Below are 61,258 nucleotides of genomic sequence, written 5' to 3'. Positions count from 1 at the left end.
TCTTTAGCTACGTGATCTAAATCCCTCTTCTCCGTTTCCTTAACCACCCACTAAATCCTCTCACCTAAAACGTACCCTCTTAATTCCCATGTCCTCCTTTTTAAAACACACAAACGATTTAAGAAGAGCAGACGCATTTTCATTAAATAAAATTCTTCACTTGATTACTGAGAGGCCTACTGGCAGAGAGACGTTCAAAAGTTATGTTGAATTCTTGTGCGGACGTGAATTTGTCTGAACATTCAAGGATAATCCTGGTCAGATCCGCAGTCCTCCCTTTGAGCTGGACTGTGGCTCAATCACCGCATCAAACTGAAATCACATTATTGTTAATTTGATTACCTTGCTAGGATATTAAAAAAATACAATGAAATAGCACATTATTTGAGAAATGTATCAAATAGTCCTGTTTAAGGTTGACTGGATGACTATAAAACCCATGACACTGCAATCTTTAGAAAAACTGTCCCGTGAGCTGGATTTCCTATGACCGTCTGAGTGATCCAAGTCGCTTCCGCCTTTTTATTATCCGGCTGTAATCCTCAGCAGCCAGTGAGCTGCCAAACGGGATCTTAGGAGCAGAGTAAACCTCAAGCTGAAGTCTTCACCTTCCCATCACATCCCACTGCAGGAAGAGGAGATGAGAGGAGCTCTCTGACAGGACAGAGATCATTCTGCTTGTGCTGATTGATTTAAAAAGAAGAAGCAGCAAACAGGGATAAAAATATTTATGTTTTTGGATCTAAAATCCAAAATTTTAATCAGTTTTTCCAGAAGCGGAAATAAAAACAACACGGTAAGTACTACTCACGTTATCTCAGGAATGTTACAATTAAGAGAAGGATCTTTGCAAAATCAAAAATCACAACATTTCTTGGTTTTGCTGATGATTTTATTCATTGTGATAAATATGCTGAAATAAAATTGAGGCAAAGCGATTGAACATCAATCAAAACAGATTACTTTCTGTTTATCTTTTACATACAACTGAAACACAACACAGTCAGGCTTGGTCTCAGAGAACCACGTAATTTGGGCTAAATTACAGTCATCGGTTCATGAAGGGTAATTAAAGTGAAGATCAGTCATTCATACGGAAAGCCGTGGTGTTAACGGTCAGGATTAAATGGATTAAAAGCACCTGCAGAGGCCAGCGTGTTACTATCTGCTCCAACAGCACTGGGTCAGGAATGAAAGAAGCAACCTGGGTGACCTGCTGATCCACAACACATCTTATGCTCAGCTGTCTCAAAGAAATGTTTTTTTAATTATAATAAAATGGTTTTTTTTATATATATAAACCATAAAAAGAAATAGTTTGATTTAAAAAAAGATATTTGATCAACTGCTCCTTGTTTTAGTCTTGCAAGATTAAAAAAATAGTTGAAGTCTTAAACTATTTGACATTTATGAACTGATTAATTAATTTATGAAGTTAATTAAACCCAATTAAACAAATGTTTGCAAAATTACACAATAACAAACAAAAAGCTGTGAGGCATTAAGGAAACCAATTTAGATAAAGAAATAATACTTACATTTATGTAGAGACGTTATTAGAGAGAGCATAAGAAAATTTTAAAAAATCAACTGAGAATGAAATGCTTGCTTACATTGACTTGTAATTAACCAAATTCCTAGTTTCTTATATATTCAGACATATGGATATTTCATACAAATTTTTAGAAAACTAAAAGAACCAAGTAATATAAAAATGGTAAAAAGACCTTTTGAAAATTTCAGTTTAAAAAAAGAGTATTTGAGATGCAGGTTATGAGTCTGGTGATAAAGGAATCTAAAACTGAACAGAGACATGCTGGGTGTAAACCAAATAACTACTCCAAATAGAAAAAGTACATGTACAACTGGGAAGCATGGAGGGGGATGTGTCATGGTTTGTGGCTGTTTTCCAGCAGTAGGGTTGGGTCAGGTCATTACTGTTTCCTCCGTAATAAATTTTTTGCTATGTATCGTAAGTTGCATGCAGAAAATGTAAGGGCAACGATCCAAAACATGCAAGTAAATCCACCAAGGACTGGCTGAGAATTAAAAAATAGAAAGTCCTGAACAGAGTAAAAGATCAGCTCTTTGATATTCTGAGATGCAGAGGAGCGACTTGAGCAAACAAGAATCCCAAACAAACATCGTAGAGCTGAATGTGAACACAATTGATGTGAGAGACTGGAGTGTTGTTACAGGACGAGTCTCACAAAAGATAGTTTGACCAACGGGAGCAATACCAGCAATAAGGCGATACCATGTCCTAACTTTTCCACAGCTAAAATACAATTTTTTCTTCTTTAAGTTATTGGCTAAAACTATGTTCTTTTTCTCTCTTTTTCTCTCTCTCTCCCTCTTTTTATCCTGTAATAAACAACTTTGTGTTCTTTTGAAAGCACTGATTGTTTACAGGGTGTCTTAATTTTTCCACATGACTCTATATAAAAAAGGATGTTTCTGCTTTGACAGAAGCGATCGTTCATATTTGACTTGTGAACAGCAGAGTGCAGCAGATCCCAACATGATTTAACACCAGTTCCAATACCTTAATCTGTAGTTTAAAGCAGGTGTCCAGGAGTAGATTAAGCAGCCAACCTTTGGATTAATATATTAGAGATAAGTATTTAAATACTTTTTAAATACTTAAAGAAAGAGTATTTAAGGAATCATAAATGAATATTGGAAGCACAGTTAAAATAAGCATCTTAAATTATGTTTCCCATTTGTGTGTTCAGATTGCATTGGACCCGCCTGAACAAGAAGCAGAAACATTTATAACCTCAGCAGAATTACCTGGTTTTCTAAATGTTGTCACAATATGAAATCTGGTCTTTAATGGAAACAGTGCTACCCCAAAATGTCAACCATTCGTCGTTTATATCCGCCTGTTGCCTAACTCCAGCAGTGATTAAAAAGACTGGCAAATAATTTGTATTAATACATTAATAAATGGTGCCAGAGGACTTACTTCTCACTCAAATCATTTTGATTTATGAATCTAAAGTTACCTATGCTCTGCTTCCAATATTTGAATCATATGACATGTTGAAATACTGTGACTGTTCATAACTGCAACATTAATATCTAAGGAGGAATACAATGAAATGAGGTCAGTCACCATGATCTGACAAAAAGCTGCTGCAGAAGGGAAAGATAACGGCAGAGGAATCTGAGAAAAACCTCGCGAAAATGAAGGTGGGAATGTTAGAAAAAACACATCCCTCACACAGAGAAATGCAGCAGGTGTGAAAATTGTATCTCTCAAATAAAATTGCATCTCCCTTCTTATGTCATCTTTGCTTTCAACTAAATATAATAATTGTTTGTGGCTGAATTAATCACAAATGTGGTCCTAATCACCAGCATAGTTTGAAATGTCATCGATGGCGCTCTTCCACAAGATGCCGCCCTGGGCGGTTGCCCATATCACCCATATCAGAAACTGCCACTGATTGGATGTCAGGGACTGGAGGAAACATCGGCTTAACTCTTTACACCGTTAAGCCGTGGGTGGGGAAATCCAGTCCTGAAGGACAAATTTCCTGGAATCTTTGAGACGTGTCCTGGATTCGTTTAACATACAGTATGTGTTCAAACAGGAAGTCATTTTAAATATGCAGGACAATGACCCTCCATGACTGGAAAAGCAAAATCTTAGCTTTATAAGAACAACGGCAAAGTATAATTTCCTTTAAAGGGAGAGAGAGAAAAAAACCCTTTGTAAAGATATTTTAATCTTTAATGTATAATTTTCTTTCAGGATTTATGTTCTGAGAAACAGATTAAAGCAGCCACAGGTGCCCAGGATTACCAATCATCCATTGGCTTTTAGTTTGAACGGAGCTGATAGGCGCTCAATACAATCCGCAAATCCAGGATTGATCATTTATCAATACATCCTTAAAATATAGAAAAACAGTGATTACTATTTAAGCAATCAGCAAAGAGTGCCCATGTAACAACTGATGGCAGTTATTTAAGCTCAAAGCACTTTAAAGGCACTACTTCTGCTTTTCTTGATATGCTTATCCTCCTTCTCTTGACAAAGGTAAAGCGATGGACATCGGTGGTTTGGAAACTGTCGTAGCAAACTCAGCTTACGTGTCAGCCCGAGGCGGCGCGGATGGATGTGCAGCAGCCGCCATGCGCGACAAAAAAATGCGTGCCAGGCTGAAACTTCCTCACATCAGAGACTGCCAACACATGAAGACCACTGTAGACACAACCTTTGAAAGCATGTGTACCAAACAGCCCATCGGCAAGCGCTTGTTTCAGCAGTTCCTCCAGAGTAGTGCCGCCTACAAAGATGCTGGAGAGCTATGGAAAGACATAGAAGACTACGATATAAGTCAGGAGACCGACAGGTTGCAGAAGGCCCGGAGAATGGTCAACACGTATTATGAGACGGCTTCAAAGCATTTCTGCAGTTTCCTCGAGGAGAAAGCCATCATTCGCGTTAAAGAAGACCTGAAGAACGCCCGTGCTGACCTGTTCAAGGAAAGTCAGCAGCAGCTGCTCCAACACCTGGAGAAGAAGGCCTTAGATGAGTTCAAGAACAGCATGTTCTTCCTACGTTTCGTTCAGTTCAAATGGCTGGAGAGCCAGCCCTTTGATGAAGAGTGGTTCATGGACTTCAGGGTTCTAGGTAAAGGAGGGTTTGGGGAAGTGTTTGCCTGTCAGGCGAAAGCAACGGGTAAAATGTACGCCAACAAGAAGTTGGAGAAGAAGAGACTTAAAAAACGCAAAGGCTACGAGGTAAAGCAGTCATTTTTTGTGAATAAAATGTTAAAAATCCTTTGATAAAAATTTTTTCTCTTGGAAACTTCAAGAGAAATTGAGGCGCTTTCCTTATATCCCTTTATATTTGTCACATTTTGTCATTTAAACACACAAAACTCATATGTGTTTTATAGGGGATTTTAGAGACAGACCAGTACAAAGTAATGTATATTTATGGAATGAAAGAAATATTACTTTTTCTATACACACAACTTTGAAAATAGTGGTATGGCTTTGTTTTCAGACTCTTAAACTCTTAAATACAATCCCCTCCAATTAAAGGCCTTTTGAAATCTGTAAAATAGTAAATAAAATACACTGGAATGAATAAATCCAACTATTTTGTCAAACAACTATTAGTTTTGGACTGCATAAATCTGGGAGAAGGTTGTTGAACTTATTCAAAAAACAGAAGTTGTTGGGGACACATAAAACCTGAGAGAAGGTGGACAGATAAGACAATATGCATTATTTGTATCCAGAATACTCCATCAATATGTTGAGGGGAAATGATCCTAAAGATTCAGTCAAGGTTACAAAAAATGGTTTAGATCAAGTATATTTATGTGTTGGAACGGTCCAGTTAAAGTTCAGATCCAAACCTAACTCATGTAGAACTTTTTAGTTGGTACGTGACCAGGTTCAAAGGTTCTGGTCTCTTAGCATGGAGTCTATACTGCAACAGCTGAATGATAAGACTGTTGAACCCCAGCACAAAGCAACTCAAACACAGAGACACATTTCACTTTACCATCGTCAGGAATCGCTTGACCTGTTTTGGGAACAGAAATCAAACTTTACATTTGACAAATTTACCTAAAAATAAGTCAAACTTTATTTTGAAAAATATGAAATGGTGGTAGTCATTGTGCCAAGTTTAATCCATCTAATCCTAAAAGTGTAGATTTTCCTCTGCTAAAAAGCTCTTTCTTCATATTTGCTTAACTTTAGGTTGCACTGAAATAACTTGTGAATATTTTCCCCACTTATCAAATAGTGATGTTTTGTTTGCAAGTATATAGATAACTCTATTTTCAACCCAAATTCTTTTCATTTCTTTCCAAACCACAACAGTGATTTCTGTGATCAAATTTACTTACTGGACTTGACAAAAACAACTGAACTCGGCACAAACACCCCTTCAGCACAAGGATCTTATGACTTGAATACCATTTGTTTGACTATATAATGCGGTTTTGTGAGGAGAAATATCTTAATATGAATCATATCTCAAAAGCAAAAAGATATGTTGTGCATTTATCACAGACAAGCTGACAATAAAAAGCATTTGTTCTGTTAAAATTGTAGCTTCTTCTTTAAGTAATTCCATTGCAAAGTATCTAAAAGAAGAGGGGTTAATAAATCTCACTGACCTGTAAATCACATGCCTCAAGGAGAAATCTTCAAAGGCGGCTCAACGAGGGGGGAAAAGGTCTGATATGCTGAACAGTAGATTGTGTAGTTCTGTAAAAAGGACAACACTGACTATTCCTGGAAGTGCTGATTGATGACGTTTTTTTTTTTTTTTTTTTGTTTAGGGAGCGATTGTGGAGAAGCGTATCCTTGCAAAAGTTCACAGCCGTTTTATAGTGACACTGGCTTATGCATTCCAGACCAAGACTGACCTTTGTCTGGTCATGACCATTATGAATGGGGGAGATCTCAGGTACTCTTTCTAAACACTCAGCAGAACTAGAAAGAAACATGTCATGGAATAATTCCTGCAGGCAAAAAGTTTCTTTGAGATCAGAGTAAAATCCTTTCATTAAGCCTAAGGTAATATGCTAACTAAACAGATGTTATTGGCTGTGCTTTTAAAGATGCTAAATTACCTAAAAATGATTTCCTGTATTTTTTACTATAATCAATATTACATCCGCTCTTCATTCCTCAGATTTCACATGTATAACGTAGACGAGAAGAATCCAGGTTTTGATGAGAAGAGAGCACAGTTTTACTCAGCTCAGATTATCTGTGGGTTGGAGCATCTTCATCAGCACAGGATCATCTACCGGGACCTGAAGCCAGAGAACGTTCTGCTGGACGACGCAGGTTGGCCAGTTAATCCATTTTACCAAGTGATTCATGTCTTTTCAATATTAAATTATGCTGTTTGGCTCTCATCTCAAACATCAAAACCATAACCTTTTTGCTCAGGTCATGTCCGGCTGTCAGATTTGGGTCTTGCTGTCGAGCTTCCACCTGGAAAGGATAAAACTACAGGCTATGCTGGGACTCCAGGTAAATGCGAAGTACTAAAAGTGCCATCAAAATTTGTCCAGACAAAACAAATATTGCGCTGTAAATTCAGGATCACCTTGTTTTTATTCCTAAAGGTTTCATGGCTCCAGAGTTGCTACAGAAGATAGAATATGACTACACGGTGGACTACTTTACTTTGGGTGTCACCCTGTATGAGATGATTGCTGCTAAAGGTCCATTTAGAGTACGAGGAGAACAGGTACTTTGTTAATTTGATAAGTTTAGCTATAAAGCTTGCCACAGCATATTTCAGCAGTTTTAGAAAGGCAGTTCAAAGTGCTTTACATCATAAAAGCACAACATTACAAAATTATAAATCCTTGAACTTTCAGACCTTAATTAGCTAAAAAGGTGTGATTGCTTCTATTTGTCATGTTAAGTTAGTGGTCTGTGAAGGACTCATGCCGGTATGATGACAGAGGGACGTGTACCGCTGAGATTTAATGGAAAAACACACAAGAACCGGGGGGAATAATGAGAGATAATAATGATTACTAGAGCCAACAGAAATGATAGTTCACTATTAGCAAAGTGAATGTCAGCCATGAAGGGAACTGAGGTTAAACGGAAATACAAGAAACGACTGACCCAAAGCTAACAACGAAATTCAGAAACAGGAAACATGAACTTAGTTTAAGACAGATCTCAAGAAAAGAGGTTACAATAAAACAGGACAAATGTCAAAAGAAAATAATGATTTAAACTTTAAAGGGGCAGAATTATGTGAAATTGACTTTTTTGAGCTTTACATCATGTTTTCATGTTATTCCCTCATCAAAAACATACCTGGAGTGTTTGAGAAATCCTTTGATCTCTTGGGGAAACCATTGAGACATAATGCAAAATGCCATGATGGATGTAGCGCCGCCTTAGACACGCTGCTTCTGCCTCACAGAGCACTTTACCTCCACGACTCTCCCACCCAGCTCCTTCAAACTAGCCAGCTGCAATTAGCAAACACCTGGTAGAACTGTGCATAGTAATATAGGAGCTACTTCTCAGTGAAATGCTGTTGTGATGACTTCCTGAAGGCAGAGTTTTAGAAAGAGCAGGAGTTTTTAGAGTGACATCCAAGGCATTAAATTACAAAGTAAAACTTATTTTTTTAGTCATATTCAAGATCTAGAGCGTTCTTTATCTTTTTTTTTTTTTTACAATTGCAGTTAACATAGTTACTTGATTGCTCTACAAAATGGCACTATGTGCCTGAAAAACACACAATACAACTTTAAAATTGACAGAATAAGAAAAGCACAGATTGACAAAAACCCACAAAGCCAAAGATGATAAAATCATATTTGCCTGTCACATAAAATCCCAAAAATACATTTATAGTTGTAATGTGACAAGGCAGCATATAAAAAGCGTTTTCTCTTTGTTCAGGTGGAAAACGACGAGGTTGCTAGAAGAACCTTGAATGATCCTGTTTTCTACCCGCCGAGCTTCAGCAAGGAGTGCAAAGACCTTTGTGAAGGTCTGATGGAAAAGGACCCGCAAAAACGACTGGGCTTCAAATACAATGAATGCACAGAACTCAAAAATCAGCCATTCTTCAAAGAAATTAACTGGGGACGCCTGGAAGCAGGTCAAATCAACTGCACTCAACTAAAATAACGCAAATGAAAGTAGATTTAAAAAAAATATAGATATGCTAAAGTAAAACTGATTAACCTCCCTTGTTTTTCATTTAAAGGCGTGCTACCTCCACCATTTGTCCCCGATCCCAAAATGGTCTACGCCAAAGATATCGATGAAGTGGGTGTGTTCAGCACAATCAAAGGAGTGGTCCTGGACGACAAAGACGCAGAGTTTTACAATGACTTTGCTTCTGGAAACATCCCAATTCCCTGGCAGGAAGAGATGATAGAGACGGGCGTGTTTGGAGAAATGAACGTCTGGGACGAGGGCGGCAAGCTGCCCAATGATCTCGACCCAAACTACATAGAGGCCAAAGGTGGAGCCTGTGTGCTGCTGTGAGCGAGAGACGGCTCACATGGAACTGATAACAGAGTTTTCAGTGAAGATGTTTTGTCTTCTCTTACCAACCGAAACTCCTTTGAACCAGGTTTGATTTAGGGTCAGAGGGTCAATTAAGAGAGAAACGTAGAGAAACTCCCTGCAGGAGAGAGGTGGGTGGAAGGCACCGTGTACGTGACTGATAAGATATAAAAGGAGAATTTTATGTGTTAAGCTTCACTTCCTTCCTTCTTCCTTCTTCTCTCTTACTTTTCTTTTCTCAGGCGCTGATATTTACTCTGATTTTCAAAATAAAATATCTAAAGATAAATGCGCATTTCTCTGATTGATTCAGTGTTTCGCTCTCTCTCAAAACGATAAAGATTTTTCCTAAACACCTTTCAGTAAATCTTAAGCACAAATACACAACTGCATTTATTTTTTAGTCTATAAAATATCACAGTGTTAAAGTATTACATAACAAACATGGCTAATGTCAAATGAATATAATGTAAACTTATAAGATTATCTGCCACTGTTGTATGAATGAAAATGTGTCTATGTACAGATGTTGTAGAAAATAATAGTTAAAAGCATTTAATAAAAATGTGACAAGCAAAAATATATTCTGTCTTCCTCCTCTTAAAGGGTTTGAAATTAAAATGTATTTTTCCTTTCACAAAATGGGTTTGAATTTAATAAGGCCAAACACTGTTTGTGTTTTTAGGACACACTGTTGTTTTTTTAATAATTATTATATTTATTTTTTCTGGTTGTTTTTCATTGGAAATGCACACTGAACATAGATGTATTTCTTTTCAATCTTAGGTAAAACATTTATAGTCTATGTCTTAACTTGAACGAACTGACTTATATATATTTTTTCCAGTAGGGTTTATATTTATGGCCCCGTTCCTGACCTGACGCTTCACTTTTGATGCTCCCACCAACATTGATTCCTTATGGGACTGATTTGTTGAATTTTGAACCAGTGAACCGAAATGCAGCACTTGAGTCTGATGATGATCTCTTGATCAAATTCTTTTTATTATGTTGCATTTATTTTAGCTATATTGTATTAATCATTTTTATTCCTTTTGCATTTTTATTTTTTATTTATTCTGTTTCAAGTTTTTGCGTACATTATAAGATTTTCGTTTCCAGTCCTCAGATGTGTCCTGAGGACTGGAGTTTGACGCCCTGCTTTAAGCAGTCACTTTGTTACTTTTCAATTTTATGTAGCAAGTATTTCTTACTTATGTTCACAGTGAAGTATTTGTTTTTTCTAGGACAAAGATTTTTAAGGTGATTTTCAATTAATCAAAAGGGAGGAGTTGTCTTGGAAAATAAAACTGTCGCTTATTTACTGGGAAGAATGAACTGGTAATGAAGGTTTCTGAGCAAGTGTTATACTTATGGAACTGATAACAGAGTTTTCAGTGAAGATGTTTTGTCTTCTCTTACCAACCGAAACTCCTGTGAACCAGGTTTGATTTAGGGTCACAGGGTCAATTAACCAGAGACGGGAGAAACGTAGAGAAACTCCCTACAGGAGAGAGGTGGGTGGAAGGCACCGTGTACGTGACTGATAAGATATAAAAGGAGAATTTTATGTGTTAAGCTTCACTTCTTCTTCCTTCTTCTATCTCACTTTTCTTTTCTCAGGTGCTGATATTTACTCTGATTTTCTAAATAAAATATCTAAAGACAAATGCGCGTTTCTCTGATTGATTCAGTGTATCGCTCTCTCCCAAAACGAAAAAGATTTTTCCTAAACACCTTTCAGTAAATCTTAAGCACAAATACACAACTGCATTTATTTTTTAGTCTATAAAATATCACAGTGTTAAAGTATTACATAACAAACATAAATGTGGCTACAGTCAAATGAATATAATGTAAACTTATAAGATTATCTGCCACTTTTTTATGAATAAAAATGTGTCTAATTACAGATGTTGTAGAAAATAATAGTTAAAAGCATTTAATGAAAATGTGACAAGCAAAAATATATTCTGTCTTAAAGACGCTTTGTGCTGCTGAAATCGTCACAGAATCATCATCAGAGAAAAATCTAAGAAATACCACGAGCGATGGGAGACTGCAGACTTGGTTAAAATATTTGACTGAAGGACACTAAATACATAACAATCACATGAACAATGAAAAAAATAGAGAAAAAAAATGGACATCATGCCAATCAGGACCCAGAAAAAAAATCTGAAGACAAGCCAAAGGCTACCTGCAGACAGTTTAGCACATACCAGCTGAGAGTCAGATACTGGCAGGCAGGGCATATGCTGAATGCTACAACCAACTGGATGGAATAATGTGCAATATATGTGCAAAAGCGGTGAAGACTGACAGACAGACATCTAAACAACCAGACATCTCGGTTGTTGCAAAAGTAGACAAGAAAGCATTGGCTGTTATAGTGAGGTGAAAAATCACATAAAAAGTTAGCTGCATAAAGTCTAAAAAACAGAAAAGTTTTTCACAGTCACCTGAAAACTCATTATGATTTTCACGACTGTGTTTCCAGGAACAACCTGTGACATTCCTATCCAGATCAGCGCTTTTCTTCTAACTCCACAAAGCCTTGAAGTAACCTTCAGTCTTTAATGCCTTGCACTCATTCAAACGCAGACAAGCAAACACTGTATTACAACATGAACGTGTCGTTCACAAGCTATTAGCCAGACACGTGCAAGACGTGGACTGGCATCATTAAGCGAGTAAAATGCAGAATCAGCATATAAGGGTAAGTAGCAACGATAACAGTCGTTTTAAATCACATTAGATAAGTAGTAATAAGTAAAGCAAATATATAAAAGTAATATTACTCTCACTGATTTACAGTTTCTGAGTCGTTTCGATGTGCAAAATAGATGTTACTCAGAAGTATCTTTATTATTCCCTTTTATTTAAGGAGAAACTTAAAAATACAGTTTTAGCAACACCAGAACAAGATCCAACTCAGAAAACACAGAAAACTTGATCCACCGGCATTTTTTTTTTTCAGGGATATTTGGCGGGGGGCTAATATTTCCTAACTATTTAGAAAATAGTTAGAGACTAAAGTACCACAGTAAAAATCATTATACTTCCATTCATAATTTATTACATTATTCCAAACAGTAATTCAAGCTAAATGCTAAACCTGGACAGCTGAAAAGGTTTAACGCTCTTTAAATTAATCTCAGTCTTAAATTTTACACAAGATGTTAAAAGGCTGAATATGTAAACTATTTAATCCAGACCCGTACTGAATAACTGACCTCAAAATAACTATATATAAATAACTATCTATTAGTTTTACACAAAAGTGACAGTGATCGATCAGCTTTAGCTGAGCACACTGTACTGAGCACATAAATGACTCATAAATCTAAGTATAGCTGGGAGGAAATTTAACAAACGTTTTCCTTCTTCAAAACGCAAACTTCTAAAACTCTGAAAAGTCCCAAAATCCTGCATCGCAAAACACAAGGAAAGCAAAACCTTTTCATTGAGACTATTAATGAAGACGTTGTTGATAAGGAAATGCAGCAATGAAGAAGTCAGCACTGCTCACTTCAGGTGATAATACATCTAATTCAGATGTGCAGTAAATGGTTCCTGTAGATGGAGAACATTTAAAGTCATAATAGACCCAATAATAAATGGATCTTCAGCATCTTTGTGTTATTCATGTCTTGTGTTTCCTTAAGGTGGATGAAATCATGATATAAATAGTTCCAGTGATTTTCAGCCCCAAACATTCAGGTGTGTGGTGGAAAAAGACCAGGAGGGAATTTATTTTTCACCCTCCTACTGAGTCCAAGCAGAAAAATAAGAAATCTTTGGTTTTGTAAGATCCATACTTGAGTCCACAGCTAAATCTGTCAAATATTACCAAGTCAACATGTGGGCTGTGATAATAAACTACTGCCAAAGAAAAGAAGGTGAATCTGAATCTAAATGTGTTTCAACAGAGTAATAGCAGTTTAAGAGTTTTCACACACATTCAACTACATTCTTTTTATGCGTTACATTTTTCCACCACATTTGCTTGCTTGACATTTTACACGCTGAAAGGATTTATTGTTTGTTGTCAGTTTATCTTACCCTTTAATTTCACAACATGAATAAGTAATGCAAAATCTTTAATTACCATAATAAAAAAAATTATCTGCTTCAGTGTAAAGAACACTGCTGGTTTCAGTGGGAGAATTGTTTCAGTCCATCTTTTGTTTAGTTAGGTAATATTTCCTGTCAAAGGCAGGTGGCTGGTTGAAAGGGAGACTCTTTTAAACTTCTCACTATGACATTTCATACTAGTCAATAAATAATAAAAGAAATCTATGAATCAGCCGATCGCCTTTATCAGCTTAGATTGTTAGAGACTGAGTCATCACATAGCTGGCACAGTAATTACAAATAAAGATGGTGTCACATGGATTTGACTCATCAGCTATTTGTAATCAAAGCTTGACACCGACAGCAACTTGTACTTATCTGACACACCCCATCCTGTCTTCAGCACATACAACTTGCACTTGTTGTTACGTATTGTAGAAACCCAGCAGCTCACACACACACATAGACACCTCGTTGCCTGACACATTTTATACTATGTGCAAGAACTGATTTCACTGACATCAGCAAAGAAGAAAAAACCTAGACGAGATTAAAAGCTTCCACTTAAGCTCAACATTGTTCATGCCTTGAGGTTGGCAGAAACCCCCCAAGGTTGCCAGGTTTGAAATTGAGGAGGTCAGTGCGGACATGAGTGCATAAATAATTCAGATGACAGAAGGGAGAAATAAAAAAATAAAACATTAACAAGCTAATGATTAGGAACCAAACTAATTACCTGCTTGACACTGCGAGCACAGTACGACAAAGCACTTTGAACCGTTTTTTTTTTTTTTAAAGACAACAACTCGTCTGCGATAAGATGCAGACTGTAAATAAAGTTTAAAGTTTATTCTAAACAAAGATTTGTCTAAGTGGATCCAGTAAGGAAACATATTCGCTTCCTTTAAGCAGTCACGTTGGTAGACAGCTGAAGAGTTTTGTTGCATTTGTCCGTATGTTTGATAGTCATGAAAGCTGAATTATGAGAAGGTGTCAGAAGAGGCGAGTCACGGTCAAGTTTTAACCGGAAAAATGCAAAGTAAAAAAACAAAAAAAACTAAAGATTTAGTCAATGCATCTATTGGCTTGCAGCAAAACCTATCAATGGTTAACCGGTGTTAAAAAAAAAGAAAAACTCTTTCTGCCTTCAATATATCACTTACACACTTTAATCAGCTCTCTCTGTTTGCTCTGTCCTCAGTTTAGTATCTCCACGTATGCAAGTATTTGCTTTTGGATGTTGAAATAACCTTCCTTAAAGTTAATTGGGCTAAAAGTCCAATTATAACCTTGCTTAAGGTTATTTCAACATCCAATTAGCTACCAAATTAGTCATCTAAAGGGTAAAGGGCAGAAGAAGAAGATGATTTGATCTCAATTAAACAATTGAGAATCTGTAGATTAAACTTGCATTACAATGCAACACAAGTTATAGTTAAAGCAAAAAAAAAAAAAAAAATCAAAAAATCAAAATAGCATTTGATAATCAAGCATTACTCTGTCTGTAGCTCATTTTCTACAATAAACTCAGTATTTCTTATCAAACATTTAATTATTAATAATTAGTTACCAAATGTAGTGTAAGAGAGTCTATTTTTTAAAATGCAATACTTTTGGTGCTTCAATTTAAATCCCTGTTGAAATGGAGTTTATCATAGACAAAAAAAAATCCTTCCTACATGTGAAGCTCTTAGGTTGGTGCTTGTGGGTGAAAAGCCATCAATTTTGGGCGGGAATAGCATCTACAGCAACAAATCATTGTCCAAATTTCCAGGTTTGGCTGCACGTGGAAGAAAAAAAAAAAATCTTGAGTCAGTTCTCACACTCCCCAATATCAGGCACAGATGTGGCGAATAGAGCTCCCGGCAGACGCAAGAACTATAACCTTTAATAATTAATAGAAAACTACTTCCAAGATGCAGGATTTTATGGAGGTTACAGCACTTTTCCTGGGTTTTGGCAGTTGGATACTAGCTTACGTTTCACTGGTGGATCAATATTGGAAAGAATCGACCCAAGATGGGAGCGTAATTTTAACTTCTGCCGTCTATGAGAACCTGTGGATGTCTTGTGCAAGCGATTCTACGGGGGTCTATGACTGTCGGGAGTTTCCTTCCCTCTTAGCTCTCCCAGGTAACTCAAAGACGACACTGACTGAAAGGTTCATCTGTTGCCAAAATGTTACACGGCAGAAAAGTAAAATCCATGTAGAATGCCAGGCATACATGTGTATTTACAAACTGTAAAATATGCAGTGTGAGATAGTCGTGCAAAGAAAGCAAATCCGAGCTTTCATCACCTTTTGCACACTATTCTATTTGTTAAAATTTTTCTGATGATTCATAAAAGTAAACAGCTGACTGCACACTTTCAAGACATACAGATATTGAGAAAAGTCAGATTCTACTATGATTTTTTTTACATAAATCAATCATACTTCTTTATTAACGCTAAAACTGTACAGTCAGATTTAACTGTATGCATGTGTGATATGCTGTACAATGGAAAACCACAAAATCTTAAGTATTTTTTTGTCTGGTTTTCATTGCAAATATTGTAGTTAATCTGAAACAAGACAAAAATAATTTAAAAGTAATTTTTCAAGAGCTTCTTTTAAGTCAGTAATTGATTAATATTGATTTGAAAATGTACTAGTTCCACTGGCAGATTATTTAATTTATAACAAGACATTGAAACTCCATTATCTCACTGAAAAGTTACTTGCAAGCAGGTTTTACCATATTTCATGTATACTGAGATATTTGCAATAGAAACCAGACAAGAAAAGCTTGTTAAATCTGTGTATTTCTGCTGTGTAGTGCACAGTTCCACCAGTTACCTCCTTAAACTCTGTGTGGCTTGTTTGAAAGCAATATAGAGCTCAAATTCATAAGAAAAATATTTTTGGGCGCATCGACTTTGGTAAATTAATTTCTTAGGTGTGCACAGAAATGAAAGTGCCTAATTTGGGTTAAAAGTCCAATTATTTAGGTGAAACAATTGCTTCAGTATCATTATGCAAAAAACTATTGTGAACGTAATTTATTGTATGTTACTGATGCACAATGCTGCTTCAGAAAACTTTAAATATTAGTTTAAGCTGTCTGTGGATACTGTTCTTGATCTTATCGAGATCCAAATAATTCAAGGCAGTTACTAATGGTCAGCTATACCTTGTAAATTTAGAGTTGTTCATTAAGCAACACGACATTGAGGTCAAAAAGATTTTGATATTAAAGTTGAAACTTTTGGAACAGAGAAAAATGTTCAATTTTACGGTCATTGGCAGGTTGTCTGGTCTCGACTAGCTGAACAAGACTAGACAATTTGTCTTGAAGGGAAGTTAGTCTATCTTTCAAACTTTGATTATGCCTTTTGAGACGTTAAACAGTAAACGTCCTTATGTCCCAACTTGGTCATCTTGGGGTCAATATTTATTGACCAACCCCAACCTCTAGGGGCTGAACGTTTTCCCATCATCCCTTTCCTCTCAGGGAGTATCAAGAAGTCGGAGCTTGATAAATCCCATCAAGAACTCACTTGATTTTTGTTGACATAGAGTCCGGAGCAAATGTCCAGGGGAGATACATGCCGTTAGGTCTATTGACGTTTGCGAGGAAGACTGAACGGCTCTGGCACTTTGTTGTCCTGGAAGTTGTGTAAACATTTACCCCTTCTGAAGGTTCAACAGAAACCTGAATAATAGGAAAATTATAAGTGGGGTATTTGGAATTAATTATTAATTTATAGGGTTTTGCCGCACTTTAGAGCAAGGTTTACAGGGAACTGGTCTGTGGACGTGTGGCCAATAGATCCTTGGACAACAAGACAGTTTGGACGTTTAAAATTGGTAATTCGTCTTCGTTTTGGACAAGCCGGGAAAAAGAAAGAGGACGAAATGAATCCAATTGTGGAAGCTGTTGCGTGCTTTTTGGGCTTTTTGGGATGGATTATGGTTGGTGTGGCCCTTCCAAATCGATACTGGAGAGAGTCTACAGTGGACGGTAACGTTATTACCACCTCAGCCGTCTATGAAAATCTGTGGATGTCTTGCTCAACGGACGCCACAGGGGTTCACAACTGCCGAGATTTCCCATCCTTGCTGGAGCTAAATGGTATGTGGTCTGAACAAAACTGTGTTTGATTTTCTCTCTTAATTTGACCAAGAAATTAAGAGCTTGGAAATGGTAATAAGATAATGGAGACATTTAGACATATGTAAAAGTAGCATAGCCTAAGGAGAAAATAGTTTCATTTTTAGAACGTATGTATGAATGTAACTGTGGTCAATGTTTGACTTAATCTGCATAACAGTGTGGAGCATTTTATAGCCAGAAGCTTTCTACTGTGGAGGATGCAGTATGTCATAAACACATGGAATATAAGATATGATAAGGTGAAAGAACAAAGTAAGTAGTGCAATAACTTCAGCAGCAAAAAAAAGCAACAAAAAAACACTCAATAAAGTCATAAAGTTTTAAAATGCTTTCAAAGACAATCATTTAGTCATGAGTCAATCTGGCATATTGGCTTCACCTCGTCAAGTATCACTTCATAAAGGTACAGTATATATTAAGATTTCAGAAGTCGCCAAAGGAACATGAAATCGTTTACTGTAGTGTCTGTTCACGTGGTTCTACATGATAATGTGGCGTCAGATATATTAGCAGATATGAAAAACATATTTTACAGTTTCAAAATTTGATCTGATAAACATTTGTAAGCATTAACAGTACAGTGATACTATCCATTCATCCATCCATCCATTTTCTAACACCCTTCTTCCTAGAGGGTCAGGAGGTGCTGGTGTCCATCTCCAGCTAACGTTCCGGGTGAGAGGCGGGGTCACCCTGGACAGGTCCCCAGTCTGTCGCAGGGCAACACAGAGACAGACAGGACACACAACCATGCACACACACACTCACACCTAGGCAGAATTTAGAGAGACCAATTAACCTGACAGTCATGTTTTTGGACTGTGGAAGGAACCCGGAGAACCCGGAGAGAACCCACCATGCACAGGGAGAACATGCAAACTCCGTGCAGAAAGACCCCAGGCCGGGAATCGAACCCAGGACCTTCTTGCTGCAAGGCAACAGTGCTACCCACTGCGCCACTGTGCAGACCTACAGTGATACAATATTAAGAATTTTTTGTTGTTTTTTTATTATTATTATTATTAAAACCTGTTGTTGTATTGTTACACAACTCTGACTGTGATCAGGAAACAAAGGCAATGTTCACAACAACATTGGCAGAGTTTGTGCAACAGTGAATGATGTGGCTGAAGCCACACCTCTCCTTCCTCATCAACATTACTGTCACCAATGGAAATTAACGTCCAAAACAAGAGGAGTTCTGACAGCATTTCGATCAAAATGTGGCAGAAAAATCAACAAAACATGAAAAAATATTTTTGTTTAATAGCTTACACGAAAATAACACACTTTCATGAGCTGAACAAGCCAAATTTTTAAACACACTTCTATAAAAACACTTGTAAAATGGCGTGCCAAACACTGTTGACACACCATTTTACATGGAGAAAGTAGGTTTCTAAGCAAATCACTAATGATTCACTTAATGTTTTCACACAGGGTACATCCAGGCCGCCCGAGCGCTGATGATTGCCTCCATTGTGTTTGGGGCGTTTGGCCTTGTGGGGACCCTCGTGGGGATGCAGTGCACCAAAGTATGCGGAGAAAACTATGTTCTGAAAGGCCGGGTCGCGGCGATCGGAGGGGTGTTCTTTTTACTTCAAGGTACAACTTTAACATCACAATAAAAGTGGAGTTACTGAACTGAAATTACTCAAATATAATAATAAAAATTTTAAAAAAAGGTGTGGCCAGCAGAGCTGAATAACCAAAGAACTGTGTTAAAAGAACTCACCCTAACCTCATTTCCACATTGAACACCTTGTTAGGTAAATATGTCAAATGCTCCAACCTTTGTGTACAGAAGATAAGCTATCAGTAAATGGATGATTTGTTGAAGAGGTTATCCTGCAGATAACAGAACTGTCTGTTCACAGGCAACTATATATTAACAAAAGTCTGAAAATTGTGGAAGTCACAACATGAACAATTCAAGGTCAGAGACCTAAGCATAAGAGGACACATTAAGAAAGGTATTCTACCAGTTTGTTATTTTTGGTTGTACTAGTTGTACCAACTAGTGGGGGCTTATGATTTATGACTGATTTGGCGGGCAGCAAGTGTTGCTACTAGTAGCCGTACACTGCGACTTGCTAATGATGCTGAAGCTAGCCTCTGATATCTTTTAATTTATCGTTATGTTTGATGATTTAAAAAAGAGGGTGTTGGATAGTTTAATGAGAAATCTGGACTGCCTTTGGCCACTTCGGTTTCGAAATCTAAAATAAACAGATTTCGAAGTTCGGTATTCTACACCAAACAGCGATTCATTAAAGCGCAGAATAAACACACAATAAAGCATTTTGGTTGTATTTTTGGCATTAGGACCCTTTTAAATTGAGTCAAGATTAAAAACCACATTTGCAGATCAGTCAAACTTGAAATTAAAATGGAGGCATACGAAGAACCCATTCCTGCAGTAATTTGCATTGTTCCCACGGTAAAGACAGAAAATGATTTAAAAAAAAACATTTCTATTATCTACTATGTCACTTCAAACTAATATTGCGCATTAAAATTACACACACACAAATGCTACCAAAGGAATGAAACAAATATGTAATGATGATTAAATAAATTGCTAAAAATTGGTTTGTTTATGAATATAAAGGTCGGTAAGAATTATCAAAGCTACAGTTCGACTGGGACCAGAGTCAACTCTACACAACCATACAAATAACAAAACTCAGACAAGCACACAGCCGTTGTAAAATACTATTTTTATCACAAACCTGTACGATTCCTTTATTGGCCTCTATGCCAAGCCATCTGTTTTTATTGTGTATCAAGACACAATTTTTTAAATCCCCTAAAACCATGTATTTGCCATAATTGACGTGTTTGTATTTTTCTCCGTATTTCAAATACTTAAGGTGAACAAGTCTTTGTCTTTTTGTAGGGCTTTGCACCATGATTGCTGTGTCTTGGTATGCAGCTAACATCACCCAGCAGTTCTTCGACCAGCTTTACGCTGGGACAAAGTAAGTTCACCTGAACATTACACAACAGAACAATAGCTATATGCAGTTTACCATGGCACAAGCGCTTGTAAAGCAGTGCATAAATGTCACACACTAGATAAGAAAATATGAGATAAACATCATCATGTTTCAGGTATGAGCTTGGACAGGCCCTCTACATCGGCTGGTCATCCGCTGTACTCGCCCTCTGTGGAGGCTCCTGCCTGTTGTGCGCTTGCAAGCTAAATTCTTCCAGTGAAAAGATGTGAGTATCTGTCGTTACATCAGTCAGCTCAAGATTTTATATTTTGTCCTGAAATACGTTTTCTCTTTTAGGTCCTACCCATACCAGCCAGCCTCCAGAAGAAACGTGCTGTCTACTGTGGCAACGTCTCAGTCGGCACAGATCAACTATGGCAGGAACGCTTATGTCTGAGAGGCAACATCAGCAGATCCTTTCTTTTCCTTAACTAATGATGAAGGTTTAAATTTACTTAGTATACTAAGAAATGGCAGCGTGAATATTTTGACGGCATTTGATTTTGTGGATTTGCTGTAAATTTGATCAGATATTAACTCCATCGATGCAAAGTAAGATTTGTGCTGTATAAACTGTTACTGCAGGTTACCTTTCCTTTTTTGTACTCAAAGGATTTCCAATGACTCACAATCGGATTGCGTAAAGATTCATAAATCCATTAAAAAAATTTAGACAACCACAGGGGATGAGATTATTTGAACTAAGAATATGTGATCATTTTAATTATGATGTAGCTTGTTTGCAATGAAGATTTGAATGTGCTTTATTGTATAAAACACATTTATTGTACCTGTTTTGTCAAACCTGCCGCATATTTAGTTGGACAAGCAAAAAACTTGATTATTTCAGTAAGTCTGGTAGTTCTGGTCATTTCAGCCATATACTAACTAATGATAGAGTCCAGGTGACAACTATAGTTGTAACCTAGTAACAGGAAATACCCCGAACTCCAGATTCATGATATGGAAATGTTTTAAACTTTTTTTACATTTTTTCATGTTACAACAAAATCACAATTTTTTCTGGTGAACCGCCACAAAGTAGGGCATAGTTGTTAAGTGGAGAGAAAAGGATACATGGCTTTCAAAATTATTTACAAATAAAAATCTGACAAGTGTGGAGTGTCATTGTCCATGTATCGCAAACAACTGCCTTAAAAAGTCACAAATTAGTAAAACGATGCCACTTGGATGAAAAAAACCCATGGAAAACCTACAGCAGAGATGTTAGACTCTGTTAACATGATGCCTTGTTAATTATACGAAGTTCGGAAGGAGCTTGTCGATACATTTAAACTGGTATGTTTAATAGAAAACCAATACTCCATATCCTGCTAAAACCACTAGTGGCTGCATCATGTTGTGGGTTGCTGAAAACAAATCCAAAAATATTGAAAACTTCTGTTTAACCTTTAGAAACAAGGTAAAATCAGTGTATTTCCCCAGAAAACATTAAAAACATCCCCGAAGCTATTTTCTTACTCCAATGGTAGAACATTTCCAGAAACACATGGAAAGCTACTTTTCCTTGTGCTCCAAATAAAAAATATATACTTTTTTTTTCAGGTGCAACCAGGAAGAACTTTTAACAAACCTGCTTACATCTTCTTATGCTTGTCTTGATTTTTGTTTCTGTTAATGCTTTAATTTAACTGAGAAAAATCTTGACTGTCCAAGGTTCCCACATGTCTATATATTTACAGACATGTCTTGTACACACACACAGAAATGTACAGATTTCTGTGCAGTCATTAAAGAGCTCCAAACGTTTCTCCATGGGACAGTCTAGTAACAAATGAAAATGCTTTATTATTTAAAGAAAAGTGACTCAAATAGTTTTTGCTGAGACTGGTGTGAATATCGCCCCGTCAGTCCTACTGTTCCCCAATAAGCTCTCATTCAGAAGATTGAGTATTGATTTAGTTAATTTAAAAATAAAAAATCAACATCAACAACATATGCTTCAATTTCGTGATGATGACGCCTTCCAAAAAATAGCAGCTTTTTCTGTTTTTGCGCACTACCCCGCAGTCCACACAAATGGTGTCGCATTTTGCGTATCTGTTGAATAAAGTTTTCAAAGTCGTCTTTGGTGACACCTGGTGGCCAACCGTTGGTAGAGCAGCTATGTTATGTTTTAATTCAGTTCACTTCATTTTAAAAAATCGGCACATATCAACCCCAAACAGAAATTAAATAAAGAGGATGATGAATGCTGTAATTTTGTAGGAGCTAAAAGTTAATAATTAAATAGAATATAGCTGTATAACATTGTAACTTATATTGATGTGATTCTCCTGTTTGTGAAGGTGGCAGGAGGTATTTATGAATTAGGTTACGGCCTTTGAAAGTTGCACAATAAATTACTTATGTAGATACATTAAACATTATACAGTCATATTTCATAAATTAGAAAATGTGTCCAATGGGGCTCATTTGTCAGACTAAGAGCGCCTTCTGGAAACAGCAACCTTTAAGCACTTAGTTAAAAATATAACATACTTTTAACTAAGATCACATTTTTATATTGAAATGTTTTTATTGGTCTGTTAAACTGAAATCTTAAATGCTATATAGTTTTAATTGGCACTCACCATAATTAACAGAAATAAAGACTTGAAAACATCAGTCTATATGTAATTATATAATGTGCATCACTTTGTAGATTGAGTTCCTGAAATGCACTTTCCAATTGTATTTAAATTGACTGAATATGAGCATATATAAATTATCGATTTATATTTTTGCTGGTTCCATATTTGCCATTATGTTTCTTACCGGATTGATCTCTTTCACACACACTAATGATTTACCTTCTTTTAAATGGTTAAACGAGAGGTCCAAACAACTGATGCAATTATTTTCAAGAAGAAGCTTTGGACACCATTGTTCACATGTGAAGCCAAATTAAGGTCCAGACACTGTGATTCTGTGTGTAATGTCTCTTGACAGACGTGCAGGAGCTAATTACAATCTCTGTTAAACTGGCTACTTAACGAAGTCAGTGTGTGCATTCAAATATGTGAAGACACACATGAAAGGTGGTATATCTTAATTTATTCATAGATAAAAATATTACAGCAGGGCACAGTTTACGGCTGTTTTCATACATTTAATCTTTAGGAGCTTCATTAGCTAAATTGTCCAGGTTCTGTCCATCAAAGCGTATGAAGTGCCAGCCTTCACTGACTGTGAGATCCTGAGCTCCTTTGGCAGCGTAGAAGTCTCTTGATGGTGTGTTCCAGTCGAGCACCGACAGCTGCAGCCGAACACACTCCTTCTTTCTCCCCACCTGGGTAAACACAACACTCCTCTGATTAACCATGCACTGGATCACAGTATAACATTATTAATATGCTCACATACTGGCAGTCAGGTTAAAAATACGTTTTCTCCTGAGCTGCAGCAGCATGTCCACAGTCACCTGTATGCATCAGAGTTGAGACTAAATGAAGTAAAACATACCTCAGCAACTTTGCACAATAAACCCTTGCCAATGCCATTTCCTGTAGCAAAAGAATTTCAAAAACATATGACCAAGATGTTTACAAAGACGGTAACTAAACCAATACTTTTAAGATAATACAAAAGTTTTATTTTTAGGAGAACACATTTTGTACCTCTGAACTCTGGCATCACATACAGGTCTTCCAGATATACTGATCGTCCTCTCCACGTACTGTAGGTGTAAAAGTACAGAGCATATCCCACGACGGAAAATCCTAACAAAAGAACACAAAACACACACAAACAAAAAATCAACAAGAACACCCACAAACATAAAAAATGACTAAGAACAATTAGAAAGGTGTACTCTGTATGCATTATATTTATTTCTAAGATAAGAAAAGATATGTTGGGACCTTAGTGATAATTTACCTTCTTTAGATTTGTGCTCCTCAGGAACTTCTGCAACAAGACATTCAAAAAAGGGATTCTGGCAGAAACCGTCGCGCTCCAGTTCTGAATGTACACAAAGACAGATTAGCAAAAAAAACACTTTTTATTCCTAATCTTTTCACAGGCCAAACAAACTGCATGCCATATATAAAGATATGTATAAATAATGTGCTTTTTTGACTAGATTACATTTTACAATTTCATTTGAATATTTTTGATGGTAATTTGAGTTTTTATTATTCTCGACTTTTACAGAAGAAGTGGTGCTTGCATAATGTTACTCGATCACCCAACCCAGCTAAACATCCACCAACAATGCAGTGCTGCTGTACCGCTCTCTGTATAATTACCTATGTTTGCTTGCAGTTTCTCTAATGTATAACCTCACAGGGTACATATTTTCCACCTGCTTGACTTTTGCCTTTGCAGATATTGGACCACAACTTTAAAACAAGAACTTGTGGTCACTTCATGAGAAACCATTACATTTTAAGGAACTTACATATTACACAAATATTCATACTTTCCACATGGATAATGATATGTTTAGTGAGATTACAATTCAACTACTGTTTTCCTCAAAAATAATGCAAATAAAACCTTGTCGTAAGTTCTTTGTCTCAATTAAACAACTGTGAATTGGCGACATCTGCTGGCAAATACTTTAAACTGCACCATTCGTTTTATTAGGTAAGTCTGAACTTTGACAGGAACATGTATGTGAAACTAGCAAATACACAAGTCCTATCTGGACTACGCAAGCAGATATTTACATTTTTATAACTTATTTTCACCTTTATGAGAGATCTCCACCTGGTCGGGCATTTTTTCATACACCGCTAGCTCCTGCGAATTTCATAAATATAATTACTTTATACAACATCTTCCAACCACAACAAATGAATGAAAAAAAGTAATAACCCCGCAACTACTGCTACACAAAGTATAAGGAAATAACGTCCAGGTTTGCAAGTGATTCAAAAGCAGAGGAGTTTCAGCCAGCCGCCTGTAACTCACCATTATCATCCTCGATATGTCTTTGCAGTCTTCTTTTGTTGAAGGTCGTACTCTGAAATTCATTATTACAACAGCAGATAGATATATTTCTATTTGAATAAATCACAACTGCTAACTGTTCACTCTAGCTCCAAAGAGGAAATAGTCACGATCCGTAGGACTGTCCTTTCAAAATAAAATGGCTGTTAAGCCTATGGCTGAATCCGTTCACCCCAAACTATGTGAAAAGGAAAATTGACATTTTATGTTATGTCTCTGGCGAAAATCAGACACAAATGCCAAAAAATAGACGTGATTTCTTTTAAACAAATTCAGAAATTTGGACACAATTCCTTAATGTTTTGTAGAACTGCCTTAAAACTGTATGACATTTTACAAATTTCTGTATAGGTTTAAGGGAAACCGACCCGTTTTTCACACAGAACCGCTGTAACTGACTTATGGCAAAATAAGGAACCTATTATAGTAACATACTGTATGTAGGTAGTGAAGTAGAAGTAGTTTTAAGAAGTTTAGTTAAGTTTAAATAATAACATCTTAAAGGACAAAAGAATTGAAAACATGGACTCAAGACAAAATGCTCAAGATCATTATTGATTTGGAAGAACAATTTGTGCCTAAACACCACTTCAACTTTCACTCTTTGTTACATGAGATACAAACTGTTAAGACTTGAGTTTCAGGCCAGGATTCCAAGTCAAGTCTCTAGTCTTTAGATACAAGTCCAAGTGCAACCAGAAGTTATTTTTTACAACTTAAGGGTCTAAAACTCGAGTCCCCATTTCTGCCTTACAAAACAATGTATTAACAATTAAATAATGTTAAAGTGATTTGAAAACACACTTCTTTGTATGTTATGAATGTTGCCTATTTTAATCTTTTTGCACCCCCACTTCCAACAATTTTTTTTTCTTGCTTTAACACCTCTTGCTTCATTTGATAGCCACCAAGCTCTTTTCTTCTTTTTTTTCTATTATGTTTCATACAACAAACGGATGTCTTACCGTAATTCCACAAACACAACACACAAGATTTAATACAAAATCAAATTTATTTTAGGGTAAAAAAAAGACATGAAATCAGTTAGAATATAAGCTGAAACGCTGATGATTTCACAGACTGATCAGCTTTCACTGAGCATTAAGATATTTACAAAGTCTGGCCATGTTTGCTCTCATCAGTCAAGAGTTCACATAATTCTCTTCACATCGCTCCGAAGTCGACCCCCTTAGGTTCGGTCGAGAAAAACCCAAAGATGAGAAGACTCTTCTGTACCAAAACACGTCAGTGTGGGGACTGGGTGCTTGCTGCAGGGGAATCGGAGCGCTCCAGCTTGATGCCTCCGTCGACTTGAGTCGAGGAAATGGAGGATGGAAGCACAGAGCTTTTGGTCTCCAGGGAGGAGGCAGACGAGGGAAGAGATACGACTATGTACTTCTGCATTGGCCGGGGAGCCGCGAGTCCAGAACCGCTGCCGGGCTCCAGTTTTACTAAGGGCTGCAGTGTGGAAGTTGCACTGGGAACAGTGCTGGTTACTGGTGAGGCTGACTGGGAGGAGCTAAGGGTGATGACCTAAACGAAAGGCCAAAAGAGAAGTTTACTGCCGTATAGTGGTAATTGATTTTAAAATAGAAAGGTGCAAGTTAAGTTAGTTAGTAAAAGTTTTGTTGGAGCATTTATGTCAGGCTTCCGGCACATTTTTTATTTCAAAGTTCCATAGTTTCCCAAAGTGTCATCTCAAAGGTTCTGTCAATTTTTGGTCCAAATTTATACAAAAAATAGACTTTTCACAGACATGGAAAAACCACAAACTGCAAAGAAAAGAAATGGATAGACAGACAGATGAATGGACAAATGACTAGAAGGACTGATGAATGGACGGACGTCTGAAAAGATCAGTGGCCAGATCGAAAACCAGAAAGATGGAGGGTGGAGGGACAGGCGGAGGAATAATGGATCAGCTGAGGCAACGATTAATGATTAGAGAAATCTTATTTACACAATGACACCAGGAAAAAAGGAAAAACTAGAAAAACTTTAAATCAGATTCTACGTTTAGGAAAAATTCCTTTGGACAGAGTTCCTGATTATTGGTACTCTCCCTAAACTAAAACTGAAAAATGATTACCTGCTGGGTTGAGGCAGCTCCCGCACTGGTTCCCATCACGATGTACTTTGTCGCCGGTGGCGACGGCTGAGACGGAGTACCGGGTCTTGGAGACATGAGGGTGAGGGAACTCGGGACCTTAATGATGCTGGGAGTGCGAGGCCCACCTGATCCACTCAACCCACTTTGTGAGACTGAAAGCGTGGAACGAGGCTGCAAGAACATTTCATCACATATGAATAAACAGCATGCTACTCTTAGGACGTCTCATCTTAATGGATTCTGAGTGTAAATCTAAATTAAGATTATTGCCACTAGCTTTATTTACTTATGTGCAAACGGTGCGGACATCGATTCACCTCCATTTGTGTTTTTCTGACCTGTGTGATTGTTAAGGTGGTCCGGTTGACTTGCTGAGCTTGCAGCGCTGCTTGAGTTCTGGCCTTCATTACATGAGAACACAGCATGGGCCCGAGGTAGCCGAAGTCCGTCCGGTATTGTTCCACGTTGTCCGGCTGAGGCCGTATTTTGGCGATGACGCTGGCGCAATGTTTCTTTGAAAGATAACAAAAACATATGAGCACAACTTTCAAATCAAATGTGTAGACGTGTTATGTTTTCAGCGTACGGAAATACGTCACGGAAAAAACGGAAAAGAAAGACTTTCTTTACCAGAAGGAGGCTCTGAACGTGTTCAGCTCCTATCCTGTCGATGTTGGACACTACCGGCCCGTCCATCACTGCTTTGATGCGAGCGCCCTCTACAGCGAGCCGAGGAAGGATCAGAGTCTTTATCACCTAGAAAAAGCAACAAAAGTCAGAGTCATGACAGAAGGCAGGGAAAAAATGAGCTCAAGTTTTATTTAGACAGACAAGAAGTTAACTTTAAGCATGTTTTATGTTTATTTATAACATTCCTTACATCATCTTCTTCATCATCTAAATAAAAATCTACAATCTGTACAACTTGAGGACTGAACAAACTGCAATAAGATGAAGAAAAGATAGTAAAATATTTAAACAAAATTCCTGAAAAAAGGATTTTAAAAAGTTTGTTTTTTTATATTTCAATTCTATTTTTATATAGTTTGATAATTGAGGAAATTAGGTCCTACTTACATCAGCTCCCAGTTCAGCGAGCCCTGCGATGGAGCCGTATCGCGTCGTCCACTGGGTTTTGTCATCCAACAGACTCTGGAGGACAAAAACAAACAAACAAAAAATAATACATCAGAAAATTGGTTTAATGTGAGAAAAGTTTAGAGCCAAAAAAGATATCAATCATGGTACAACTGGAAAATATGAAGACATCTGAAGAGTCCAACATAGGAGTGTTTGGTTCATCTGTTTAACTGACTGTCAAAAACCTACTCTTCTTGAAGTGTAGGTTTATGCAAAAAACATCAATTCTGTCAGAGAAAAAAAAAAAGAAATGAAGCTGAAGCAGAAAAGTCACCTTGGTGAGAGTTTTGGTAATACGGGACTGGATGTTATTGGTGGTTGTGCTGAACGTTTTACAGCTCTGGGCCATCAGACGAGCCGCAAAGTCTCGTAGAGCCCAGTGGTTGTCGACATCTGGCCGTAAACAGAGCTGCTTACTCACAATGCAGGTGACCACCGCTGGGATCAGCTCATGCAGCTAAAAACAACAACGCACCGCTCTGCATCAAAAACATAACAATTTCTCTTAAGTTATACATGTTGTATTTCGTTTGTTTTCTATACTCACGTATTTTTCCAGATACAAAGTGGGGTTGTCCATTAGGGCTTTGACCATCCGCATGAGATAAATCAGTAGAGCCAAATTGTTTTGGACCACATTTACACGAACCTTTGGAGAGAGAATGAAGTCAGCAAAGATATGTGTGGGCATTATGTCTGATGTAAAATGTTATGGAACTAGAGAGACAACAATCGCACTGGCAAAATAATAAACAAAAACATGTCAGTTTTACATTGATCAGCAGTGATTATTGGCTGACGGTGTCAAATTTGGAAAAACCATAGACATTAAAAACTAAAATGCTCTGTTATTTCCTCTACAAACGCATCAGCCACATTTGCTTTGTTAACCTCCAAAAAGTGCATCAGAAAAATCAGATACAAGTTACACACATTTGATTTGATGCTTAAATCAGGAGAATCTTGTAATTCCTTATTTTCTGTTGGATTAAAGATTTCCACTTGTATCAAATATCCTAAAGCTTCGTTTCCCTCTATTGTGTGTTATATTACAAAAAGAAGCAGAACTGATCAAACTCAGAACTCAGAAATGACTTACTGGCTCATCTCTATTCAGAAAATTAGAAATAGTTGGGAGACATGCTTACTCCTTCAGAAATGAATGTGCTGAATCTTGGGAGCATCTGATAGAGTCCAGGATCGGTAGCGATACTCTGTAATGCTTCCTGTGAGAAGAAAAAAAAAGAGGCTTACCCAAAACAACAGAGGTGTGAAAGATATGAGTTGGCATTAACAGTAATTAACAGTCAATGTATTATAAGCCTGGCGGGCCACCAGGCCTTGCTTGTGCCCCCACCAGGCTAAGTATTGCTTATTGACTTAAGTCTTTTAAAAATGTTTGTATGTTTTAAGACTTTATAGTTGGTGTTGAGGTATTCATCTTCAATCTTTAAATAACACATAATCATCAAGTGATATTTTCAAATTTCCTGTCAACTTTAAACATTTTTTAACTCAAAAACACAACGGGCCCCTGGATGAATGATTGCACTAGGACCCAACCTGCGTGCTTAGCACATTTTCTGGGGGAAACCTTGAATTAAAATAATAATTTATTGCCCCTGCATACTGAAAAACCAGTAAAACCTACGGCTCGTTTTGCTTCGCAGGAGCCAACACACGCCTCTGTGATTTCCTTGTAGTAGAGTTGCTGCTCTACAGAAAGCTCATGGGTGCTGCGTGGTTTCAGCCTGATTAGACCCTTCTCCTTTCCTGTGAAAAGGACAAAATCTTCAGATTCAATGGAGATCACGCATTCTTCCTCAGAGCAATCATAAAAAAACAGAACAATTCGGTGTAGAAATGGTGATGAATGTGTGGAATAATAATATAAAATGGGGAAGCGCACAAAAATATTATTCAAGAAGTTCCTCCAAAACAAAAGGAGTAATACTGACCTTTGTTATCAGGAGCTGGTGTGTTCTGACCTTTGCCTTGAATTGCACCTTTCTCCTCCTGACCAGGCTTGACCACTTTGAGCGGTTCTGTTGATTCAGTTTTCTGTTGCTCTTTTGATGCTGAAAAGGAGAGGAACAAAAGTTATACCCAAGTTCTCTTTTAAGACCAAATAAAATCATAATTTCCAGTTTTAAGATACTGAAAATAAATGTTAAACCTGACTAACCTGGCGGTGGGTTTTCTGGAATTGACGGCTGAACTCCTTCGATACTTAACCAGTGTGCTGTTAGGAAACGAAGCTCGATCGTAAACTTATTCATAAGCCACTCAAAACGCCTAAAGCAGAGAAAACCAGCTAGTAATCTTGATAATCTGTGTACCTTTGAGAGAAACATCTAAAGGAACCCTTGGAAGAGGTGTGTTTATAATGTCGCTGAGGTCGACCTCCTTTTCCTCGTAGAAATGAAGTTCTCTTCCACCGCCACTCGCAAAGCGGAAAGGGATAAACTCCTGTGACTGAAACCCGTACAGGGGCTAACAACACAGAGAGTGAGAAGGAAAATATCAGTAAAACGCACAAACATGAAACAGCAAAACTGTCCTGCTTCACTTCTAAAATACCCCTTACCTCCACGTTTTTTAGTTTCAGGGCATTGTCTATGTCACTGGTGGTTAGTTTGCGTCTCTTCCCGTGATGCATGAACTTTAGAGCGTCCTGTGGGGAAGAAGAAGAAAACATATCATCAAAAAGATATTGGAGATTTTAATTTCAGACTCAGAACAGACTAAAAAACAAAAATAGCTTTAATAAATTACCTGTGCAATTTCTTTGATTCTGTAGCTGACCTCTTCGCTAAGGGCCGCACAGCTTTCCTCCTGTAGCTGCCCCACTCCCATTGACTCGGCCATGGCCTTCATGGACTCTGTGGGCAGGCTGACCGAACATTGCTTCTGCCTACGTTCCTCCGCCATGACTGGGAAACAAAGCAGGACATCAGCGCATTAATATTAGTGTTTTTTTCCCATAACATTATGGGCTAATGAATATTTTCCAGTTTATTTTTAAGACGTTGTGTAAACAGCGTATTGCCTTTCACTTTGGTTCTGATCCCTGTTAAGAGTCAACTGACACTAATGCAGTTTGACCGATTTTGACACCTAATCAAACCAAAATGACTAATCAACCTCTGGCTACTGGACATTTTCAGGAGTCATAGTGATATTTACAAACAGCCCACAGAGTTCAAACCAGACATTTTTTTTGAAAACATCAAAGCAGGTACAAAATGTTCCCTGACGGGTAAAAATTGATTCATGCTTGGTACAAAACGTTCCTTGGCAGAAGACTCTTTTTTTTTTTTGGACCCTACAAAGTTGGTCACAAAATGACAAAAGCTACAAAAGTACAGGGCTACAGAATGACCAAGGGGGAAAATAATAACCATAAAATATTATTTCTTCTTAATGTTTGTCAAAAAATGACAGAGCCACATAATTAGCCCGAAGGCTACTTTGTACAATTATATACAAAAATACTGTAATAACTGACAGGAAAAAAAATACGAGACAGGAAAAAGTCTCAAGTACAAGTGACAGAGTTGGACAAAACAACAAAAACAAACTGAAACTACACTGAAAGTTTGTCTTGTGTTTTCCAAAGGTAAGAAACAAGAATAAAAACAAGAATAAAGTGTGATAGGTGCAGAATTACCCTTTAAGAAGCATTACTAGAAACTGTTTCCATTTCATCAACACATCATTAAAAAGCGCAATGAAACTTTGAGTCAACCACGATGCTGTAAAGCAGTCTAACAGGTGCAGGTAATCCTGTCCCTTCGCCATTTTGTATATTTTATTTGTTTTTTGTTATTTTTATCCGAAATGGGAGTGTTGTACAGTGATCAAGTGTCAGTTCTTACCCACCAGGAGCAAGTTTTACACCTGCTTCGACAATTTCACTATCTTTACCCATCGTCTATTGAAAGGAAATGTGGATATGCAACTCAATATCTACTATATATCTAGTAAATAGCAGCAAATACAAGCTGCAAATACTAGTAGAGCTATTATAGTTTGATTAAGGGTACTCATTTCACTAGACTACCAGCCCAAAATGGATGGAAGAAAGTAAAGTGCATTTTCAGAAAATGTTATACATTTTAATATAGTATATATGTAAGGTTTTAGCATCTATATGAATACATTTTCTCCATAATTTATGAACATACTTAACTACAAAGAACTTTAAAATGAAATTCAGCCGCTTAGGTACATGAGAATGAAAGAGAAATGAAACTGAAGTAAGAAAACACAAAATGGCAATGAATTAGGTATGAAAGGCAGTACCGTACAAATGTGCAGAGAGACAAACTGGTGCAGGATCAATCTAAACAACAATCTGGTTTAATACGTTTCAGTGAATCAGAATATTATTTATGTCAGTAACTGAATTCAAAATGTGAAGCTAATATTTATACACTCATATTACACAAAGCACTATATATAAAATATCTATTTCTGTTTATCTAGATGGCTATGACATCTAGCTGAGAAAAAGCACAAATCACAACGTAACATTTCCATATTTAGTTTTTTTTTGCCCATATGTAATTATCAAATTTTCTGAATTTTGGGTTTTTTCACTTTGTGTAATACATATATGCAAGTTTTAACTGATTGATTAATTGAAACAAACTTTTTGATGATATTGTAATTTATGAAATCCACTTGTTGATTGTGAATTATGAGTGGCAAAATAAAACTGAAAAATAAATACTTAATAAAAACATATCTTTTATTTGTTATAAACATTTTTTTTTTACTGAATTATTCGGATTGTGTTGGTACAGAGCAGCTATATAATCAAATAAGTGCTACACATGCAACCTTGTAGGGTGTCCAAATAAAGAAAATTAAGGAGGCCTTATTCAAAGGACAAAAAAGCACATATTTCCATACGATATCCGCGCTATTTCAAAGCTGGATGACACTTTCATTTGAGCAAGGAAGAAATAATTTAACACGATTTCACCAGTCGTTTTACTATCAAAGCAACAAACACTCAATTGCACCTTTAAATGTTATTTAGCAAGAGATAAAATAAGATAAAACTAAAAGCAATTTTGCTCTTGGGGGGTTATATTAATTTTACTAGTATATGTAAACACTGGTGCGCTTCATATTGAGCGGGTCAGGCACTCTGACGGAACAAGTAGTAACACACAAGTTCCGCCAAACATAAGCATGCAGTAAAGTCCTTCAATTTTATCACAAGAAAGCGAATTGTCCTAGCTTTAGAGCTCATGGCGACTTTTAAATTAACTAATACTTGCGCTTAAAATATGCCTGTTAGCTCCCATGCTAATAGCGTAGCTACCGTTGACATTATTACCTGTGAAGTTTTCCTTTCTCGTTCGAGTTCACTCTGGATTTTAGACAAACAAACGATATCAAAATTTATAAAAATGACAATGGCGCGAAGCTATTTCTTCTCTGGTATTATCCATCACTGGTTGTTAACGGCTGACTTGATCACAGACTGCAAGCTGGGACATCCGCTCATGAATTAGCGCTATGTTCTGTCGCCATTTTGAGTCACGTTCCAGTTCAGAGATCGCGAGATTACAACTGACAGCTAAAGTAAGAGTCGTTCTGTTTAAAAGTAAATACGAAAACAACGGTTGCACTTTGAACCGTAAATTGCGCAGAAATATCAAGAAATAAATAATTTTAAGGGTCTACTATTAGAATTTATAAGTTTTACCATGAAAACCCGTGCTAAACCTTTACAGAACAACCAGTTCTCCAACCGGAACTATTGTTATTACTACGTTCATAGGGGGAGCGTTATTGTGTAGCTACGGAGGAGAAGGTAAGGAGCGTGGAAGGACATTGCGAGAAACAAATATGTATAGATTTTTATCCCGGGCCTTTTGTACGACACGAAACCACTCACTTTTTGTCTACGAGGGCTGTGTGTTTTCCGCCAAATACGACGTTTATAGGTGAGTTTACTTTGCCAAAGAAATAATATGAGCGCAATAAATGAGCAATAAATTTTCGTAACAAATGACTACAAGTCTTCGCTGTTATGTGAGGGTGTCACACAACATCTTTAAGTTTTACGTAACCTAACATTCATTTTCCATGTGGTAAGTACATACTGTTAGCTGTTAGCCTTTTTAACCTGTGCGGATGGGGCGGGGCTTATTGATTGACATATTAGCCAGGCTGTGGTTTAACCTGGTAACTTGCAAAATTTTTAAAAGCCCAGTGGTTCGATTGACTTTCCTCAACTTAAGTTGAAACGTATAAAAAGGCTGCTGTCCAAAATCACAAAATGACAGTTATTAGATGTCTTTAATTAAAACAATTTCTACTTTCTAATGGTAGAAGTGGTTAAAATAAACCTTTTAAAACAGTTTGTTTTTGGTGACCATGGAAAAAGAGTTTGTTAGCCTGTTAATTATGGTGGTAGCAGCATCATGAATTTTGCTGCAAGAGAGACTTCTACTTTATAAATGAATAATGAGGAAAGAATATAAAGTGGGGATACTCACCAGCCAAGAAATTACAACTTGAGCACAAGTCGATCCGCCAAACAGACAATGACCCATATCGCTAAATTAGCTGTACAGTGGTTTTGTGAAATTGCATACTTGCGTGGCACTTTTTAGTATTGAATATTATTTGGCTATCCTTTTACTTACTGCAATTGTAATTTTTGTTTCCCATCTCACGCAGGGTATTAACTGGAGTTGGAGTAAACCCTCTAAGCACATGTTCAGTCAGATGCTGTGAAAAGAAAGACAATGCAATCTCCTCTAATCAAGATGAGGCAGCAAATGTAGACACTCAAGCAAAGATTACCCAACTACAGGAGGAGGCAGAGGAGGTGAAAGCAAATAATAGCGGTAGCAGTCAACAGCACAGCAATGTTAAAGTTGAACAGGTCTTGTCAAAGCCATCACAAGTAAACACGGATGGAGCTAAAAGTGGGAAGGAGAGTCTTTTGGACCTCCTTGGAGCCATGAAGGTTGAAGTTACTAGTAAAAGAAGGCTCAAAAACCTCAAGACGAAGCAAAGTCTTGAATCGGCTGCAGCAGGCATGGAGAGCACATCAAGTATGTTTCAAAAGGCAACAGTGCAAGCTTCAGCACAGAGGTAGGAAACCTTGGAGTTATTTTTAGCACCTTGCAGACGTATTTGTATTCTGTTAACTTTTAAAGTCTTTCTCACATTACAGCCATAACCTTTTATGTATTTTTGTTGGGTTTTATGTGAGAGATCAACAAACTATGCTTGTGGAAGCATACCTAACAGGCGTGACCCAAGTGGTATTGTATTTGTCTAGCACATGCAGTCCTAGTAAAATACATTGAAGTAAGGTTGTGTAGCGATAAAATGTAGAAAAATTAAATTACTACAAGCAAATTTTATTACACAACATTTATTTTTGCTTCATTGTTGAGTGTTTTCATTCCAAGTTCACAGGATGACGTAATTACACAGTCCATCTATCCATTACACAGTCATTTCAGTTAACCTGTGGTTACTGACCTGCAGTTCTTGGGGAAATTTTCTAAGGTTTTAATTTCCATTTTGTATTTTTAGTGAGGCATTGGATCCTGATCTGGTTACAGCAGCATCTGCTGCAGCCTCCACCCTTCCTAATCGCAGCAAGGCAGAATCAGAGCTGCTGAAACAGCTGAGGCAGCGCAAACTTCTCACAGAAGCTCAGAAAAAAGGCGATATCAACAATCTTGGGTATGTTACCTGCATATAGATACATTAATATATGCTTTTAACAGTAATGTGTTAGTTCATCCTTAACGAGAGCTCGCTCTAAATACCCCAAAAACAATGTCTGAGTGTGCATCAGCTGAACACACACATGCAGGGTGTTTTCCATCAAGTGCTCGCTGAGCCAGTTATTTGTATTTCCACCAAAGTAAACTCTGGCTCTGCCAGCCAAAAGCAGCGGCTATCCTTGGTGGACAGCAGAACCAGAGGAAAGAACAACTTTAGTCAGAAGTTGGGAGGGCGGGTTATGGGGACCAGCAGCTTCATTTCGTTTTTAATTTGTGTATTGGAAACAAAAACAGTGCATCAACAATAATGAAATGTTTGATAGCATCAGAATAACACTATCTGACTGCCTCTTGTGTTCCACTAAATTTATTTTGATATTCCTCTTCATATTCTTTAAGCCGGTCAGTTATTTTCCAATGAATCCTTTGACAGTGTTTCCATCTCAGTCTTTTAACACTGTCAGCCTTTTAATATCAGCAGATAGTTTTGATGAATCTTTGCATTTTAAAGAATGGTAGCAGACTTAATTTATTTATATTTACTAAGCACTATGTTGTAATACTTCCTCAGAGTTCTTTTAACTGACATGAAAGTAGGGAAGACGTCTGGTCGGCAGAATGCTTGGCCTGCTAATCAGATCCGATTTGACGATGATGGACAAGGATACGTACACGACAGAGGAATTACCAGTGAGCTGGCCAATGTTCGGAAAAGGTAAGCACATTCATAACACTGTCAGTTAATAATAAAAATAAAGTGAACATGTCTTGTTTTTTAAAATTAAATATTATTTCTAGGAGGAATATTTTCCCAGCAAAAAGACTTAATATCTTCTCTCCAACCACTGATGAACGGGAAGATGAATCAGCACTTGGTAATAATAACTTCTTATATACGTTTGGCTATTTTTATCTCTTACACCGTTAGTGCATCTAATATAGAAATTACGTGCAGTAGAACAGCTTAGGTATCCAAATTTGACTGTTGCTGGACAAGTCAATAAGCTGCAACTCAGTGTTATAGAAAGAGCTGTGCTGTAGTAATAAATTTGCTGTCAAATAAAAAAATCAGTTTTTGTTATTTTGTGGGACGTTGCTCATAACACTGGTGTCATATCTCCAGCTAAGCCGACCCTGTGGGACATAGATTTTGCCAATGAGTTATCTCTGTTAACCAACCAAATGCCACGTAACGGGTTTGAGCAAATGATCCAGTGGACCAAAGAGGGAAAACTGTGGCAGTACCCGATTAACAATGAAATTGGTGAGTGACAGAATACTTATACGTCTTAATTTCTTTTTCATTTTACAACCACAAACTGCATTCAGACCAACATAAAGAAGCGCACAACTTTGAGTTGGAACAAAAAATGAGAGCTAATTTTCAAAATGTCTTTCCAATAATAATCTGGGGGAAAATGGCTTCAACTCCCTTTAAACTTTGACAAGGCACTGTAGCTGGAAATTATGAGAACAACAGAAGCTTGGGCTACATCTGTCTCTAGAGGAGTGTTAAGTTTTCATGTCCAATTGTAATTTGTGGCTGCAAAGTGCCAAATCAGAAAAAAAAAAACTTTTACAAGACCAAACAGATACAATATTGTCTCCTAATCACTTTGATGTTGTAATCTCTTTCTGTTAGGCCTTGAAGATGAAGCCAGTGTCCCGTTCCATGAGCACGTCTTCTTAGAGAAACACTTAGAGGACGGCTTCCCCCGTCAGGGGCCGGTGCGTCACTTCATGGACCTGGTTGTGGCTGGTCTGGCTAAAAACCCCTACTTGACCGTTGAACAGAAGAAGGAGCACATTTCCTGGTTTAGAGACTATTTTCATCAAAAGGAGGAGGTTCTTAACGAAGCTGATGTGTATCTAAACTAAACCCAAGAGGGTTAAAGACGTTTCCCATATTTGCTGGACATAAACGTACAAAAATGGGACATCATTGTTCTCAGCAGGGCTTTGCTGCCTTTGTTCATCCTTGCACTTGTGTACATTCACAGGTTCTAAACAGAAAATTACAAGTTTTTTTCTCTGAAGAGCAGTTAGTGTGGACTCATACAACGTATTTTGAAATAGCTGCGTACAACTCTTAATTTTTACCTTTCTTTGTTAAATTTGTCACGTTGTATTCTATTAAAATATGTCATGAAACCACATTGTGTTTTCTTTGTGGAAGGATAGGAGTTTGGGAAGCTGACAGTCAGTAATTTATCTCCACCAGCCTTTGTTCAGTCTCCATGGTAACCAGATTTTACTCTGGCTGATTGGTGCTGGTAGTTTCCATAACAGCATGAGATTTTAACTCTGATCTCCACCAGAATGTACTCTTGTGAAAAATAGTACATTCTATTGTATTGTAGAATGTACAATACACCCACAAAAAAAGTCAAATATTGAACCTTATGTTTTTTAACACATTGTTGGAAAAGTGTAGGATTGTTAATTCAGATAGCTGTTACCATCTATCAAACTCTGATTTCAGTCTGAGCAAAGTTTTGTCCCACTTCTCACTTTCAGCTGCGAGATATTTTGAAGGTTCGTTTGCAGGTCACCAGACTTTGACTAGGCCCGGTGCTCTTCATTTTGTTCTTCTCAGCTAGTCAATGGCGGATTCACTGATGTAATTTTGATCAACATCGTTTTCCAGGATCTGATCAGTTGCCAGTCATTAGAGTTTAGTGCTACTTACAAGTTCAACCAGTTTAACGTGACACAATTGAAAGACTACAGATTTTGAGATACTTTTTTCAAATCTCCTAGTTTTTGATTGTCCGACGACGGGTACTACTCAGCAATGACTGATATCCTCAATGGAGTTTCAGAGATCTTTTAAAGAAAGAATACGCTGAGGTAAATATTTTCGTATTTTCTAAGTGCCTGAGTTCACACGAACGCCTACAAGCGTGATTACTAATGTTTTTCCAGATCTTCGGTCCAAACCTGAAACCTGTGTGCCCGTACTCTGGGCCTCAGCTTACAGTAAGAACATTAGACCTTGAACCTTGTATTCTTTGTTCGGGAAGTGCTTTTTAGAGTTAAACAAGCTCTCAACAATATGCCTCACAGATTCCTTCTGCACTAAAAACACTTTACTCAAGCTATTGTCTGACAAAGTGGTGCATGACAGGTTGATGTTTAAAAACACCCCATTTCCACTTTTTGTTCACGTTTCCTCAAACGGCGCGAAAGGCATGATAGGATGTTGGCACCAGCGCCTTATTTCTGTTTGTGTGGGCTGTGTAATGTAAGAAAAGGATTTGCGTTAAAAGGGCTCAGATTGGCCACTAGATGGCAATACTGACAGGTGATGCTGTTTCTACAAACAAGTAGCCTCTTAATGTGCCATATGAAAAAAAAACAGCTTTCCATCTAAGTAAGGAATTACATCCAAGTAAAAAATTTTAGCATTTTTTTCTTTTATATGGTTCAATTAGCTTTTGATATCGATATAAGCTGTTATTTTGTTGATGTCCTTGAAATCATTGTGAATAAAACTGGGTTACCTCTTCAAAAAGTACAACTGTTGACATTCAACTGAAATGGACAGAAATAATTGAAAGCCTCTTTCTTGCATGTTTGTTTGATTTAAGTGCAGTCACATGCGAGGCTAATTCAACACTGAATGGAGATATTACTGGTTCCTTGCAGACTAATGAAACCTTTTGACGTTTTGTGTTGTTCCAGCCGTAGGTTTAGATTTTACCTGCTGGGTGGTGAACGTTTGCCCTGAATTTAGCTCTGGCAGTTTCCCATTAATTCCGACCGACTTTCCTGGCCTCGCAAAGGAAAAATATCCCCACAGCATGATACTGTCCCTACCATGTTTCTCTTATTAATGGTCTCATAGTCTTACACATTTCAGAAGATGGGTTAAAAAATGTTCCATAATATGTTCAAAGGTTTAGATTTTTTAAATAACCCAACTCCACTTTAATCATCTACACATTTGTTTCCCCTGACCTGTCTGCTGTGTTCCTGGATCTCCATGATGCTGTTTGTTCACTAATGTTCTCTGATGAACATCTGTGACCATTATAAACACCCGGATTAAAACTGAGATTCAGTGATTTTGTTATCATCAGATGAGCTCTGAAGGTTGTACAACCTTGTTTAGGGGTATCAGTAAAAGGATTGTGAAGAGTCATTTTACAATTATTGCGTGCATTGTGTCAGTTTACGTAAATTCATTTTTGTGGCTGTAAAGTGACAAAGTAGGAAAAAAGTTGCAAGGCACAGTGATGTGTTTGAAAGGCACTGTAGCTGAACAGCAGTGTATATTTATCATGTGAGTCTTTTCATTGATTTTTAATGCAGCAATACATTTTTGTAGAGATAATCGTGTTATTCTGTTCAATGAAATTAAAAAAAATGGGAATCTGTAAAACTCCAGAAACCTTAAAGTTTCCACCAGTTTTAAAAAGTCTGTAAATGCGTCTCAAAATTGCTCAGATTTTGAAACGCATTGAAAATGGAAGTGAACTAACCCTCGCTTTATTACATAGTTCAAATACATTTTTTTAATGTCTCATGAATATATAAATCTTAAAACAAAGGTCCGATTTGTACGCGGCTCATCATCAATCACCATGAGAACGCATGTCAAGCTGCGGAGATGTAAATATCGAGCCTGCGAGCGGACCGTGAAGGCATCACAAAACTCTACTGCCAGGCTACTTGTTAATCGTGACAGAGCGGCAGAGTTCAGTTACCGATGCAGGAAGGTGTGAACTTCAGTCAAAAGCCAGAGCAATATCTCTATCGGATAAACTGGACACTTCTATCTACTTCTGTGATTCCACCAGTGGACGCAGCATCCACTTTTCAATTTGTAAGTCCTATGTTTTCCTTTTTCTGTACTTTTATATGTGAACGTTGATGTGAAGGGCAGCACCGGTGTGACCCAGACATGGCTGAGGCGCCCCCACCGCAGGTACAGCCTGTCGATATTGACCCGGACTTTGAGCCCCTGCCCCGCCCGCGGTCCTGCACCTGGCCCCTGCACCGCCCGGAGCTCGTCGACCCCGCCGGGTCCAACACATCCTCCCCGGCGCCGTCAGTGCAGCAGGAGCCCGGAGGAAATGCGGAGTTCATCAGCAGCCTCGGCTTGTTGGAAGAGAACTATGAAGAATACGCAGAGGATAAAGCACACTGCCATGTTTTTCACCACCACCACCACCATCATCATCTGCAGCAGCAGCAGCAGCTGCCGGGTCCCCAGCTGCCGCCTCAGCAACAGGTGTCTCCTTCAGGGGTCCCACCCTTGGGCGCCTCCGGTCAGAGGAAGATCAGCTCGTCCCGTCGCAACGCCTGGGGTAACATGTCCTACGCTGACCTCATCACCAAAGCCATAGACAGTTCACCTGAGAAGAGGCTGACCCTGTCTCAGATCTACGACTGGATGGTGAAGAGTGTGCCCTACTTCAAGGACAAGGGAGACAGCAACAGCTCTGCGGGCTGGAAGGTGAGATTATTACCGCGTGTGAGAGAGCTGAGACTTCTTTATGACGGACGAGCTTTAGTGATGCTGATGCTGACCGCAGAGGTTTTAACAGAAGCGCATCTGGATTGATTATCGACTAACCAAAGCCATAAAAAAATCAGGGACTGTTGATATTTTCCTTGTTAAAATATTCACACCACATTCAACTTTTTCCACACTTTAACGTATTTATTTGTATATTTGGTATTTTATGTGCTAGAGGTAGAAGTAGGGCATAAATGAGAGGTAGACAGAATAAAGAGTTTGAAACTGTAAATAGTTAAGTGTCATATATTTGCCTTTACCCCCATTTATTTTGGGACCTCAAAGTAAAATCGCCCAGCAGCTTTCAGAAAACAGAGTCTATCTGTTAAATTTAATCTCAGCTTTGTGAAGACCTCAGAGGTTTGAGGTCTTCACAGCTCATTGCAGATCTGGAGGAGCTGCAGACATTCACTTCTCAGGTGGGAGAACAGGGCGTCTGTTTGTTAAGCTCTTCAGAAATCCAGCTTTTGTGACAGAGCAGAAAAAAGCCATGGAGAAATCTAAAAGAGATCCTGTTGGAATTTAGCTTTTTGCCAGAATTTTACTTTTTGTTAGCAAAAGGCTCTGGCAAAGGCTATCATATCTACATGATACACATTCCCCAGGGTGAAACCTGGCGGCAGCAGCATCATGCTGTTGAGACGCTTTTCTTCTGAAGTTGGTCAGAGTTGGTGGGAGGAAGACTTGATGAAATCTGGTTTCCACATGTATGGAAAACCTCCGAAAAAACCTGGAAGGCAGACAAGTTGACATGTCTGCACAAACATCCATTATTATTGTTTTTTTAAATACTGTCCCACCTGGTGAGGAAATTACTCAGCAATGATAACGAGATAGAAATGAACCAGCAGACGAAAGTCAAAGGTGGGCAAAAAAGACGAGGCAAGTTAAAGCCTGCAATCAAACCGTGAGTCAAATTTACGTTCTGGCCTCACAGCGCTTCCCGCAACCTTCTTGCAATCGAGTGAGATGTAATTTCAAAGCTGTCAGGAAATGCCTTTGGGAAACCTCAAGCAAATATAGTCTCCATTGTTTAGCACCCCCATGTGAAAAACTTGATCGCCTCTCATGCTATGACTTACGGCTCCCTTGCAGCTTCTTTCTCCTCCTTGTCTCAATCTGCACCTTTGCAGATGTAAAGGTGAACTGGCTGATGGGAATGTAGATTTTTTTCTTCTACTTCTGTTTTTGGTTCTGTTAGAAGTTCCCTTGGCAATAACAGGAGGCGATGCAAACAACTCAATCAGCGTTGTGGAGTGTGTCAGAGGGGAAGAGGCAGGGAAACGGGGGGATGCTGGGAACCACGTCAAACATCCTCCATTCCTGAGTTGTGCACTCATATCTCTGCGTCCGTGTCTTCTAGAGTTTCCTCAGCGGATGCTAAAGCTTGGATAAAGGGATCCCCCCTCTTAATCCCATGGCTTCCTTTTATTTCCTTGTAGCTTTGTGGTTTACTCTTCATCGCTACTGCATGTTTTCTTCCCTCTTATCGACCAGTGAATAATTTCTTAGTTTATAGAATGTTTTCCTCTGTATTTAAAAAAAAAATTAACTTGAATTATGTTTCACAGTCCCTTAAAAACTAAAAGAATAAATCTGGAAGGGATTTTTTTTAAAAATCAAGAACAACCTCCTCCCCCCCAGCCTACCTGTTTAATGTCAAATCAACACATTTTTCTTTGTCTCTGCATTCCTGAATCTTGGCATTCCAGCCGGCTTAGGAACCACAGGCTGATAGTTATTTTTGCACTTCCCTGTTAAAAAAACACTAAAGTCCCCCCACAATGAACTATGATGCATTTCCTGGTGAGTGGATGGAAAACAGGGCCATGTGTTAACATCTCCAAGCCGGCAAAACATGAGCACCACTGCTGGACAAAACAAAGGGGATCAGATGGAGCGTGTAGAGCCTTGCATATACGCTTTGAAGTCGTTCACATTTCATCCATACATCTGCATGTATTTTATTGGGATTTTAATTTTTTTTTTTCTTTTACTGCAACAGAGTCTTTTGCATGTTAACCAAAAACAACATTTTTATTTTTTCAAATATGCTACACAGCTGAAATCTTGTTGATAAATAGATTAATTTTGATTTTTGCACTTTTAATTAGGTGTATAACGGTAAAGGGTTGAGGTGGGTTGAATTTTATGAAATATTTTATGGTGCTACTGTGATAATGATAAAGTTGTGATTAAAAAATCTATTTATTGCTCCTTTTTTAGGAAACTGTGCACAGCATCCATAGCTCTGTAAACATACTGCCTTTGAAAAACATAAACTTTTGAAACGGGCTTCTTCAGGACGCCACTTACTAAATGAAGGGTAATTTATATCAGTAAGCTGCACATTCTGCACATCTAATCATATTTTTTATTTACTGTTATCTATTGATGCTCATGTTGTACAAAAAATGGTCAAAATTGTATTGTATTTTATTTAAAACAAAATAGTCAGTTTAGTTTTTTTTATTTAACATCATTTTAATTAGAATTTATCAGGATAACAATAAATTTGACAAATATTAAATGATATGATAAAAGCCCACACTTAATTAAAGGGGTGGGGGGGTAAATATTGGTGTGCCACACTTTCCAGATTTTTAAGATTAGAGAATGGTGAAAACACATCCACTTCATATCCACTCCACAATTATGCAATATTGTGAGGCACTGTGCATATTAAAACAAACGTGTTTTCAGGCCATTTGCTCGTTTTATTGCGCCTCCTTTTTCTTTACACACACTTAAAGAAATGTCTGGCCTGCTGCGTCTCCCGATGAATCCCCTGTGGTGGCGGATGGAGAAAAGCCAGTGACCTCAGGGTGGGTGGAGGGCGTCAGGTTTTAGCCCCTGTGATTAACCCAATCTAAACTGGCGATGGGTGGAGCGCAGGACGAGGGCGATGCCGGTGCCTTTACAGCTTCCTGTCCCCCCCCCACTCTCCTGTCATGGAGATTTCTTTGTTTTCCTTCTAAAAATTGCTGCGGCAGCTCAGCGATCGCGATACCTTTGCCACAAGCGACGGCCCCAGGGACCTGGCAGGGAGGCGGTGGAGGGGGTGGTGGACTTCCCCTGGGATGTCGGTGGCTCTGTGAGGTGCCCGGGTTCAGCGTGCAGCAGACGTTAAGCGCTTTACTGGTACTGTTTTTCTCAACGAACTGTGACGTTGATGGAAAAGGAAGTGGCACCCTTGAGTTCAACAGGCACCCGTTTGTTTTTAATCGAAGCATTTTTTTCTATACGTAGTTCCTCAAACTTTTTTTTTATGCCGGTTTGGATTAGCAGCAGCAGTAGTATGAGGATAAATCCCTACATGGATTTGGTGGCAGCTTGCAGAATGTGTTATGAAATGGTTTATCTCTCATCTGACATGGGCGTCAAGAGGGCCCCTCAACTACAGATCTGTGCTGTCTGGTGCCAAATATTTGCGTACACTCGCTGTGGAAACTAATGGTAGATAAGCCTGAAAGTATTTATTCAGGAAGAGGTGAGTTGCCCAGTGGAAAAGCTCCACTTTTTAACAACACCCCATACATAAACAAGCTACAACTGATGAGAGCAGCTATTACTGGCTTTGCAAAGTTAGCAAAACCTGAACGGTGTTTTCAGTTTAAGGGAAATCTGAAGCGCTGCTTGAGTGGAAAATATTCGTGTATTTAAATTTACCTTCATAGCAAGTTCACTCTATGAATATACATTCCAGTAACAATAGCATTTCCACTACAACCACAGGTTTCAGTTTATTTTACTGGGATTTTATGTGATGCAATAACAAAAGGCAGTACAACATTGTGAAGTGGAAAGACACTGATACATAGCTACACATTAAAAAAAGGATCTTGAAAATTATGGCATACTTCTGGTGTCGGCACGCTTTTGTCTGATAGCCATAAATAAAATCCAGTGCAACTAATTGCAAGGTTTCCCCCAGAAAAGTTGCTAAGCCCGGTGTTGGGGGAACTCGGGCAATCATTCATCCAGCGGCCCGTCGTGCTTTTGAGTTAAGAAATGTTTAAAGTTGATAAGAGACTTGAAAATATCACTTGATAATTATGCATTCATGGAAGATTGGAAGATTAATATCTGAACACCAACTATAAAATCTTAAAAGTGCAAACATAAAAAATAATTAATTAAATAAGTTAGCAATGCTTTGCCTGGTGGGGGCACAAGTAAAGCCTGGTGGCCCGCCAGGCTTATAATACACTGGGGGAACCCCTGAATTGTCTTCAGAGGTCAGCCAATTAGCAAGTAGAGTGCAGAGACGTTTGAAGCAAGGTTATGATATATAACAGTATTCTACATGTTTATGGAGCGCTCTTCAAATCTACTAGGTGGGACAATCTGTTGTTGACAGGCCAATATCTTTTAGCGCAGAAGCTCAGCCATTGTCCAAAGAAAACCATAAGAAGTCTTATTTTCAGTTTACCATGAGTTCTGTAGGGGGGAAAAAGCAAACATTTGGGAGAAGGTTCTCTGGTCAAATTACACCAGGAACATGATGAGTGACAGCACCACCCAACTACACCATGAGTTATGGTAGTGGTTGCATCATGCTGTGGGGAAGGTAGTCAGAGTTAATGGATAGATGGAAGGAAAAACTGCTGCAGGCTGTAAAAGACACTGAGGTGCAGATTCACCTTTTTCACACCAAAGTGACAAATGCACACAGCAGATTTTCATTTAGAAAAAGTTTACAAGCGATTCACTTTTTTTCCCCCTTCCACTACATCATTAAACTACTTCTGCACTACTTTATGTTGGTCTACCACATAAAACCCTTCTTAAACCCACCAACAAAACTATATCAACAACTTAAACAGATAAAAAAAAATAAGAACAGCTCTCAGTCTTGAAGACTTTTAAAGAGGAGTGAGTTTAACTTGGGATGAGTAAAAGGAGCAGTCAGCTGACTCGTTGTGCACAGGCGATTGTCCCTAACCAAACTCACTGTCTACACGTGTGAGTCAGAGGAATCTGTGGTATGTGGATCTTTACATTGTCCTCCAGCCTGTACTGGATAATAATCCCCTCCTGTATTCTCTGTTTTTAGCAAAACAAACTTGGCCTTAAATGTACTGTGTCGGTGAAATGCATGGATCCAAAAGTTGTTTGGGTTTTGTTGCCCATTGTTACCAAGATTGTGGTCATGTCTTAAAGAAGATCTCCTTTGTCTGCCTCTTCTTTATGAGTAGTTGAACTCAGAATACAAAGCTCTTCGTTCTTTTAGACCATTCGTCTGAGGAAACAGGTCACTCCTTTTGATGCTTGGTGTTAATGAAGCAGTCTGCTTTTGTCCTTGGAGTTGTCAGAACGCGACGGGCTGCAGTGCTCTTTCGCTTCAGCAGGCTTTTTTTTTTTTTACCGCCTTGCAACAGACAATTCAGGTCCCACGCTTACGCATCCGGGGTCAGAGGAGAGACGGGGGTGGGGTGCACAGGAAGACTGTGTCAGGAAGTGGCTTGTCCTTTCACTGTAATCGTCACGTTTTGTGCTTTACTATTCTTTTATTTACCTTAGATTTGTAGTGGCCGGTACATTCTACAAATGGCTCTGATTCAGCACATTTCCACCTTAAATCAACAGAGTACTGACGCAAAACAGCAACTTTTTACAAGTTAGATTTATAAAAAATTTTCTTTGATCCAATGGGTTTGTTTTATGTTATAAAAAGAAAGATCACATCAAAACTATGCAGTGGTGTAAAAAAAGTATTTTTTCTCCTACAAATCTTATTTTTTGTCACATGTTTTAGATGATCACAAATTTTAATATCAGACAAAGATACAAAAATAACTACTAAATGTGCAGTGTGAAGAGCTCATGCCACAGCATCTCAGTCCAGTTTAGGCCGGGACTTTGACTAGGCCATGCCCAAACATCATTTTGTTCTTTTTGAGGCATTCAGATGTGTACTTTGGACCATTTTCCTTCTGCTTAACCCAAGTGAACAGATCACGATTCTGATGAGCGGTCATTGTTTAACTGGTAGAGAGCAGCATTCATCGTTCCATCAGCTACAGCAAGTCGTCCAGGTACGCAAAGCAGCACCAGATGTTGCCGCAAAAGTATTAGGATTCAATACGATGGTTTTGACAAATAACAAGATGGGCATTTACGTCCGTCATGGATGTTATTTCTTAGATCTCATTGCAGTTTTGTGTAGTAACAGAAAATAAATGGCTTTCTGACCCTTTCCAGAAACATGCAGTTTCTTTTGAGTGGAGCATACTGTGTAACATTTTGAGCTCTTTTGGCCATATTGTGTTCTCAAACAATCCTATTTAGGTAATTTCTTGATTCCTTCACCATAAATGAAGATCTCTGCACAGTCAAGCATCAATTTTACAGTTATAGGCAATTATTACTGTATCAGTAACATCTTAGTCACCCAATTTTCCCTACCAACTCATAAGTTCTGAATACAGTCTACTTCTCTACTTCATTAATTCACCGGTACTTTGCATTTGAAACATGAACAATTGTTCACCATTTCCTCATTTTCTAGAACTGATGATTGGCAGTTTTTGGTCAAAAACTGGAAAGTACATGATGCACGCATTGTTGACATAAAACAATAAAAGTATTGAAAGAAAAGGCTTGATAGTCAATCAGCTGCCACAGCTTAAGATAAAAGGGAAGTGGAACAACTACATGTTTGTTTGTCTTAGCTCGATAGCTGGCTAGTTAGCTATCTATAGCTATATGACTAGGCCTGTTGCAATGAGCAGTAAATAAACTAATCACATGATAAATTAAAATAAAACTAGCTCAATAATTCCCATTTGCATGATTTATAGTTTTCTTCTTTTCTCTCTTTCTACCAAAAACTAGATGACAAAAACCTTCAGTCTGGTGCTTTGGTCTCAACTAGCCCTTTTTTGAAGTTCAGCTTTGTTTACAGTGATGTCATAATTTATTTTATTTGCTGTTTCTGTTGCTTTGGATACTTAAAATGCCTTCCAGTGTTAAAGATTCATAAGAATGTAAAGTGTGTTGATCTTTGAGAATATTTTCTTGCATTTTATACCATTATTATATTATTTGAAAATTGTCTCACAACAATATTATGGTTTATCATAATAACTTGTGGGGAAATTTATTGTCCAACAAAATTAGTAATCGTAATAGGTCTATATATATCTACAGTATATCTATATATGTATAGATTCATAACAACAGCTAACTACAGAAAATAGCCAGAGCTACATAGCTAGCTATATAGCTAGCTGTGTAGAAAATAGCTAGCTAGCTATCTTCCGTAGCTAGATAGCTACAGAAGATTTCGGCTGTTTTCTGTTGTTATGAATAATTAAGTAAAAGCCCCCATCATATACACAAAACCAACTTCCTAATTTGAGAGGCTGCAGCTCTCCAGCTGTCCGTCCCCTGAGAACTCCTCTGTCCTGTCTGTGGTTTGGTTCTGGTGTGCTGCAGCATGTTTGGATTAATTGCAAGTGAGGCCACTTACACTGTGGTTGCACCTGTTGCTGCAACTGGGCCCTGTTTGTGTACTTATCCTGTGACCGTTACTGCAAGCCTCATGCTTCGCTACACAAGAAACAGCAGCTGTGTCACTTCGATTGTTTTGAAGTCCAGCGTGAGGAACCCTTTGATGCAGGAGCAGCCGCCGCAGCTCCACTTGACAATATCTGATTGCAGATGATGCAGGGGTCACTGGGTTGCTTCGAGGTGAAAGAGCTCTGGACTGAAATTTAAAGTAAAAATCAAAAAATAGTTTGAAATTATTTATATCCAAATAAAAATATGAAAATATGGAATACATTTGTATTTATCCCCCCACTAACTGAACACTTTCTATCGCCACCTTTTGCTGAAGCCAAAACTCCTTTGTGTAGTTTGCACAACTGCAGAATTACAATAATAACTGAACTTTGGACAGTTTCTAAGGAGAGCATGTCAATAGAAAACTTATATCTTGGCACAGATTTTTAATTGGAAATGGGGCTGGACTTTGGCTAAGTATTTTTGTAAAGTTGTCCTGTTGGAGAATCAAGAACTAAGACCATAACTGAGGCAAGTAAGTAAGACCTGCAGTGCTTTAGATGTTATCCTGAGTTGTAAATTGGGGATAGGGCTGGACTTTGACTGGATCATTATAATACATAAATGTACGTGGATCCAAACCACTGGGCCTTTGTCTTTTCCCAAGATTGCCCAGCAGTTGTCTCCATCCAACTTCCCTTCAACTCAAACCATCTGCCCCTACTCAAGAGAAGCATCTCTACAGCATCATTCTGCCTCCACCGTGTTTTATAGTTGTGATGGGGATTTAAATCTGATGTGCAGTTTTAATATTTTAGCACAAGTCCCATTTTGTATTTGTAAAACGTTACATTTTGGCCTCACGTCACCATGGTGACGTCTTCCTTCTAGTTGTGTCTATGACATGCTTTGAAACATAAGTTGGTTGCAGTTTTTTATTTAAGGGTAAATAGAGTAAAGGAGGCAGGAACATATATGGAGACCGCACTTTTCAGATATTAATTTGTTGAAAAATATTCAAACTGGGTGTCCTTTTTCCTTTGCTTCCTGTTGGTCTATCACATAAAGTCTAAATAAATCAGTTTGGAATTTAAGGCTCTAATCAGACAAACTTGGCTTACATTCAGGTAAATATTCCGCTCTGGGAACTGTGCATATCTCAAAGTCCATTAAAAATGAGGCCCACATGATTAGAGAAATGTGTAGCAACACTAAAACAGGCCACCTCATGTCAGGCTTTCATAATTTGTGTGCGACGCTCCTGAATTAGTGGAGCAGTGAGGATATCTTTTGTTCTCAAAGGGTTGAGGTGAGGTCTGTCAAGGACGAGGATTATCCTGCAGCCCATGATCTACCAGGGCCACAGATCTCAGCCCTGGTTCAGCAAGACATGCCTCCTGGTTGATGGAATAAAAGTCCGTGTGCAGACTAACTTTGTGCTGCAAACTGCTGAGATCTCAGGTTCTCCAATAATGACTCATTTCCTGTCTTCAGTTACAGATTGAGATCATCTAAAAAGGGGAGAAATATGGAGAAAAGGTCACGAATAGAACGAACAAACATCAGAATTAGCTCTGCATTTTGTGGCCGTGCAGAAAGCGAGAACTCCACCTTTGGTGTGCGATCAGCCTCCATGTGCAGGATGTCCTCTGACACAGGAAGCCTTATTTTTAAAAAAGGAGTCAGTGGAAGAGAAGGGGTGGGGTCGTTGGGGCCGTCACGGTGAGTCACAAAACAGGTCAACGGGCCACACTTCGGACTACTCTCCTCCTTTCTGCGGCTTTTCCATGCAACCTGTTTGCATGTCTCAGTCAGCGCAGGGCCGAGGAGCTCATGTTCAGCACAACGAACTCAGTGACCCCACTTCTGCAGGCTGAAAACATTCTGTGTCTTTTTCACCCTCCCTCACCATCTTTGCTGCGAACTCTGTAACCTTCCTAGCTCTGTAGAAATCCCCATTGTGCCTAATCCTCTTTAGGTGAATGTGTAGGTTGACGTTGAACGCCGTTCTACGGGGATTAGTCTGAATTTAACAATGTTTAAACAAAGTTTTGATATTTTGCAAACACATAATTTGCAATGTTTTTTTGTTTTTTTTTATCAGCAGATGAGGGTCATCTGCTGAAAGAACTAAGACCTTGTGTAGGACCAAGATTCAAATAATCCGCCTGTAGATTCAACTTTATCTCCATTCTTTGTGCATCCCTGTTGAATGCTGTGGTTGAGGACATCTGGCTTTACTAAAGGCTCACATGGTTATTTAGGGGAAATTCCCTGCTGGTACATGTTGTGTTGTATGTTAGTCTTTCATTACACCCACCGTCCAGAGCGTCAAGATTTCATAACGGGACCCTATTTTGTCTACAGAGGGCTGGGCTGCTTGTCTTTCACTCTTTCAACTTACTGAGTTTTGCCACAGGAGGATCATCTGAGTCATTTTTAGGGCTCCTAACATAACATTAAAAAAAAGGATTTGAATGTTGGCTTTAGCTGTGTAGATGCTCTGACAAAGACAAATGTGACCACATACAAAGAAAGAGACATAGTTGTTCCAAGCTAGTCTGAATTTGTGCTTTACCTGTCAAAGTTTGACAAATATGATATATGATTTGTATTCTAAGCTTAAAATTAGCTTCCTTTTTCAGTTTATTTCAGAAGACATAAGTGAGGGATAAGACATGCAAAACAAACATATGATTAAACCATCGGACGTAGCTCATAATTATGAAACGGGAGGGAAAAGGCATCAGTTCAAAACGTTTTATTGTCAAAAATCAGAAACGTGTGGTGTGCATTTGTATTAAGCCAATTTACTCCTTAATGAAATCCAGTGCAACCAATTTGCTGCTGGAAGTCACAAAATTGATGAAAGTCATGAGTAGACGTGCAGAGCAGTATAGGAAGAAAATCATTGTTGAAAAAAAGTCATAAGATGTCTTTTGCAAATTGCCTCAGGCTAATTCTGGGCAGAGCAAACATATTGATGAAGGTGCTCTGATGCATTTTTAAGCTTGCTTAAAATGTGCAGCAAAAATGTATTACTTCATATCAAACTTAACATATAGAAATGTCAGCATCATGTGGAGGAAATGATTTTCTTTAGCTGTGAATCAGCAGTCTGTTGTCGTTCAGTGTTACGTTGATTTTTGTTCTTTTTTGCTTCGACCATCATGGCTTCTACCAACGTCTCCTTTTTTATGACAAATTTTATTTGTGTTGCACGTTGCAGCAGCAGGCACTTCAAAATTCTTTATCATCCTCCAAAGAAAATAAATACGTCATTTAGACAGGCAGTTTGTCACTCTTTGACCAAAAACTAAATATAAATTTTTTTACATCAGTCAATAATTTTTCTGAGCTTGATTTGTTCCTCGTATTTTTTCTGCCCAGAACTCCATCCGACACAACCTGTCGCTGCACAGCCGCTTCGTGCGCATACAGAATGAAGGGACGGGGAAAAGCTCCTGGTGGATGCTGAATCCTGAAGGAGGAAAGAACGGAAAGTCGCCTCGACGCAGAGCCGTCTCCATGGACAACAACAATAAATTTATCAAGAGTAAAGGAAGAGCCACAAAGAAAAAGGTATGAGGTTTTTGACAAACAGCAAAACTCCGTTATTAAGACGGCCTGTGGGAGGTTTTCATGAGTTTTTCTGTCCTCAGATGTCTTTGCAGGAAAGCGTGGAGGGGGAAGGAAGCAGCCCAGGCTCCCAGTACTCTAACTGGCTGGGAAGCCCAAAGTCCCACAACAACGAGGACTTTGAAGCCTGGAGCTCTTTCAGAACCCGCACCAGCTCCGACGCCAGCACTCTGAGTGGACGCCGTTCTCCGTTTCCTTCTGAGCAGGAGGATATCGTGGAGTCTGACGGACTCATGCTGTTCCCCGCCACATCTGGGACCAAGATAACTTCCAGCCTTCCCAGCCTCTCTGAGGTGTCTGGATCCATGGGCCAACACGGCTCAGAAAGGGTCATGGAGAGTTTGCTGGATAACCTCCACCTGCTGTCTCCTAAAGCCCCCCAGCACGGCTCAGACTCGCCACGTTCCCCGAACAACGCCGGGCTTCAGAGCGGCTCCTACGGATCTCCTGGCATGATCCAGGACTACAGTAAGTGCATGTACAGCCAGGTGAGGCTGAACTCTCTGTCGCCTGTTCCCATGCAGACACTTCCAGAGAACAAGCCTGGATTTGGAGGTTATGAGAACCAGTACATCTGTCCAGCCGGACTCCTCAAAGAGCTACTGACCGCTGATGCGGGCTCCAGTAGAGACATAATGCCTTCCAGTGACATAAGGGTGTCTGACACTGGAAGGGTAAGTAGTCTCATGTCCGCTTACAGCAGTCACAAGCATATAGCGAGTCATCCTGGTATTAAAATAATTACCCCTCCTCAGAGTCACCCAGGTCTACATGTAAACCCACAATCTATACATAGGCAAGGTCCTTCTCCCTCAAGAGACTTGAATAGTTGCAACATGATACCCTTGGCTAGCCTGACTACTGTCTCAGGGCCTCCCCAACGACTAAACAGGCTGAGGACTTGCATGCAGCCTCCGCAAGGACATCTAGCACACACTAATGACTTTTCAGCGAGCTACACCAACAGCTACAAGGAACTGAACTTGGTTCACCCTCACAGCCATCATCAGGAGCGGCTACCCAGCGACCTGGACAACATGCCCATAGAGAGGTTGGAATGTGACCTGGAGTCGGTCCTCCATGACACCCTCATGGATGGCGGGGCGCTAGACTTTAATTTCGACCCTGCAGCTGGATTTCCCCAAAGAGTGAAGAGCACCTCGCACAGCTGGGTGTCTGGTTAGGATTCGTAAGTGGAAGAAAAAGAGGAGGAATTAGTGCCACCTTGGATGGTATCATGCAAGGGAAATGTGTAAATATAGCAATTGTTCTTCTCTACATAACATTATTAAGAAAAGCATGCCTCTACTGTATAATATTTAAGACTAAAGCTGTACAATAAGCATCCTGTTGTAGAGATTAAAGCCATTATGAAATGAGATGCAGAACTGATAGGAAGACATTTGCTGCATAAGCCAATAAATAAGACTTTTGTATATTTCTTTGTTAAAATTGAAAACGTATATAGTTTTTTTTTTTTTACTTTAACATACAAAAAGTCTGAAGACTTTTCATTCTGACCACCACAGTGAGGTTTAGGTCATTTGCCCATCAATAGGAAATTGAGGGACTTTATAGCACAAAAGTTAAAAATCTAAAGTTACATTAAAACATATTACTAAACTCTTGGCAGGCTTTTATTGATCAATAGATGATGGTGAAATTTACCTATAAATCTTTAACAGTTAAGGACCCAGATGTGTGTAGAGTATATTTAAGAAGTTTTAGCACAATGAAATTTAGGGGAAATCACCAGAATACCAAAGTAATAAAATTTGAAAATAACAAAACGAAAGAAATGAAGTTAAACCGGACACTTTAAGATCTTTTCTGTACCAGTTAGGAAGATGTAACCCAACATCATTCTGCCCAGACACAATATTAAAGTGAAATATTTCTGAATCCATAATCTCCTCCCTCCAGCTGCTGTCACACTGTTTCTTATTTTTCCATGTTTGCTGATATTTAGGCATTTGGCTCTAAATGTGAGAAAATGATGCATATTTCACGGAACATCAATCATCATATCCGTGAAGTATGAACTACTGTTTTGTACAGTGCAGGCGCATCGGTATGAAGGATGTAAATATTAGTGTGCTACTGCATAAGGACATATTATGTTGCCTTTTCTGAGATTTCACTGTCTTGTTCTTTTTCTTCAGTGCCTGATAACGCCCTGACCATCTAGAGATAAAAGTCTGATTCACTCTATGCAGTCCATAAATTGTTCCTGAGTGGTCAAATAAGCAGAAATACTCAAAATAATAAGTCAGAGCCTCCTCTAGTTTGGCATACCAAATGGTAAATCTTCACCAGCGCAGACAGAGCTTCTGCACATCATGTCAGGTAACAATTAGGTAACATTATTATTGGCTCAGTGCTGCAGAATATGTATTTTACACTAGTAGACGCAAATAAAGTCAAAGGTTTAGCGTTATTTAATCAAAGCTAGGTGACGTAAGCCGCTGAAATGCAAGGCAGCTATGGAACAGGGCAAGGGAGCATTATGAATGAGGAAGAGGAGTCGGGAGGAGTTGATGATTAGCTTAATGGTTTTAGCTTTTGAAAACAGGATAAAACATCATAAATCAGGATATCTGAAATTAACCCAGCATTTGTACATTTTGAATGAAGGTATTTATTCTTTATTTCATATTTATAGATGATAGATTCCCCCTTTGTGTTTTACTGGTGTGGAAATACATGTGATTATGCTGTCTGTGCAAAAGGGTGGATCGTATTAGAGTTGCTTTTGTTTTTCATTTATATCAAACTTCTTTCAACAAATGACGTTACAGAAAAAGAAGAAATGGCATAATGTATGTATTATATTTTGAAGAAGTTGCATATATTTCAATCAATTACAATTGTTTTTCTCTTATATGCAATTATGTTTTTTTTTCTCTTATATGCAATTATGTTTTTTTTTCTCTTATATGCAATTATGTTTTTTTTTCTCTTATATGTAATTATGTTTTTTTTTCTCTTATATGTAATTATGTTTTATGCAGTAAATAATTGTTGTTTTGTCAGTTATGGTTTTCTTGTTAATAGGTAATTTTAGACAAACTGTGGATTTAAAAGTAAAGGTGATTTTTTTTGTAAACTTGTTTCAACACATTTTTTTAAATCAAACATTTCAGTGTTTATCTAAAGAAAGAGATACTTTAAAAAGACTGAAAAGGTGAAATGTTTGATTTATTCTCTCTGACGCAGTGAGAAAAATGGTTTATGATGGGAAGGTAGCATTCATAGAATCAGACAAAGTTCAGCAACGTTCAGTCAACATCATTAAGGCCAGATTGTTGATTAAATGTTGTGCCAAATAGTTGCTCAAGTAAACCTGAACGTGATTGCTTCTCTGTGCCTTCACTGTCTCACAGACATCGACTCTTCTACGAATTTGTTTATCAATTTTAAGAAACTTTACTTCAAATTGAACCGGAATATAGTTAAAGATGCATCGCACCTGGTTGTTTACATATTTCAGACTAAACTACAGAAATGCCTATATGAACCATCATACCTCGAAATGTTTTACCTCTTAAGTATTGAAGAGATTTTACTGCTGTTTTCCTCAATAAGTCGGGTTTTGACTTTGCACTCATTTTTGACTTATTGTGTTGCATAATTACATGGTTGTTTTTTTTTTATTGATGAGATTTAAGTTACATTTGAGTGAGGCATCATATCAATATTTATTCTGCATATAGAATTATAGCCATCAACTTTTAATAGATATTATTATATTAAATATAATTTGGCTTGAAATCAATAGTTCTGTTAAATATGAAACCATCTAACAAAACATGAGAAAACAGTCATCAAGGTAAAGAAAGATTTCATGATGCTATCTTTGCTTTATTTGGGTGCGATTAATGTAAACATTTTATTACGAACGTCTTCATTGCAGTTTGTATTTATGTCCTTCAGTACTTAAACTCCTCTTGATAATAAATGGAAAAAATCAAATCTGTGTGTCTTTCTTTATCATACAACACTTTTGATGCAGTTTACGCTCGGTCTGTTAGCACCACTGCATCCACAAAAGATGAAAGAAAAGATGTTTATTTGCAGACTTCATTTCCTCTCAGGTTTGAAGTTATATTCGTAAATTCATCCACCCGTCCGTCTTCCTAAACGTTTCTGGTCTCTGCAGGTTCAGTAGTTACATCCTGACCACCGGAGAAATTATTTTTATTTAAATGTACAAAGTGGTCAAAAATGGAGAGAAAAATATGGAAATTTAAATCTGTAGATATCTAGAATTTACATAAAATATGTGTAGAAATTTTATGAAATGTATTCTCTGCAGTTGCTTTATGCTTTGTTGCAAAAGAAAAAAAACAGTGATATTTGCATATGCGCTTCCTCTCTGCATGACTCCTTTCCCCCCCAGTGTTCAGTGCGCAGGTTGTAGGTCACCGACCTTCTGGCTAATCTGGTGTACCATCGAATCAGTCTCCACAATGGGGGGAAAAAAAGGTAAATTTTGAATGTAAAAGATTGTTGTTGTTTTTTTTCCAAGTTCTGATTTATAAATGTGGCATGCTGGTTTTCTTGCCAACCTCAAGGTATTTGATGTGAATTTACATAATGACACGGAAGGATGACGGCAAAAACCGTAACTGGAACTCTAGATCAATCACAAGAAAGAAGAAAGCTCATGACAAAAGCAGAGAAACTGTGTGGAAAACGACTCCCTTATTCTTAATGTCTTAAACCTTCTTATTTTCTCCCCCAAAATATGTGAGACATTCGACCTTTTTACTCATTACAGGATTTAGTAATGAGATGATTCAAGCTTAGTTACAAAAAGGACGGTTTTCTTTTGCTCTGTCAAACTTAAACACAGAACAACACATGTGGGTGAGGGTCTCCAGCAAAAGCAAAACTTTGAGTCATGAGACTTTTACCCTTACTACCTCTCATTATGCGTTCATATGAAGTACAGTAAGTTAAGTATCGATTCACTGAAATAAATAAAATATACTTTATCTACAATAGTTACAAATAGTTATCATGTTAGAAACCCACAGCGACTGCAAAGGTTTCGGCTCTTCCATGGATTTTGATCGCTGTCAGGAAAGATTTTCATTCCTTCCTATTCTGACTCACTTAAAAATGCTGGATGTATGGAAGGTGAGATTTTTACTTTGGGATTTGGAGTCCAAGTGAGTTTTCTTGTGGAAAAAACTAATCTGACATACAAAGTCACATATGAGATCAAGCAAGCAGTCAGAGCACACTTTGATTTACTGTATGCTAGAGAAAGCATGGGTGTAAAGCCTTTCCACCTTGATGCATGTGATGCATCTGAGGAAACTGCATGTCCCACATGTGAAACATTTTCTGTCTTATTTCATACGAGGAAATTATGCTGGGTTGCGCCATGTGAAACGCATGTGGGAAAATGTTCCCCACATAGAATAAAACTTGGTTTTCACATGTTACATGTTTCATATGTGACAGGGGAAAAGTCGGACTGTGACTTTTTCCTGCTGTTGCAATCAGACAACTGTTGCTTCACTCAGCTTCACTCAAATGGCCGTGGTTGTGAGTGCGGTCTGGCTGTGTATTACCACAGAACTGACTTCCAAATAACTAAGCCCACAATCAAGCAAAGACTCTACTACTACTCAGTCCTGATTATTGATTCATTTTCTTGTCCACTGTTGATTCATAGTGTTGTACCTTACTGAACGCATTAGAAGCGACAGAAGTAGTTGCAGGAAGGCTGGAACTAATAAAATCCTGTTGTTTTTATCTGGTGGTATGACTGTATTGGCTGCAGCCCCCATATTGTACTGCTGTGAAGTGTCATGCTGACCAGGCAAGCGCTTCCTCTGAGTCATACCAAGAGGCCTTCATAGCGCCTGACTCCTCTGTGGATGCTAAGGTTTGAAGGTTTCTTATTCAAGCAGCAGTTGCCATGGGGCAAAATGTTCAATAGTGGTGATGTGACTGACAAATGTGCTGGCATTTCTGGCTAACTCACTGGAAAAGAAGATGAAGAGTAAGTGGCTTTAGCATTTTTGCTAGTAGGTCAGGAGGTTTGATATCAGAACAGTCCAGTAGAATAAACCATTCTTCTAAATGTAACAACATGTAGTGAAACAGCTTCTTTCCTGCTTTCTTGTCTACTCATTTTCCCAACATCTAGAGGGGTAAAAAGGCATATTTCACATAACGTAGAAAGCTAATTATCTTGTCAAAATTCAGGTCAGTCCAGCACTTTCTCTGGCATCTCATCTAAAGCACTCTAAGTCGTAGTGACGGTAAACCGAACAATCGTCTATAAGAGGAGATTGGACTTCTTGAGGAAGCTAAGACCCTTAAAGGTTCCTGATAGTTCTTTGGACAACTATAGAACCTCTGGAGATCATTACGCAAAATCAAGAAAGTTATGGACAACCTTGATCAACCTCTTCATGAGACTATCTTGAGAAAACAGAGTATCTTCCGTCAGAGGCTTCTTCAGATTCGCTGTAACACAGACCGCTACAACAGTCTTTCCTGCCAACAGTCATCAACATCTTCAATAGCTCTTTGAAGAATCTGAATAGATGAGCTTCAACAACATTTAATTTCCCTTTGGGATTAATAAAGTATTTTTGAATTTGAATGTTGTTGGCTGAATTCACTCAACAGCTCCCAGTCATTCAGCTCTGCAGAGACCTGGTGTCGAACCATTCATTTGATTCAGGTGATGCCCTGCTGATGCTGGAGTTCATGCTGCAGGTAAGCTAGTCACTAACCAACAAAACCTTAGTTTCCAAAAAAAAGGAGGAATAAAACTGAACTCTACCTTTAAAAAGGTTTTGTTGATTTTGTGTAATGAAACGAGTGAAGGTTCAGGATTTTCATGTCACGTTGATAATTTGACGTTGTACGAAAAGAGTTCCTCTTTTCTCATTTTTGTTCTCTGTGTAATTTTTTAGCTAAGCTTACTGTGCACTGCTATCATTTATTTTGCTTTTAAATGTTATTAATAATAACTACATTCCCCCTTTTACTCATCTCAAAGATGATTTCAGTCGCAGGTAAGAAGGTAAGTACATTCGTCATCTTGTAAAGACAGCAATATATCGTCAGAATTAGATAATTGTTTAGTTTCAGAAGAATTCAGGTCTAATTTTCTTCTGAAGATCAAATGGAAAACGGGGAGGAAATCAGGTCACACATCTATTCTCACTTTGTCTTTTGTAAGACGTGGGAAACTTGATGGTTTCTGTGATAGCAGGTTCGTTTCCTGTTTGAAATGACGCCACGCTGCAGCTTCTGCAGGCCAGGGCTGTAGGTGTGTGTCTGGGTAGAGTACCTCCACCTTAGGAAGTCAGCTTAATCTGGTGCAAATATACTGAGCAAAATAAGGCACCTGATTATTAAACGACTGATTTATCTACCTGGAAACAGCAGCAGCACAACGTAACTCAAAATTTAAACTTAGAACTGAATAAAAACGTTAAACTATGAGCTCTAACATCATTCTTCTCCGCAGAATGCTTCAAGCTCAGGCAGAAAAGGTGGAGAGCTTTACCGACATTAACTGCTACATCCTGCTGCAAGCTAAAAGTGGTCTGGACTTTGAGCTATTTTAGCACATAAATATAGTGAGATCTTAAACATCCCGGTGTAGCTCTGGTTGTGTGTTCTGAGTTGTTATCCTGTTGGAGGGCGAACCTCCACTGTTTGGTCTTTTGTTTTCCTCCATGATTGACCAGCATTTTATATCCTCCGTTAGCCTTTACCAGCTTCCCTGCTGTGGTCAACAAGGTGTTACATTTTTGGTTAGATTTTGGTCTCATCTGACCAGAACACCTTCTTCCAGTTTCCAGTTCTCCTCCAGGTGGCTTAAATGTGGCACCTAATAAATGGATTTCTTTCTTCTTGCCACTCTTTCATTTTTGGGGGGGCCAGATTTATGGTTTGCATGAATAATTGTTCCACTTCACTAATATGTGCTGCTTAATGTTGGTCTATTGCACAAAACCCCAATAAAATACAGGTTCAAAGCTCCAAACTCTTACTTGTGTCTCCTATGGTAAACATGTTGCTCTGTAAAACAACTCACCATTTAACGGATTTGTTCCGCATAATTGATCTTATGGCAGAGATGGTTCCCGCTGCGCCTCAGCGCCTCTTATCCTCCTGATCGACTCATGAAAAAAAATTACAAGTGATTTTATAAACAGGCTATCTACATTTAGTGGAAGATGACCTGTGTTGTGATGTATATGACGACTGATGCAGGTTAGCCTCGTTATTCCTGTGTAAATGAAATAAACCTTTTCAGTAATGGTTTCTCCATAAAACAGGAGCGACTACCTGGAGCGAGC

The 61,258-nt window shown here is 38.2% G+C and overlaps 6 protein-coding genes across 7 annotated transcripts; 4 read left to right on the top strand and 2 right to left on the bottom strand.

Annotated features, from left to right (window-relative positions):
- The first annotated feature begins 4,028 nt into the window (after window positions 1-4,028).
- LOC102226240 (rhodopsin kinase-like) lies at window positions 4,029-9,605 on the top strand. Its single transcript, XM_005802893.2, has 7 exons — window positions 4,029-4,755; window positions 6,318-6,445; window positions 6,674-6,831; window positions 6,937-7,020; window positions 7,116-7,240; window positions 8,425-8,626; window positions 8,735-9,605. Exons 1-7 carry the CDS (start codon window positions 4,057-4,059, stop codon window positions 9,016-9,018), a joined length of 1,680 nt encoding a protein of 559 aa, XP_005802950.1. The 5' UTR covers window positions 4,029-4,056; the 3' UTR covers window positions 9,019-9,605.
- A 5,292-nt stretch (window positions 9,606-14,897) lies between these two features.
- On the top strand, window positions 14,898-21,551 carry LOC102226493 (claudin-15-like). 2 transcript variants are annotated; one of them, XM_023341934.1, is made up of 5 exons: window positions 14,898-15,249; window positions 18,714-18,878; window positions 20,173-20,254; window positions 20,388-20,498; window positions 20,570-21,551. In XM_023341934.1, the coding sequence occupies exons 1-5, from the start codon at window positions 15,033-15,035 to the stop codon at window positions 20,667-20,669; spliced, it is 675 nt and encodes a 224-aa protein (XP_023197702.1). In that variant the 5' UTR covers window positions 14,898-15,032; the 3' UTR covers window positions 20,670-21,551. The 2 variants fall into 2 exon arrangements, with proteins under 2 accessions (XP_023197702.1, XP_005802951.1); XM_005802894.2 differs by lacking the exon at window positions 14,898-15,249 and adding an exon at window positions 16,698-17,231.
- Window positions 21,552-23,312: 1,761 nt separating this feature from the next.
- LOC102226753 (diamine acetyltransferase 2) lies at window positions 23,313-25,333 on the bottom strand. The gene is made up of 6 exons (XM_005802895.2): window positions 25,190-25,333; window positions 24,967-25,018; window positions 24,152-24,235; window positions 23,893-23,994; window positions 23,738-23,778; window positions 23,313-23,564 (listed from the first exon to the last, which is right to left on the bottom strand). The coding sequence occupies exons 1-6, from the start codon at window positions 25,250-25,252 to the stop codon at window positions 23,385-23,387; spliced, it is 522 nt and encodes a 173-aa protein (XP_005802952.1). The 5' UTR covers window positions 25,253-25,333; the 3' UTR covers window positions 23,313-23,384.
- Window positions 25,334-26,221: 888 nt separating this feature from the next.
- taf6 (TATA-box binding protein associated factor 6) lies at window positions 26,222-34,050 on the bottom strand. Its single transcript, XM_005802896.3, has 15 exons — window positions 33,829-34,050; window positions 31,254-31,411; window positions 31,066-31,152; window positions 30,818-30,971; window positions 30,664-30,720; window positions 30,437-30,556; window positions 30,130-30,251; window positions 29,627-29,704; window positions 29,026-29,127; window positions 28,753-28,935; window positions 28,416-28,490; window positions 27,969-28,094; window positions 27,677-27,850; window positions 27,318-27,509; window positions 26,222-26,761 (listed from the first exon to the last, which is right to left on the bottom strand). The coding sequence occupies exons 2-15, from the start codon at window positions 31,407-31,409 to the stop codon at window positions 26,474-26,476; spliced, it is 1,914 nt and encodes a 637-aa protein (XP_005802953.1). The 5' UTR covers window positions 31,410-31,411; window positions 33,829-34,050; the 3' UTR covers window positions 26,222-26,473.
- Window positions 34,051-34,267: 217 nt separating this feature from the next.
- On the top strand, window positions 34,268-38,401 carry mrps31 (mitochondrial ribosomal protein S31). The gene is made up of 7 exons (XM_023342696.1): window positions 34,268-34,441; window positions 35,181-35,600; window positions 36,051-36,203; window positions 36,819-36,962; window positions 37,046-37,122; window positions 37,371-37,511; window positions 37,890-38,401. Exons 1-7 carry the CDS (start codon window positions 34,344-34,346, stop codon window positions 38,123-38,125), a joined length of 1,269 nt encoding a protein of 422 aa, XP_023198464.1. The 5' UTR covers window positions 34,268-34,343; the 3' UTR covers window positions 38,126-38,401.
- Window positions 38,402-40,947: 2,546 nt separating this feature from the next.
- On the top strand, window positions 40,948-55,827 carry LOC102237615 (forkhead box protein O1-A). The gene is made up of 3 exons (XM_014470203.2): window positions 40,948-41,708; window positions 52,671-52,862; window positions 52,943-55,827. The coding sequence occupies exons 1-3, from the start codon at window positions 41,154-41,156 to the stop codon at window positions 54,101-54,103; spliced, it is 1,908 nt and encodes a 635-aa protein (XP_014325689.1). The 5' UTR covers window positions 40,948-41,153; the 3' UTR covers window positions 54,104-55,827.
- The last annotated feature ends 5,431 nt before the right edge of the window (window positions 55,828-61,258 follow it).

The sequence above is a fragment of the Xiphophorus maculatus genome, chromosome 11 (assembly GCF_002775205.1).
Source record: "Xiphophorus maculatus strain JP 163 A chromosome 11, X_maculatus-5.0-male, whole genome shotgun sequence".
Taxonomy (NCBI): domain Eukaryota; kingdom Metazoa; phylum Chordata; class Actinopteri; order Cyprinodontiformes; family Poeciliidae; genus Xiphophorus; species Xiphophorus maculatus.
The sequence above is the reverse complement of the archived record's forward strand: the minus strand, read 5'-3'. Positions and strand labels throughout refer to the sequence as shown.

Bases quoted from the DNA above. Each gene is read 5' to 3' on its own strand.
- LOC102226493 (XM_023341934.1), top strand. From the start codon at position 15,033: ATGCAGGATTTTATGGAGGTTACAGCACTTTTCCTGGGTTTTGGCAGT. The intron at 18,879-20,172 runs GTACAACTTTAA...GTCTTTTTGTAG, and splicing joins GGTGTTCTTTTTACTTCAAG to GGCTTTGCACCATGATTGCT. The intron at 20,255-20,387 runs GTAAGTTCACCT...ATCATGTTTCAG, and splicing joins CAGCTTTACGCTGGGACAAA to GTATGAGCTTGGACAGGCCC.
- LOC102226753 (XM_005802895.2), bottom strand. From the start codon at position 25,252: ATGAATTTCAGAGTACGACCTTCAACAAAAGAAGACTGCAAAGACATA. The intron at 23,779-23,892 runs GTACAAAATGTG...CTTTTGCTACAG, and splicing joins TGTGATGCCAGAGTTCAGAG to GAAATGGCATTGGCAAGGGT. The intron at 23,565-23,737 runs GTATGTTTTACT...GTGTTTACCCAG, and splicing joins TATTGTGCAAAGTTGCTGAG to GTGGGGAGAAAGAAGGAGTG.
- taf6 (XM_005802896.3), bottom strand. From the start codon at position 31,409: ATGGCGGAGGAACGTAGGCAGAAGCAATGTTCGGTCAGCCTGCCCACA. The intron at 30,972-31,065 runs GTAAGGGGTATT...CTGTGTTGTTAG, and splicing joins TGAAACTAAAAAACGTGGAG to CCCCTGTACGGGTTTCAGTC. The intron at 30,252-30,436 runs GTCAGTATTACT...TCCTTTTCACAG, and splicing joins ACCAGCTCCTGATAACAAAG to GAAAGGAGAAGGGTCTAATC.
- LOC102226240 (XM_005802893.2), top strand. From the start codon at position 4,057: ATGGACATCGGTGGTTTGGAAACTGTCGTAGCAAACTCAGCTTACGTG. The intron at 4,756-6,317 runs GTAAAGCAGTCA...TTTTTTGTTTAG, and splicing joins AAAAACGCAAAGGCTACGAG to GGAGCGATTGTGGAGAAGCG. The intron at 7,241-8,424 runs GTACTTTGTTAA...CTCTTTGTTCAG, and splicing joins TTAGAGTACGAGGAGAACAG to GTGGAAAACGACGAGGTTGC.
- mrps31 (XM_023342696.1), top strand. From the start codon at position 34,344: ATGTATAGATTTTTATCCCGGGCCTTTTGTACGACACGAAACCACTCA. The intron at 35,601-36,050 runs GTAGGAAACCTT...TTGTATTTTTAG, and splicing joins GTGCAAGCTTCAGCACAGAG to TGAGGCATTGGATCCTGATC. The intron at 37,123-37,370 runs GTAATAATAACT...TCATATCTCCAG, and splicing joins GGAAGATGAATCAGCACTTG to CTAAGCCGACCCTGTGGGAC.
- LOC102237615 (XM_014470203.2), top strand. From the start codon at position 41,154: ATGGCTGAGGCGCCCCCACCGCAGGTACAGCCTGTCGATATTGACCCG. The intron at 41,709-52,670 runs GTGAGATTATTA...TTTTCTGCCCAG, and splicing joins ACAGCTCTGCGGGCTGGAAG to AACTCCATCCGACACAACCT. The intron at 52,863-52,942 runs GTATGAGGTTTT...TTCTGTCCTCAG, and splicing joins GAAGAGCCACAAAGAAAAAG to ATGTCTTTGCAGGAAAGCGT.